This window comes from Equus asinus, chromosome 22, assembly GCF_041296235.1.
Source record: "Equus asinus isolate D_3611 breed Donkey chromosome 22, EquAss-T2T_v2, whole genome shotgun sequence".
Taxonomy (NCBI): domain Eukaryota; kingdom Metazoa; phylum Chordata; class Mammalia; order Perissodactyla; family Equidae; genus Equus; species Equus asinus.
Window position 1 is genome coordinate 22,596,190 of NC_091811.1, and position 63,354 is coordinate 22,659,543.

The window sequence follows — 63,354 nt, forward strand, 5'->3', positions numbered from 1 at the left end:
CTCAAAAACTTAAAAATAGATTTGCAGTATGATCCAGCAATCCCACTTCTGATTATACATCCAAAGGGATTGAAATCAGGATCTCAAAGAGATAGCTGCACTCCCATGTTCACAGCAGCTTTATTAATAGCTGAAATACGGAAACAATTCAGATGTCCATCGACAGAGAAATAGGTAACAAAACCGTGGTATGTACATGCAATGGAATAGTATTCAGCCTTAGAAAAGGAGCAGATCCTACCATTTGTGACAACATGGATGGACCTGGGAGACGTTAAGCTAAGTGAAATGACTCAGTCACAGAAGAACAAGAGTGCATGATTCTACTTAAATGAGATATCTGAAATAGCCAAACTTACAGATGTAGAATGACAACTTCCATTCAAATGGGGGAAGAGGGAAATGAAAAATGTCATTCAAAAGGTTTAAACTTACAGTTATGTGAGATGACTAAGTTCTAGAGATCTGCTGTACTACATAGCACCTTATAATTAACAGTGTAGTGTGGTGCACTTAAAAATTTGTGAGAGGGTAGAGCTCATGCTCAGTGTTCTTACCACAAAGATAGACGCACAAAGGACACAAGGAAACTTGTGGAAGTGATAGACATGTTTATTAGCTTGACTTTGGTGATGGTGTCACTGGTTTATGCCTATGCCTAATCTCATCAAATTGTACATGTTAAATATGTGCAGGATTTTTAACAAATAATTGGCCAGTGAAGCCAGAGGTGCTGAACATCACCAAGTAAAAGTGCCTCTGCTTGGTCTCCACGAAGATCCCACAGTGAGCAGAGGCCTGAGTGTGCTGAGTCCACGTGCACCTGGGTCTTAGGCAGCCACCCTGGTACCCAACACAGCAACTGCCACCAAAGTGGCTGCTGGCGTCGCTGCAGCCTGCGTGCCGTGCTTCTGAAGCCCCACCTGTGCAGTTTTTTCTAGATCAATTATCCCTCAATAAATCTGTAAAAGATGTATAGTACTAAAAATAAATAAAATTATCCCTCTGGTCAATCTGTAATAAATGTCCATCGATTGGTTTAGCATGAAATTTCCTTGAGCAATTTGTGTGATACATTGATGGCATGCATGCATTTTAACAAGGTTTTGCCTTCCTTTCCTCCATATGCCAGTCAAGGAATAATTTTACTGTGTGAATTGCAGCTTTGTCTTTACCATAAGAGAAAAATAAGCAGCAGAAATGGGAACTGTATATATAGCTTAATTACATAGAAGTCAATAAGATACTTTGATTTGGCCACAAAATGAATAAAGGCATAGGATTACACAGAAGTCTCCAAACAGTGTGTTTAGTATTTCTTCCATTAAACAAAAGCCAGCCCAAGGCCAGTGTTCGTGCCTAAGGGGAAACAAACCTATTCCTGTTGTTGCAAATGTTTTCTAATTGAAATATTTACTCACCTGGATTAGCCTACAAACCACTCTTTCCAGGCAAATCATCATTTTTGTTCATATACTTTGTAACCTCAATGATGTTATCTCCTTACCAAACTGTTAAAACTATTTTAAGTCTTGATCTACCTACACAATATGAAAAGTAAAGACACCACTGTGACCACATTGGTTTCAAAGTCTCCCAGCTAGAAGGGATGTTGGGTGAACAAAATATCAACCCTCCCTCCACAACACCTGCTTCTCAGGGTATTGCCCAAGCTGTCCTTACAGTTATACATCTTGAGCAAGAAAGTTGTCTACACTTGCTTTTCCCATTTTCTCACTGGCTACTTACCTCATAAGCCATTGCAACCTGACTTTTGTGTTTTTGCTACCACACAATTAAGACTGACTTCTAAAACCAAGGTCACAAAGGATGTCCTCGTAGTGAAATGTAATGGACATTCTTTAGCATTAACATATTTATCACTCCATCATTCTTGAAATAAGATATTCCACTTGTTTCTAATACATCGATTTCCTTCTTTCATTTTCTCTTTACAGGAATATAACAATAGATGCTTCTCAATTTCCCTTTCTCCTTACTCATAACTTCAGTGTTGAAGCAGGTCAGATTTGGTGCTACTTTTCCTCAAATCACACAGTGTCCTTGTCAGTCTTCTCTATTAATAAAGCGAAATTGCCACCCATCTTTTGCTGACTTTGTACAGAATTGTATACGAGTTTTATTATGCTTTCACATCAGGTCAACTTAGTTCCAGCAACTCATATAGAGATGTGTCCTTTATGTCTTGTCATAGAACAGTAAAAGGGATATCTTGTAGCCATAGTGCCCTTGTTTGAGGGGAGGGGTTGTCTTCCAACTGATTACCACATGATTGTTTTTCATTCCTTTCTTCCAAAAATGTGCAAACTATGGAAATAATATAAGCAAAATAATGCCTACGTGCTCACAAAAAGTCTGGGTCTGTTCTCTTCTACTTGCCGCTATTTCCTGTTTTCAGCAAAGCAGTTGATGAATGTGTTTTTTAAGGTGATAAGGGGTTTAAATTATCATTTACCTCAACAAAAAGCTTAACATAACTCTAGCTGGTGCTGAGGAAGCTGAAATATGGAAGAAAAGATTTATTTTGATTTAATGCTGCCAGCTTGCTGATTAATATAAGCCCCTCAGACTTTCCTGACTTTTAGTTTTATACCTTTTCTACAGACATTTCTGGAATAACGAAACACCTTGGCACAACACAGGAATAATTGCTGCATTGTGTATTCTCTCATTTCCTACATTATTGGTTGTTTGTGTGTTTATTTACTTTCTCTCTGATGCATTCACAGACTGGGAGACATTAGGACAAAATGATTCTGAACCTGTAAGACGAGAGGACTTTTCAAAAGTGCCTTTTATTCATTTTCCTCTATTTCATTTGAGAGTATTAAAGAAAACTCTTTACTAGGAAAAATATAATAAAATTGCTAAAGTAATTTTATTTGTGAGAATTTTTATACTAGCTCCATATGTTCGATGTTGATTATATATATGTGAGTTGAAAAGCAGAAGTTTATAAAATAGAAGGGTTTGAGCATTTTCTTCTCACTAAGCCCACTGAGCTTTGTTTTCAGAGGATATACAGATACATCAAACTTATTACACCTAAAACTTACCATTTTTGACTTCCAGAAATCTGTCCTTTCTCCTGTAATTTCCCTTCCCCTGAATGGCGCCATCAGCCAACAAGCTGTCCAGTCACATCACTTCACATCAATTTATGGATTTAATTCACTGTTCAAAACCTCTCATTCAAATAGATTAAGAAAAGAGCCCTTGTTCATTCCGCCTCCTTTAATTCAGGACTTGAATAGATTTTTAGTATGCTTTTCTATATAACGGGCAGTGTCTAGACTACAATAGATCTTGACTCTTTACAAATCACTTTATACCTAGGCTTTTATTCGCTACCATGTAACCAACATCTGTCTTTTTGACCACTGTAATAAGGTCCTCACTAGTCTCCCTGCCCCCAACATTTATCCCAGTTCATTCATTGCTCGTATCATAGCAAATTATTGTGTTGACAAATCAATAATCAGCTTAAATCATAGGATGTTCCTGAATGAACTCTTCAAGCTGAAAAATATTACAGGGTAAAGAAAAGTCCATACAGGAGTCTAAAAGTACAGGACCAGAGTGGTAGGAAGAAAACCAGAAAGAACAAAAGTGATGAAAGTAAAATAATACTGAATGTCAAGAACAATGAAATAATTATTCCAATAAAATGTTATTGATACATCGAATAACACAAGTATTGAAGTAAACTGGATTACAAAATAAGCATACTGCCTACAACAGAGCTAGAGACATAAAAAACACTCAAAACGATTGAACAAATGAAAGAATGAGTGAATAACAAATAATCAGTAGTGTCTTTAACAAGAGGTCTCAATAAAGAGGAGAAAAGGGAAGCCAAGTAACAATGTTCTGAGTAATATTTGAAAGTGAGACAGTATATAATCAGTGTAGATGCTTTGCTCAAGTCCAGTCATTTTGAAGAGACTGGTAAGGGGAAGTTAGAAAAGGCCATGAGTTTAAGGGGAGGGAGAGAAATGGGTGGGTGTGCTTATGCCTTGAAGGTTGTGCATTTTAAATGGAAGTGCTTGGATGTACGTGATAGGGGTTGATTAATGGAATGAATTTAAAACAGCGGAGGAAGAACAGAAGATGGATCTGGAGCTCAGTCAAAAGCAGCCTTTAACAGGAAAGATCCATTTTCACAAGAGGAGCAACAAGAATAAAAGAATGTAAGTGAACTTGATATATTTAAAATTTGCCAGGAAGACTTCTGCAAGCAACTTGGAAAATAGATGACTTGAGAAGTTTACTATAATTAAATTTTAATTTTCTTTGTTTTGCTTTGTGCTACTTATTGATATTTCCTTGTATTTTTGACATATTTTAAATGTCATGTGTTAAATCATTTATCACTTATATTTCTCATTATATTTGTTCTGAAGTTTTGTTTGTATAGGGTCGCAATTCTAAATAGATTTTGGAATATTAAAAAAAATGAAAAAGGCTAAGCATTCGTGGCAAATGAAATGTTTATTAGTTCATTTACATAATTTTCACAAAATCAAACAGGTCCTGAATTGCTAAGTTTTCTGTGCTATGCTGATATTTCTTCTGTAACTCCACACTCTGACTTCCATCATAAACTCATTTATCAGTATCTGCCATGAAAAAGTAGTCACAAATAACATGAAATAACAATAGCAATAAAGGCAGGCAGATCATAATGAAGAATCTTATTGAGACGTGAACCTCATAGCTTTTCCTTTAACCTTCTTCTGATTTTTTAGCATAAACTCCCTTCTCACACACGCATGAAGAGGACCTGGTGCAGTTATTATACCAATGGTGTGCATATTTTCATACAAACATTCCCCTGGAAATCCAGACTTTGCTCTGATAAATCCCAAGAAATTTAGAAAACACAAGCTGCTGGCCATACTCACTGTATATGTTTCCATTACCAGTGAATTTCGCACATACATTCACATGCTTTTGTAATGTTAATTAGCATCCTTTTATTTCCTCTGGAAGAACTCCCTTTAGCATTTCTTGTAAGGCAGGTCTAGTGGTGAAGACCTACCTCTGCTTTTCTTTGTTCAGGAAGGTCTTTATCTCCTTCATTTCTGTAGGGCAGCTTTGCTGTGTGTAGTATTCTTGGAGGACTGGTTTTTTCTTCCAATATTTTGAATATATCATCCCACTCCTGGCATGCAAAGTTTATTTTGAGAAATCTGTCTATAGTTTACGGGGGTTTCCTTGTATGCGACGTGTTGCTTTTTCTTGCCTCTTTCAAAATTCTCTCTTTGCCTTTAACTTTTAACAATTTACTTATAATGTGTCTTAGTGTAGCCTTTTTCAGGTTCAATTTATTTGGTGTCTTTGGGCCTCATGAATATGGATGTCCATTTCTGCCACCAAGTTTCAGAAGTTTTCAGACATTATTACTTTACATATACTTTCAGTTTCTTTCTCTTTCTCTTATCCTTCTGGGATTCCCATAAAGCATATATTGGGGTTTTTTTTGATGTTGTCTCATAAGTACTGTAAGCTTTCTTCACTCCTTTTCATTCCTTTTTCTTTTTGCTCCTCTGACTGGAAAATTTCAACTGATCTATTTTCCAGTTCACTAATTCTTTTTGTTTGTCTGGTCGGTTGAGTGATATTGAAGTTCTCTATTGAATTGTTCAGGTCAATCATTGTATTCTTTAACTCTAGGATTTATGTTTTTTTTTTTACAGTTTCTTTGTTGAACTTCTGGATTTTTTCATACATCATTTTCCTAATTTCATTTAGTTGTGTGTCTTTGTGTTACTGTAGATCACTAAACTTATTTAAGAGGTTTATTCTGAGTTTTTTGTTAGATAGTTGATACATCTCCATTTCTTTAGGGTCTGTTATTGGAGATTTATTAGTTTTCTTTGGTGGTGTCATATTTACCTGATTCTCCATGATCCATTATTCTTGCTGCATTTGAGTAAGCCATCTCCTCTTCCAGACTTTAGATGTTCACTTTGGCAGAAACAGTGTTTCATCAGTCAGCTCAGCTTGAGGTCCTGGGCAGGTCAGCTGGTAGCATCATTGGGCAGATGGGGATTTGTATTGGGGTTTCCTTTTGGGTGAGGCCCCTGCCTGAGCTCTGAGGTCAGGGAGGTGCCACTGGCTGGGAACATTTGGACAGGACTACTGGCTTAGCTTCTTGGCTGTAGGATGGTCTCTATGGTTGTTCAGATTCTCTGGTAAGACTTCCTATTCAAGTGGTTGGTACTCTACTCAGTGGTTGGTTGGGTCTGCAAATTTGCTTCCCTGCCTCGGTGAGCTGTGTGGCCATTAAAACTCAATGGATGAGTACCCAAATCTGGTAGAGCTGCCAACCAAGCTCTTGGCCAGACAGGACAAGTTTAGCTTTGTAGATAGGCAGAACCATTGCCTGGACTTTCTTCTTAGGTACCATTGTAAGTAAGGCTCTAGGATAGGCTATGCAGTTTCTCTGATATTCTGATTAGGCTTCCTGTTCAGCCAGCGCTGGAGGCTATATTCTGGCCTAGGTGGGGCTTTAAATTTGCTTCCCAACTCAGGTAGGGCCATGAAAGAGGCTCCATGCCAGTAAGGCTTATTGGTTGGGGAGCCAAATCAAGCAGAACTGTTCACAAATCTCCCTGACCCAGCCAAGGCCACCAGCTCAGTTCTCAAATGAGCAGAGCTGCTGACTGTGCTCTCTGCTCGGGCACTACTGCGAATGGGTTGTAGAGTGGACTATGTAGCCTTCTAGGTGCTTTGGTTATTAACGGCTTCCTTGTTGTGTTAAACTAAAAGCTATACTCAACAGTAGGTGAAGCCATGAACCTCCTGCCCTGCCTAGGCAGGGGAGCAGATCAGGCTCCAAGAAAGGCATAGTTGGCTGGCTGAGGATCCAAATGAGAAAGAACTTTGCACTGATTGGCTTGACCAGAGAAGTCCACCAGCCCAGCTCTGCAGATGGGCATAGTTGCTGACTATGGATAGTTTCTACTCAAATGCCACGGTAAGCAGGCTGTAGGATGGGCTACATAGCTTCCCAGCTGCTCTAGTGAGGTTCCCCAGTTGGGTGGGACTGGGCTGTATTCAGCAGTAGGTGGAGCTATGAATTAGCTTTTCTCCCTGAGAGAGGCAGCAGAACAGGCTCCAAGGCCTGCACACCTCATTGCTTGGGGTCCCCAAATCAGGCAGAACTGTGCACTGAGTTCTCTAAAAGACAGGGCCACCAGCTTGTTTCTGTAGCTGAGAGAAGGTGGTGGCTGGATCTCTACACAGATGCCACAATGAAAAGGAACATAGCCCGCTAAGATCCAAGTGTTGGTTGCTCTAATCCCTATTCCTCTTCCCTGTCCCAATTTGATTTTCAGTGGTCAAGCTCACTGATTCCTCTCCCATGTGGCAAGACAAAAGTGGGCCTCCTGGGAAGTGACCCTCAATGCTGGGGGAGCTAGATGGCCATCTTGGACTCTCTTTCACCCATTGAAGAAACTGTAGGCCCAGGAGTGCCCTATCCATGAGGTGCTGTGCTGCCCTGGGGGAGGGGCAATGTGGTCAGACTGCAGCCATTCCTCTTACTCTCCTAATGTAGTCCTTCTTGGTCTCTGTGATACAGAGGGTGGTGCTTCAGCCTCCTCCATGTTCTGGGATTTTCACAATGGTGTCTTGTCTATAGGTAGTTGCTAGCTGGTCTTCTTGTGAGGGAGATTCTGCTTTAAAATATTTGAATTCTATATACTAAATTTTTGGCTTGATATATTAGCTTTACAAGAGACAAGTGATTCAATAAATTGAATACTAATTAAAATCCAAGTAACTATGAGTACTATTTCAGTTCACAGAAACCTTCACCTATTCTACAAATTGAAAGTTCCCTAAAACAGTAAAAAGATAAAAGATTATTTTTGTTATTAGGGAGAAAATAACTCGCTAAGTAAGGCATAAATTCCAAGAGTCATAAAGGAAAATATTGTCATATACGTAAGATAAAAATCATGAAATCTTAAGCGGGAAAATAATAAAAATATACTGAGTAAAAATATAAAAATATATGAAGCAGTTTTTGTAATCACTAAAAAAAAGGAGGAAAATTAATTTAAAAAATCAATGAAGAAAGAAAATAAAACAGCTATTCACAGAAGAATGAGTGACCAATAAACATTGGAAAACATACTCCATCTCATAGGTAATGTTGAAAGTACTAGTTAAAATAACAATAAAAACATTTATGCCTATTAAAAATTGATGACACAAAATATTAGTAAGAGTTTGAAAAAATAGGTATACACACATTCTAGGTGTTGGTGCTAATTGAAAGCATTTGTAGGAGGTAAATATTTACTGATATTTCAGGATTTGGAAGATGCATACTATTTGACATAGGAACTTCTCATCTAGATTTCTACTTTATAGAAATATTTAAATACATTAACAGAGATATATACACAATGAAAGTTTATGAATTATTTGTAGCAAATGTTAGAAAAAAATATGTAGAACAATACAAACCAAATTAACAGTGTACACTGGACAGGCAAAGACATTAGAATGGGTTGTGGAATAGGTTTTTGTTCAATGTGCTTCTATATTATTTTTATTTTTCAATCAGTAATTCTTACATAAATGTGAAAATTTTTGAAACCTAAAAGTGATAAAATGGAAGTGACAGAAATGAGAATCATTCTATCTGAATGTATTAGTATACTTCTCAGAAAAAGGAAAATGTGTGTAAATAGTCACATCATGGTCCATCGTGATTTCAGAAGGTGTATTTCCTGAACATCAACTCAAAAATAACTCAAATGTATTGGCCATTTCTTCAAAAAGTATATAAGGAACACAATATGTTGCAAGGAAATCCAGCTGAAATAGAGGAAAAAAGAATATCATTAATAGTTTCTGAATTATACTGTTTACTTTTCATCAAAAAAAATCAACTTGAAATCAAGTCAAAGAAGCCCCTTATCACCCCACTTCCCATCCAGATGAAGCTCTGACACTCAATATATCTACATCAAATTACAAATTCTCTTACACAGGCAGTTAATCTTATAAATTGAACAATGTCAAGAACACAGAATATTTACCTGCATCCTGCAGGTAAAAAGTAGATACACCAGACTGTTCATTACTTCATTTATCTTCACTCAATTTGAGATCAAAATTAGTATAATTCTTCTCACAAATAAAGAAAACCTGCTTGGTGCAGAGAGCAGCTACCACTTTAGTTGCTGTGGTATACACACAGTTGTTGTTGTTTACATTTGACCCCTGTAGCGCTCTGTTAATGAGGGGGGAAAAAAGATAAACTGAGCCTAATGGTCAGATATAAATCATAGTTTCAGTGGAAAAACTACTACAGACAAGACAGAAGTTGTATATTTAGGTATTTCTCTGTTTGTTCAGTCAGTAAACATTTCTAAAGCACCACCATACATCAAGGCCCAGAAACACAGATACAGAGAAAACTTATTCTTGTCCTCAAGGAGTTCACCTTCTGAGAGAATGACACATTCACTGGCCACAAAAGAGTAGCTTCTAACACAAACAAGGGGGAAAGAGTTTGCCAGGGAAAGCTATTTGGATGTGGTAACATTTAAGCTGAGTCGTAAAGAAGAGACACACACTGTGAAGCTGGACTACTTCCAACTTACTTTCTATTATATATCCAGTCACTACACAGAACCTGGTACATGGCTTAAGAAGGGTTAAATCAGTGCATGCATGAATGAATAAGTAAATGACTGATCTAATCATCTAATAAATTATTGCATAAGATCTAACAAGATGAAGAGTGGAGTTAAAGGTAATCCAGATAAAGGGTATAGCATATGCAAATATGGAGATATATAAAAACAGTATATCTCATGTGAGAAACTGCAAATTTGGAACAAAAATTTATTTCATCAAAAAAAAGCATTCTAACCAGTAAAGAAGGACCAAATCTAGAAATAGGTGACCTAGTCCTCAGCTTATCTCTGCCATTAATAGCTATTAGGATTTTCTTAGTTTATTTAGCATCTGTAAAAAAATTCACCTGTTCTCCAACATTATTTATAGTTCTAAAATTCTATGGTTCCATGGGTCACAGAAAAATATATAATGAAAAAAATATATTACACTGAGCCCAATCCAACTCATTTTTGAATTCTTTCCTGTTAGTCTATACTTGTTTGTGACATGGAATGTGCTTTGCTAGATAGTGAAGACAGTGATGATAGATTAAGTTATGCATAATACTGTGTAACTGCTTGATTTAGACCATGGGACTAGTCATTGAAACTCAAAAATTTTAGCTACCCTCTATATATTTTCAAGTCTAGAAGAATTTATTACTATTCATATTGATAAATTTTTAAAAGTTTGTTAAACAACCCCCAAGTACTATGTGTTATGTGCTGTGGGTGAACAAGAGATGAGTGGCACTAAACTCTAGATTGGATATGAAATGGTCAAAGGAAAAAAAGTGATTTAGGAGAATAGAGGAGGAAATAATTTCAAAGTAGGAGACCAAAAACGTCTTCAAAGAGAGAGTGAATTTTAGCTAAGTACTAAGGGAGAGAGCATTGCTGGTTGAGGAAATGGCAAGAATACAAGTAGAGAAACATGGAAATCTGCAGTGTTTTTATAATGCCTAGTATGTTTTATAAAACTAAAATTAATCCATTAGAGTTGCTGTTGAGGTCAGAAAACCCTGCTTTGTGAAACTTGTCTGAGCAACTCATTTCCATAGTTAATAACAAATAAACTGAAGATTTCACGTATGTCTTGAATACTTACAAACTATAATGCATCAAGGAGCCATCTTCCCACATCCAGGGGCTGATAATCCCTTTTCGAGATAATCCAATCCAATAAAAATAAGACACCAAAGACTGAATAAATTCCTGTGAAGAAAGAATCCTTCATGTGATTTAGTCCTTCTGTCTGTTTTTAACAATGCAACCATGAAAATAATGCGAACACAAAGAATGGTCATTTTTTTAAACTCTTTTCATACTTTCCATTAGGATTGGTTATCATTGCCTAATCATTCCCAATATGCCACAAGTATTCACACACTGAAGATCCATTATTATCAATGGACTTCAAAACATAACAACATGAAAACAGGACAACTCCCATGATAGCTTCATGAGAGATGCCCTTTAGTTCAGAAACCTCAGTTTGCTGCCTAGAGCAGACACAGAATCAGCAATAGTCCTTAAAGCTTTGTCCCTAAACAAAAATATAACTCTGATACTGCAGTTCCCAATAACAAGGGAGCCCTTCATTCCCCACAGATCATTCCATTTGACCTGTGATAAATAAATGGAAAGCAATAGGATATATTGGAGTATGTGAGGAAGTCATTTGGTGTAAAACTAATTTGGCTTGACCTTATTATTCCAAAATGACCTGACATGGCCACTGTGCATGCATTTTCTATATGCTTTAAGTATTTACTATGTCCCAAAGACAGGAACAAATGCCCTTAAGATAAAGATGCATCTTCCCCCACATTGGCATTTCCTTAAGGATAAGCATCTCTCCTTAGGCTAGGAATTGATTGCTGTGCTCAACCTGTGACCACCAAGGTCAAGACAACAGACCTGCTACCTGCTGTGTGAATCACTGTGTCAGCTAGGCAATCTTGTGACTGTTGTAAAAGAGACATTCCCATCATATGTGATACATGCTCTTTGATGGTATATAACCACTCCATACACCCCACTTCTTTGGTGCCCTTCCTTCTGGAAGGAAGGCCCCAGGGTAGTCCTCAGAACTGGCTCATAATAAATTCATCCCAATTTTGACTTATAGATTGGTTATGGATTATTTGTGTTGAGACTAGCAAAGACAAGTCATTGTCATTTAACAAACACATTGCTTTCAGCTGTTCTTAAAATTTTTTAAAGCAATTTTCTCCTTGGATACAAAATATATGGAAAAAATTACCATTTCAAAACTCATTACCTGTTCATCCTTATCCTCTATCTTCAAAAGACGGGAGCCCAGGTTGATGCAGAATTTACGACTCTCTTCGAAGTTTTTATGTCTGTCAGAAAAATAGTAGCATTTCTCTCCACAGCAAGACCATTTGTTTTTGCGTGCTTCTCCATACTTTTCTTTAAAAAAAAAAGTTATTTTGATTCTCTTTGGAAAGTTTCTGTTCTTGGGACCTGCAATCCAGACACCCTGCCCAGTCCTACAGATGTTATTGTTCTCCATGAAATCTGAGGACACCAGCACTGCCTTAGTTGGCAAAAATAACATATTTGTTGTTGAGAGGGAAACAATAGTTTCCTTTTCCTTCAAAGCTTGCTCCAACACCATGGGCATCATGGAATAAGTGCAAAAGAAGGAAATATTCAAGAGTTTTCAAACTGTATTTTTCTCAACATTTGATTTTCATACCTATACTGAGAACCTTTTTCCTCCATGACTTTTCTAGCTTCATAAAAGCACAGTAATTATTTGCTTAAAGAAAGAATACAATCCATCTCTCCCTTCTCCTGTCCATCAAATTTTTCTATCTGAAAAATGTAAAAACAAAAAATATAATTTACTAAAAAGTCATCCTCAAATTTATTTTCACAGAAGGCAAATCCAAGGTAACTGAATTATACTCTAGGAGGAAAATTTTAAGGCAACTGGTAGCAATGGGCAATATGAACAGAAGGTGAAAGTCCTACTGCAATGTTTATTCAAAATAAGCAAATGTATATGGATATGAGTTCTACTGAATTGGCTGCTTCAGTTGATGACTTAAGGAAACTTCAGGGAAGTTCCCTGAATTCCAGGTTGCTCATAACTTTGAAAGACAGGATGGAATTCCCTGCAATGTGAATTTCACCCATTTGAGCAAGTCAGGAGTAGAGATTTGTTTTAAGGAAGTCTGGTTAGCAAAACTGTACGTACAATAGTAGAGGTTTACAAAGGATCAGTGGACAATATCCCCCCATAGCCAAATATGAAATCATGAAACAATTATACCATACTATATGCATACTATAAATTAAATGCACTGAAAAAATCCTTGTGCTGATTGATATGGCTCTGAAAGAGGTCCAAAAACTATTTCTTTCCTCCTATTATTTGCAAAGTCAATTAGCTGATGGACCAATGAGCAGAAACTGCTAAAGTCTGATTATCCCCTATTCAAAGATGTAGGCAGACTATGTGGTAAGAAATTGCAATCCCCTTGAAAAATATCTCTACCATACTTAACTTTTGTAGATCATTAGTTTAATAACGAAATAGAGGCTGCCTGGCAATAACTTGTTACCCAGTTTTTAGTTGCTAATGCTTATGTTTACCCCATACCTGAATTTAACTGATCCTTTGAAAAGCATTTATTTTTCATGTTAACCATAGAGTTCTCATATTCCTGGGTGTCATTGTCCAACATATTCTGATATTTACAAGAAGCTTGAAAGTCTGAAATTCATCAGTATAAGACGGTTAGATTCATAGGTAAAATATAACCCTGTTAAACCAAGATTTCTATTTCATTTTCAAAATGAGGAAAATACATACATAATATTAAAAATCAGAAAAAACACAAAATTTCTTATCCCATAGTTTTAATCTTGTTTCTTATATTTTAAGAACTATATGAGAGAGTGACATCATCAAAATGGTGATGTAAGTCATTCTCAACTTCAATCCTCTTGACAGATCAACCAGCAAATATCCATAGACAAGACACAATTGTGAAAATCCCCGAACCTGGAGGTGAAGCTGAAGCACACATATGAACCACAGTGACTGAGAAGGACTGCATTAAAAGAGTAACAGGAACAGATACATTCTGCCTGCATTGTCCCTCCCCAAGGCCTGCATGGTGCCACACCCAGAGGGCTCCCCTGGGCCTGTGGTTTCTCCAGTGCAAAAAAGAGAGCTGAAGGTAGACAACCACTATCACCAGGAGGAAGCACTTAGGGCACTTCCCAGGAGACCCACTTGGGTCTTACCCCACGGGGATCATTGGGGGAATCTGTGCTACTTGACTGTAACCAGTGCTCAGATCTTGGTGGACCATAGGCTTACTTATAGTTGTGTCCCCCTGGCTCTGTCCATCTACAAAGCTGAGCCAGTGGTCCCATCTTTCCAGGGAGCACAATGGACAGCTCTGCCTGGTTCAGGTCACAGTCAGTGAGCCATGCTGATCATGGAGCCTGTTCTATGGCCCTGTCCAGGCAGGGAAGTTAATTCAAAGGCCCACCTACTGCTGAATATAGCCTCCAGTCTGGCCAGACCAGAAATCCTGTTTAGAGAACATGGACAGCTGTGTAGCCCATCCTACAGTCATGCTTGCAACAGCATCCAAGTAGAAGCCTCAGCCAGTGGCTCTGCTCATCTACAGAGCTGAGCTGGTGGCTCAGTCTAGCCAGGGAGCTCAAGGGGAAGTTCTGTCTGGTTCAGTCACCAGCCAGCAAGCCATGCTGGCTGTGGACACCATTTTACAGCCCTGCCTTGGGTGGAATTCAAATTTGCAGCCCCACCCAACTGCTAAGTATAGCTTCCAGTACTGCTCTACCAGGAAGCCAGACTAGAGAATTGGGGCAGCTGTGGAACTTATCCTACAGCAACACTTGGGTAGGGAACCAAGCCAGCAGTCTTGTCCAACTGTTAAATATAGCCTCCAGCTCTGTGTAAACAAGGAGCCTAACAGTGACTCTGGAGAGCATTAGAATCCAGTCTACGGTACCACTCATCCATGGGGCCCAGCCTACGGCCCCATCCCGCAGCAGGACCCAGCCTATGGCCTTGCCTAATTGCTGAAAACAACATGTGGCCTTCCCCAAGCAAAAAACCGAGCCAGTGACCCTGTCCAATTATAGAGCACTGCCTGTGGACCCACTTGATGACAGAACTTGTACAGAACCCCGTCTGACTGTGGTGCACAGTTTCTAGCCCCATGCAACTGCAGGACACAGTGGGAGGCCCCTCCCAACCAAAGAGCCTGGTCAATGACCTTGCACAACAGCAGAGCACAGACTGTGGCCCTGTCCAACTTCAGATCTCAGTCTGCATCCCCAACTGATTGCATAGCAAACCTGAAGCTATGTCTGACCACAAAGTGCTGCCTGAGACCCAGTCTAAATGCAGAATCCAGCCAGAAACACCATCCAGCCAAGGACCTCAGCCTGAATCTCCACCCAAAACTAGGAGTGATTGCAGAGCCAAACCCATAGCATAGCCCAAGTGAGGAGTCCAACCAATGGTATGCCCTGTCAGGGAACACAGCCAGCAGCCTTGCCTGACAGAGGTACTGCCCAGCCAGTGGCTCCACCAGGCTATGGAGCATAGCCAGCAACCCTACTCAATCAGGGAGCCCACCCTATAGCCCTACTTGAATGTGGAGTCACACAGCAGGCCTATACAACCACAGAGCCTGGTCAGCAGCACCACCTCTGATTTCAGTGAACAGTCAATGGCTTCACCCAAATAGAGACTGCACCCAATTAAAGACCTCAAGAGCAAGGCCCACCTGCACAAGGACAACATAAGCAGACCTGTTCAGAACCCCAAGCTGAGCTGTCTGACAAAGGACTGTCCCTGCCAAGCAAACCTGCAAAGCTTGGTAGAGAAGATCACTTACTTAAATGTACAAAACCAGCACAAGCAGTGAAGGATCACAAAGAATCAGGTAAACAAGACACCACCAAAGGAAACTAATAAAGCTCCAATGACTGACCTTAAAGAAACGGATATCTGTAAAATATCTGGTAAAGAATTCAGAATAATCCTCTTAAAGAAGTTTAATGATCTACGATAACACAGAGAAAGGCAACTTAAAAAAATTAGGAAAACATTGCAAGAAAAACACAAGAATTTCAACAAAGAATAAAAACCATTTATAAAAAACTCAAACAAACAGAAATCCTAGAGTTTAAGAAAACAATGACTGACCTGAAGAGTTCAATAGACAGCTTCAACAGCACTTGACCAAGCCAAAAAAAAAAAAAAAAAAGAGAGAGAAGAGAATTAGTAAACTAGAAGATAGGTCATTTGAAATTATACAGTCAGAGAGGCAGAAAGAAAATATAATGAAAGAGTAAAGAAAGCACATGGGACTTATGGGACATTATCAATAGAAACAACATATGCTTTATGGGAATCTCAGGAGAAGAGAAAAAGAAAGTGGCAGGAAATATACTTAAAAGCACTAATTCCTGAAAAGTCCCCAAACTGGGCAAGAGAAATGGTCATCTAGCTTCCATGGAGCACATCTAGAGTCCATTCCATGAGGCATGAAGGATCTAAAATTGGTTAAATTTGAAAACGGCTACACTAAGTCATCTTATAATTAAATCGTCAAAAATTGAACACAAAGAAAGAATTTTGAAAGCTTCAAGAGAAAGGTGACTCATCACATTAGAGAAAAACCCATAAGACGATAGACAGATTTATCAAAAGAAACTTTGCAGCCAGGACAGATTAGAACAATATTCAAAATATTGAAAGAAAAACTTTCAACCAAGAATACCACATCTGGCAAGCTGTCCTTCAGAAATGAAAGAGAGATAAAGACTTTCCTGAACAAAGAAAAGGTAAAGGAGTTCTTCACAACTGACCTGTCTTATAAGAAATGTTAAACGGAGTTCTTCAAGACGAAATAAATGATGCAAAAATATGAATGTATGTGTAAAACTTACTGGAAATGGTAAATATATAGTCAAAGTCATATTCTCTGATGTTGTAACAGTAGCGCATAATTCACTTACAACTCTAGTTTAAAAGTTAAAAACAAATGCATTAAAAATGACCATAGCTATAATAATTCATTAATGGATTAACAGTGCAAAAACATATAAATTTTGGGGCCAGCCTGATGACATAGTGGTTAAGTTCATGCACTTCTCTTCTGCAACCCAGGGTTCACAGAATCGGATCCAAGGCACAGACCCACACATTGCTGATCAAGCCATGCTGTGGCAGCATTTGCCATACAAAATAGAGGAAAGTTGGCAACCGATGTTAGCTCATGGCCAATCTTCCTCACCAAAAAGGAAACAAGCAAACAAACTGTAAATTGTAACATTTATAACCCAAAATGTGAGGAGGGAAGTAAAAGTGTGAAGTTTATGTATGCTTTTGAAGTTAAATTGTTACCAGTTTAAAATAGCATGTTACAAATTTAAGATATTTTATGTAGGCCTCATGGTAAGCAAAAAGAAAAAAACTTGTAGTAGATACACAAAAGATTATGAGAAATGAATCCAAGTACACCACTACAAAAGTCATAAAATCAAAAAGGAAGCCAGCAAAAGAAGAAAAAAAGAAACACAGGTTCTATAAAACAGTCAGAATACAATTAACAAACTGACAATAGCATCTCTTTAACTAACAATTGCTACCTTAAATGTAAATAATTAAAATTTTCTAATCAAAAGACATAGAGTAGTTGAATGAATGAAAAAACAAAATCTAACAATATGTTACCAACAAGCGACTCACTTTAAGGATACACATTGAGAGTAAAGAGAAGAAAAAAAAATATTTCAAGTAAATGATAATCAAAAGAAAGAAGTAGGAATATTTGTATCAGATGAAAGAAGTTTTAAGTAAAAATAGTCAAAAGAGGAAGAAGACATTATATGATAATATATGGGTCAATCCATCAAAAGTTATAACAATTATAAATATTTAGACCCTAAGATCAAACTACATACATATATGTAACAAATACCAACAGAAACAAAGGAGAAATAAATAGCAATACAATAACATTTGGGGAATTTAATATCCTGCTCTCAACAAGGACAGATCATCCTGACAGAAAGTCAGTAAGGAAACAGAGGAATTGAACAACACTATAGACCAAATGGACTTAACAAATATATACAGAATATTTCATCAAACAGTGGCAGAATCTATATTCTTCTCAAGTGCACATGGAACATTATCTAGGACAGATAATATGTTTGGTCAAAAACAACTCTCAAAAAATTTAAGGATAAATAATACCAAGTATCTTTTCCAACCACAATTAAATGTAACTAGACATCAATAACAGGGTGAAGGGCGAAAAATTCACAAATACATGGAAACTAAACAATACACTGTTGAACAACCAATGGATCAAAGAAGAAATGAAAAGGGAATAAAAAAGCATCATAAGTCAAACAAAAATGGAAAAACAACACATCAAAACTTATAGGATGCAGCAAAGACAGTTGTAAGAGGGAAACTTTATTGTGCTAAATAAAGAAAAAAGAGAGATCTCAAATAAAGACCATAACTTTATACCTCTAGGAACTATAAAAACTATAACAACTAAGCCGAAAGTAAATTTAACAAAGGAAATAAAAATTATTAAAGCAGAAATAAGTGAAATAAAGAAAAGGAAAACAATAGCATAATTAACAAAACTAGGATTCGTTGCTTTGAAAAGATAAACAAAATTGACAAAACCTTAGCTAGACTAACCCAGACAAAAAGCAGAGTACTCAAATAAATAAAATTATAATGAAAGCAGAGACATTGTAATGGACACCACAGAAATACAAAGAACAGAAGAGACTACTATGAACAAGTATGAACAAGTACTATGGACAAGTAGGCAAAAAGATTGGACAACCTAGGATAGATGTATATATTCCTGGAAATGTGCAACCTACCAAGACTGAATCATGAAGAAATAGAAAATCTGAACACATCAGTAACAAGATTTAATTAATGATCAAAAACCTCCCAACAAGAAAAAGCCAAGGACCAGATGGTTTCACTGGTGAATCCTACCAAACATTTAAAGAATTAATGCCAATAATTCTCAAACTCTTCCAAAAACTGAAGAGAAGGGAGCACTCTGAGATTCATTTTATGAGGCCAGTATTTCCCTGATACCAAAGACAGTAAAGGATACTACAAGAAAAGATAACTATGGACCAATATCCCTAATGAATATAGATGCAAAATTCTCAACAAAATATTAGCAAACTAATATCAACAGTATCTTATAAGGATAATACACCGTGACCAAGTGGAATTCATTCCAAGGATGCAAAGATGGTTTAACATATACAAATCAATAAGTGTGATACATCACATTAATACAATGAAAGATAAGAATCATATGACTATCTCAATAGATGCAGAAACAGCATTTGACATATGGTAAGCCCACAGCTGACATCATACTCAATGTGAAAAGCTTGAAATCTTTTCCTCTAAGATAGGATAAGACAAGCGTGCCCACTTTCACCACTCTTATTCAACATAGTACTGGAAGTCCTAGCTAGAGAAATTAAGCAAGAAAAAGAAATAAAAGGCATTCAAATTGAAGAGGGAGGAGTAAAATTGTCTATTTGCAGATGACATGATTGTATATATCAAAAACCTTAAGACTCCACCAAAAAGCTGTTAGAACAAATAAGCAAGTTAGGTAAGGTTGCAGGTTACAAAATGAACATAAAAATATGAGTTGCATTCCTATACACTAACAATGAATTTTCTGAAAAATAAATAAGAAAAAAATCCCATTTTCAAAGCATCAAAACAACAAAATATTTAGGAATAAATTTAACCAAAGAGGTGAAAGATCTCTACACTGAAAACTATAAAACATTGACGAAGAAGTTGAAGAAGACACAAACAAATGGAAAGATATCCTGTGTTTATGGATTGATAAAATTAATATTGTTAAAATGTCCATACTCCCCATGCCATATTTATATTCAATGGTATCTCTATCAAGATTCCAATGTCGTTTTTCACAGAAATAGAAAAAGAATCCTAAAATTTGTATGGAACCACAAAAGACACTAAATGGACAAAGTAATCCAAAAGAAGAACAAAGCTGAAGGTATCACATTTCCTGATTTCAAACTGTATCACACACAAGCTATAGTAATCAAAACAGTATGGTATTAGCATGAAAGCAGACACAAAACAATGGAACAGAATCAAGAGCCTAGAAATAAACACATGCCTGTATGGTCAACTAATATTTGATGAGGGAACCAAAACTACTCAATGGAGGAAAAATAGTCTCTTCGATAAAAGGTGCTGGAAAAGCTGGATATCCACATGAAAAAGAATTAAAGTAGACCTCTATTTTACACTGCTTACAAAAATTAAATTGAAATGGATTAAACACATAAACATAAGACCTGAAACCATAAAACTCCTAGAAGAAAACATAAGGACGAAGCTCCTTGACATTGGGCTTAGTGATGATTTTATGGATATGACACTAAAAGCTCAAGAAACAAAACAAAAAATCAACAAGTGAGACTACATCAAACTCAAAATCTTCTGCCTAGCAAAAGAAACAACAGAGAAAATGAAAAGGCAACCTACACGATGGGAAAAACATTTTCAAACCATATATCTTATAAAGGATTAATATTCAAAATATATAAGGAAATCACACAACTCAATAGCAAAAAAGCAAATAATACAACCCCCAAAATGGGCAAAGGACCTGAATAGACATTTTTCCAAACAAGATATTCAAATGGTCAACAGAAACATGAAAAGGTGCTCAACATCACTAATTATGAGTGAGATGCAATTTAAAACCACAAGATATCATCTCACACCTGTTAGAATGGCTCTTGTCAAAAAGACTAAGATAACAAGCGCTGGTAAGCTTGTGTGGAAAAGTGAACCCTTGCATACTGTTCATAAGAATGTCAACTGGTACAGCTCGTACAGAAAACACTATAGAGGTTCCTCAAAAAGTTAAAAATAGAACTACCATATGATCAGAAGTGTCACTTCTGGGTATATATCCAAAGGAAACAAAATCATTATGTCAAAGAGATATCTACACCCTCATGGTCACTGCAGCATTATTTACAGTAGCCAAGACATGGAAAAAACCTAATTGTCCATCAATGGAGGAATAAGTAAATAAAATGTGGGGTGTGTGCGTATGCGTGTGTGTATATATATATATATACACACACACACATACACAATACTACATTATTCAGCCATAAAAAAGAAGGAAATTCTCCCATTTACAACAACATGGATTAATTTGGGAGACATTATGCTAAGTAAATAAGTCAGACAGACAAAGACAAATACTGTATTATCTCACTTATAAATGGAATCTAACAAAAACCAAACCCATAGAAACAGACACCAGAATGTTGGTTGCATGGGCAGGGTGTGGGAGATGGAGGAAATGGGTGAGGTGGTCAAAGGGTACAAACTTACAGTTATGAGATGAGTAAATTCTGGGGATGTAACTTACACCATAGTTTCTGTAGTTAACAATCCTGTATTGTATATTTGACAGTTAAGCTGTCAGCTAAGACAGTAGATTTTAAAACCTCTCATCACAAAAAAAGATGAGTGACATCAGCATCATGGCAGGGTATGTAATCCCCTCCATCTCTCCTCTCTGAATTACAACCAGTGGGACATTCATTGATCAAAAAAGGACTCCCTGCACAGCACACCACAACGCCTGAGAGATTGTCCATGTATACATCTGAAGGTGGGTGTACTAGACCTCCAGGAGGCAGTAGAACTAGAGAAACAGCCCTCCCCCTCTCCATCAGTGACATCAATCCAAAGTGTGGACTCTCCCAACAGTGGCACACAATGTCAGCCATAGGCTGCAGGAGCAGCAACAGCAGTTGAGCTTAGCCCCTGACCCACCTCTCATGATGGCAGGTGGTGCCTACAACCTGATGCTTCTGAAAGCACAATGGTGCCAACAATCCAGCCCTCTTTCCCTCCCCCAGCAGCAGCCATGGTCTTTCCCAGCAGAAGGGACAGCATTCAAAATGCAGATATCCCAGGCAGGGGCCATGGGTCCCTGACTTGAGGTTTCAAAAAGCACACCAGAGCACACGCCTTTGACCAGAGGTTGCAGGAGGAGCAATGGTACTTGTGGCTTAGCCCCTATCCCAACCTCAGAAATGGCAGGTGGTGCCCATGACCTGAGGCTTCAGGAAGCACATTGGTGCCAGTGACCCAAGCCCCTCCCCCTCCACAGGTAGCAATGACTCCAAACCTGGTCTTTCCAGCAGAAAGGGCTGCATCCAAAATGTGGACTCCACTAGCAGGGATGGTGGTACCCTGACCTGAGACTTCAAAAAGTACACTGGTGCATGCCAGTGAGCAAAGGCTACAGAAGCAGCAATGACACTTGTGGCTTAGTCCCAACTCCTCCCTCAGCAGTGACAGCTGGTACCTGAGACCTGAGGATTTAGGAGCCACAGTGGAATACATGACCCAGCTCCCAGTGATGGCACCCTGACCCAGGCTCTACTAGCAGCAAGGATTACAAAGAAGCCCTTGGGCCCCTGGCAGTGACAGTGACACCTGTGAGCCCAGCACCCCAGGCAGTAGTGCTGCCAGCCCCCACAGATAACCTGGGAGCAGCAGCTCAGGTAGTGCATGGGGCAGCAGCACCCAAGGCCATGAAGAGCCCATGGGGAGCTAGAGGAGAAACTCAATACCCAGGTGACCCCAGAGGCAGCAGAAGTGCTCATGGCATGGTGACCCCAGTGGGAACACCTGAGGCTGCAGTGACACTGTAAGCAGCAAATGACCAGCAACCTCAGAGGCACATGCAGCAGAAGGAGGCCACTGACAATGCCTCTGGCAGAGGTGCTGGCTGGTGAAAAGTGCAGGGTCCCAAATACAACCAGAAGCAGCTCAAAATCAAAGTAACCAAAGCCTTACCCAAATATGAAATGTGTTTACTACCACAAATGTGCTGGCAGAGGATCAACTCATCCAGCATGATGAACAACTACAATAACTTGGTAAAACGAAAAAGAAAATGACAACTCTCCGGAAACCAAATATGAAGTCACAAAAGATTTCAATCTAATTGACAGAGAATTCAAAATAGGTGTTGTGAAGAAACTCAATGAGTTACAAGAAAACTCAAGAGGACAGTTCAATGGGCTCAAAAATAAAATTAATGTATAGGAGAGATTTACCTCTTCATCAAAGAGATTGAAACTCTAACAAGAAAAACAAACAGAAATTATGGAGATGAAGAACACAATTAATGAAATGAAAAGTAAAGTAGAAAGCACTGGAAAGTAGAAACCATAGGGAAGAGAGACTTAGCAGGCTTGAAGATATAAATCTACTAATGTTCAGGAGAGACAACTAAGATTTAAAAAATGAACAAACTCTACAAGAAATATCCAACTAAATTAGGAAAAGTAACATAAAGACAATAGTTATCCCAGAAGGAGAATAGAGGGAGAAAGGAGTAGAGAGCTTACTCAAAGCAATAGTAGCTGAGAACTTCCCAAACCTGAGGAAGAAACTGGATATACAAGTACACAAAGCTAATAGAATTCCTAATTATCTCAATCCAAAAAGACCTTCTCCTAGCGACATTATATTAAAACTGTCAAAAATCAATGATAAAGAAGGAATATGAAGGGTGGCCAGAGAGAAGAAAATAACTTACAAATGAACCCCCATCAGGCTATCAGCAGATTTCTCAGCAGAAGCTCTACAGGCTAGCAAAGAGTGCAATGATATATTCAGAATATTGAAAGACAAAATTATCAGCCAAGAATACTCTATCTGACAGAGTTATACTTCAGTTATGAAGGAGAAATAAAAGATTTCCCAGACAAACAAAAGCTGAGGGAGTTCATTGCCACAAGACCTGCCTGACAAGAAATATTGAAAGGAGCCCTCCTATCTGAAACAAAAAGGCAAAGGTTTACAAAGCTTTGAGCAAGGTGATAAGTAGCCAGATAGAATCAGAAAATTGCAATTCTCTATCAGAATAGGTTAGTAAACACTTAATTATAACATAAAGGTTAGAGGGGAAGAAAGCATCAAAAATAACAATAGCCACTTACATTTGATAATAAACTCTCAACATAAAAATGGATAATTTTTGACAACAAAAACATAGAAGAGGAAGAGGAACAGGATGGAACTTGCATAGGCTAAATGAGATAAGATGCTATCAGCAGAAAAAAGGACTATCTTACCTATGAAACGTTTTCATACAAACCACAAACCACAAAACAAAACATCAGACCAGAATCACAAATCATAAAGAAACTGAGAAACACATCACAGAAAACTGCCAAACTGAAATGGCAGCCAGAAATACAAGATAAAGAAACAATGGAATTATAGAACAACCAGGAGACAAGAGATAAAATGGCAGTATTAAGCCCTCATATGTCAATAACCTAAATGTAAATGGATTGAATTCACCAATCAAAAGACACAGAGTGGCTGGATAGATTAAAAAACAAGACCCAATAATATGCTGCCTCCAGGAGACCCATCTCAGCTCTGAGGAGAAACACAGGCTCAGAGTGAAGGGATGGAAGATGATACTCCAAGCAAATGGCAAGCAAAAGACAGTGTGTGTAGCTATGCTTATATCATACAAAACAGACTTCAAGATAAAAAAATAATAAGAGACAAAGATGAAGATTATATAACAATAAAAGGAATGCTCCACAAAGAAGACATAACATTTATTAATATATATGCACCTAACATAGAAGCACGAAAGTTTATAAACCAACTATTAACAGACCTAAAGGGAGAAATTGACAGCAACACAATATTAGTGGGGAATTTAACACCCCACTTTCATCACTGGGTAAATCTTCCACACAGAAAGTCAACAAGTAAACAGTGACTTTAAACAAAACAGTAGACCAGAAGGATTTAATAGATATAGACAGAATATGCCATCCAAAATCAGCAGAATACATGTTCTTCTCAGGTGCACATGGAACATTTTCAAATGTAGACCATATGCTGGGAAACAAGACAAGCCTCAATAAGTTTAAGAAGATGGAACTCCTATCAAGCATCTTTTTTAAACAAATGCTATGAAATGAGAAAGCAACTAAACAAAGAAAACTGGAAAAGTCACAAATATCTGAAGACAAAATAACATACTACTGAAAAACTATTGGACCAATTAAGAAATCAAAGTAAAATCAAAAAGTACCTGGAGACAAATTAAAATGAAGACACAACATACCAAAACTTATGGGATGCGGCAAAAGTGGTATTAAGAAGTTTATAGCAATACAGGCCTACCTCGAAAAATAAGAAAAATCTTAAATAAACTTTCTAACGCTATACCTTAAAGAACTAGAAAAAGAAGAATAAACAAAGCCCAAAGTCAGTAGAAGTAAGGAAATAATAAAAATCAGAGCAGAAATAAAGGAAATAGAGACTTAAAAGGCAACAGAGAGGATCAATGAAACTAAGAGCTGGTTCTTCGTAAAGGTCAAATTGACAAACACTTAGCTAGACTCTTTAAGAAAAAAAGAGAGAAGGCTCAAATAAATATAATAGCAATGAAAGAGGAGAAATTACAATGGATACCACAGAAATACAAAGGATTATAAGAGAATACTATGAAAAGCTATATGCCAACAAATTGGATAACCTAGAAGAAATGGATAAATTCTTATTCTTAGAATCACACAAGCTCCCAAAACTGAATCAATAAGAAATAGAGAACCTGAATAGACCAATCACAAGTAAAAAGATTGAAACAGTAATCAAAACCCTCCCCAAAAATAGAAGTCCAGGACCAGACGGCTTCTCTGGTGAATTCTACCAAACATTCAAAAACATTTGATACCTATCCTTACAAAATCTTGCAAAAAATTGAAGAGGAGGGAATGCTTTCTAACTCATTTTACAAGGTCAACATTAGCTTGATACCCAAACCAGCCAGGGACAACATAAAAAAGAAAATTGCAGGCCAATATTGCTTATGAACATGGATACAAAAATCCTCAACAAAATATTGGCAAACTGAACACAGTAACACAGTGAAAGGATCACACACCATGGTCAGGTGGAATTTACCAGGTATGCAGGGATGGTTCAACACACGAAATCAATCAATGTGATACATCACATTAACACGTAAAGAATAAAAATCACATCATCACCTTATTAGACACAGAGAAAGCATTTGATAAGATCCAACATCCATTTATCACAAAAACTCTCAATTAAATAGGCATAGAAGGAAAGCACCTTAACACAATAAAGGCCATATATGGCAAACCCACCTCCAACATGGTACTCAATAGTAAAAAAATGAGAGCCATTTCTCTGAGAACAGGAACAAGACAAGGATGCTCACTCTTATCACCCTTATTAACATAGTATTGGAAGTCAGAGCCAGAGAAATTAGGCAAGACAAAGAAATAAAAGGGATCCAAACTGGAAAGGAAGAAGTAAAACGGTCACTAGTTGCAGATGACATGATGCTATAAAGAAAATCCTAAAGAATCCACCAAAATCTATTAGAAATAATTAATGAACACAGTAAAGCTTCAGGGTACAAAATCAACATGCAAAAATCGTTGGATTTCTATACACTAACAACAAACTAGCAGAAAGAGAATCAAGAATACGAAACCCATTTACAATTGTAACAAAAAGAATACAATACCTTGGGGTACATTTAACCAAGGATTTGAAACACATATACACTGAAAACTATAATGTATTATTGAAAGAAATTGAAGAAAACATAAAGAAATGGAAAGAGGTGTCGGCCCTGTGGCCAAGTGGTTAAGTTTGTGTGCTCTGCTTCAGCGGCCCAAGGTTTCACCTACCTAGCACTGCTCATCAAGCCATTCTGAGATGGTATCCCACAAAGCAGAAGTAGCAGGACCTACAACTAGAATATACAACTATGTACTGAGGGGTTTGAGGAGAAGAAGAAAAAACAAGATTAAAAAAAGTTTAAAAAGAAAGAAATGGAAAGATATTCTGTGCTCATGGATTGGAAGAATTAACACAGTTAAAACGTCCATATTAGCTAGAGCAATCTACAGATTCAGTACAATCTCAATCAGAATCTGAATGACAGTTTTCAGGGAAATAGAACAAAGAATCCTAAAATTTACATGGAACAACAAAGACTCCAAATAGCCAAGCAATCTTGAAAAAAAGAACATAGCTGGAGGTATCACACTCCCTGAATTCAAAATATACTACAAAGCTATAGTAATCAAAACTGCATGGTACTGGCAGTAAAAGAGACACACAGATCAATGGAAAAGAATTGAGAGCCCAGAAATAAAACCCCATATCTATGGACAGCTAATCTTCGACAAAGGAGCCAAGAACACACAACGGAGAAAGGAAAGTCTCTTCAATAAATGGTGTTGGGAACACTGGACAGCCACATGCGAAAGAATGAAAGTAGACCATTATCTTACACCATACACAAAAATTAACTCAAAATGGATTAAACACTTGAATGTAAGACCTGAAACCATAAAACTCCTAGAAGAAAACATAGGCAGTATGCTCTTTGACATGGGTCTTTAGCAGTATCTTTTTGAATATCGTTACTCCTTGGGCAAGGGAGACAAAAGAAAACATAAACAAATGAGACTACACCACAGTGAAAAGCTCCTATACAACAAAGGAAACCATCAGTAAAATGAAACGACAATCCATAAATTGGGAGAAGATATTTGCAAATCATATATCTGATAAAGGGTTGATAACCAAAATATATGAAGAACTCATACCGCTCAACAACAAAAAAATGAACAACCCGATCAAAAAATGGGCAAAGGATATCAACAGACATTTTTCCAAGGAAGATAAATAGATAGCCAACAGGCACATGAAAAGATATTCGACATTAGTAATTATCAGGGAAATGCAAATCCAAACCCTAATGAGATATGACTTCACACCTCATGCATGTGATGAAATCATACCAAACTATGTGAGGTGATGGATGTATTAACTAATGTTATTGTGATAATCATTTTGCCATATATACATATATCAAATACGTATGTTGTATACCTTAAATTTACACAATGATATATGTCAATTATATTTCAATAATGCTGGGGAAAAATGTACTATGATGTACTTGTTCATCATCTAATACATAGTCTAATTTCTAATTATGGCACAGGATTAGTGTGATGACTTTGTAAATATTTATTAATAATAAAAATACTAAAAGAAATCATATGTTTGTGATTTTGACTAATCTTTGTGTGCATAACTACTACTTTCTGTTATTTTTAATACACCTCCATATGTAGAGGAGTTCTGATGAACCTGGGATTCTTGGAGAAATTACAATAAAATTTAGATATTTTTATTATTTCAGTTCTCCAAAGAATATAAACTTATGTTAAATTATTCTATGTATCTTCTCATACTGTTATAATTGATTTAATTATTCAGATCCAGAGGATTCCATGGGACAGGAATTTAAGAGATTCTGGGAAAATCATCCTTATAAATCATTGTAATTAAGATGTATTTCCTTAGCTAAACAGCAATCATAGGAATTATATATTTGAAATCTTAGAGTGGAACAGAGCTTTCTAGGATTAAGTAAAGATTAAATCAAATATTTGACGTTAATAGCTGAGTTACAAATGAATATTAAGGGAAGTGACTCAATTATCTTGAAACTAGGAAAATGAGATAGGGAAAAAAGGAGAGGAGATAGTGTCCATTAAATATATTATTCTTGAGTAGGTTTGGGTGCATGTGTGTTTCTTTGCATATAATGACACTGGAAAGAGGCAGGGGCTCTTAAAAATAAGTACAAGAAGCTATACGTGAATATTTTTAAATAATTTCCTCTGAGTAGGTGCTCATTCCCCTTTTCCTCTTCTTTTGCTAATAGAATTCCTTTCTCCAGTGGAAAATGCTCTTCATGGTGTTTAGAAGGCTTTGAATACACAACTTAAAAGAAGCTAATCAGAAAAGCCATGCACAGGACTTTTTCACTGCTGTGACAGAAAACTATTATAATTATGGTGGTTCAGCTGACATTATATGAGCCCCGGGCTGCCAGTGGAGAAATCCTGTCTGAAAATAAAGTCAAAGGTAGCTGAGCAAGTCCAAGCACCCTCAGAGGAGAGAGCCCTGACCACATTGTTTGAGTTCACAAATGCAACTGTACTAGAACCCAAAACTGCCCTTGCAGTCGCCAGTTAAATGTCCTTTATTTTGTTTCAATTAGTTTGAGTTCAGTCTGTTAATCTTGCCCTTCATTCTGGTAAACTATTATAAGAATAAAAATATTTATTGCTAGAACGGTGTGGGAAACAGGGTTCTTATGCTTTGACAGTGGAAATGCAAATTGGTACCTCGTTTAGAAAGTAATCTTGAAAACATATTTTATTTAGGGGCCGGCCCGGTGGCGCTGCAGTTAAATGGGCATGTTCCGCTTCAGCGGCCCGGGGTTCACCGGTTTGGACCCAGGTGCGGACATGGCACGGAGTGGCACGCCATGCTGTGGTAGGAGTCCCACTTATAAAGTAGAGGAAGATGGACACAGATGTTAGCTCAGGGCCAGTCTTCCTCAGAAAAAAGAGGAGGGTTGGCAGATGTTAGCTCAGGGCTAATCTTCCTCAAAAAAAAAAAAAAAAACCCATATTTTATTTAGAATATACATACTCTCAAACCCAGAAATCCTAACTCTGAGAATGTATTCTAACTCTGGGAATCTATCCCACAAAAATTAAAGCATCAGTTTGTAAAAATGTATATTGTAGTATTATCGTTAACAGCAAAAATTTGGAATAAAGTGAATGCTCACCCAGAGAAGCTGGTTGAATAAAATACAGTAAATTCTCATCATGGAATATGAGGTTGTCATTAAAAATATGAATTATAGGTTGATTCCCAAAACTTAGTTTCAAATGAAAAAGACAAGATGCAAGAAAGTGCACATGATATAACCCCCCATTATAATACAAACAATGAATTAGTTGGCTCCCTCTGCAGGTGGATGTAGGGAAAGGTAGGAAAGAATACACACCAGGTTACAAATATTTGTTATCAAGAGCTAGCGCGTGTGTGACGGGGTGGTAGGAGCAAGAGTGTAAAGAAGTTATAAATATATTGATAAAAATAGTCACACAAATATTACTGTGTATAATTAATATTATTGGCTGTTACTTCAAAGAGAAAATAAACGATTGATCCAGTTACCCTGAAAACCTGCCAGTCATTATACTCACCATTGATAATAAATTGGGATTCAATCTACATATTAGGGGGAAAATATTCAAATTATAGGAATAGAGAAGTGTGCAAAATTAAAGTAAAATGGTATAAAGAATTCTTTTAGATTTGTCTTCAAACCAATGTCTCAGGAATACATAAAATAAACAGAGAAACATTAATGCTATTGGATTCAAAGAGTAAATGTGTATGATTCACAGTGAAATGGAAAGGCTATGAAATGGAATAAAGCCATAGTTCTCCTTGTTAAGAACTGTTTACTGTAGACTTTCTGTTTTGACTGCATGAATATTTTTCTCAAGTCCAGAAAGGTCTAGAAATAAGAGTATCTCTACTGTCAGAATGTGATCATCTCATTAGACTTACCCTTCATCCTCCCTTTGAGAAAAAAAATTTAGATAAAAGTCAACATGAGGAATGACATTTCGGTAGAATACTTACACTTAGTTGCAAAAAATGTTGATATTCCCAAAAGAATGAAACAGATAATTCCTAATATCACTGCAGCAATACATCCAGAAGATGCTGCTCGGAACTCTGTCCAAAAGAACATGTAAATTGTAGAGGAATTGTTGCAAGTCTTCAAACAAGGAGCTGTTATATAAGAGCTTTGTCTCAAACAAGCACACAGGTTAAGAATGGAATTACTGAATGAATTAGCATTGTCATTAAGTAGATATGATAACTCACTCAGCAAACATGGGTATTTCATTTACAGAAAACTGAACACCTATTAGAAGTATTTGCCTCTTATTTTAAAATTCTTAGTGCTACTGCCTTAAAGATTAATTAGTGGTGTAACGAAGTTCAGGGGAAGGGGTATAATTTTCCCTTTTCTTTTTAAAATAATCATTTACTTTTTTTTGTAAGGTTGGCACCTGAGCTAACAACTGTCGCCAATTTTTTTCTGCTTTTTCTCCCCAAGTCCCCCCAGTACATAGCTGCATATTTTAGTTGTGGGTTCTTCTAGTTGTGGTACGTGGGTCACCGCTTCAATGTGGCCTGACAAGCCGTGCCATGTCTGCACCCAGGATTCGAACAGATGAAACCCTGGGCCGCTGAAGCAGAGAGCGCGAACTTAACCACTCGGCCACGGGGCCAGCCCCCCATTTACTTCTTAAAATCACCAATCTCCTCTTTTCTTGAAATGCTTACAATATGTAGGGCATTTCCCTTATTGGGAACTACTTTCTCCCTAAACTTATTATTTTTAGGGTAGAAAAGGGAAATATGAATAATAAAAGCTATTGATTTTAAAACTTAGATGACTACTAGGATCCCTTCCCAGTCCACTCCTCAGGGATGCAGTAACAGAGAATGACTCTGGAAAAATAAACAAATAGTCAATTAGGAACTAGCCAAAATCCAATCCAAACGCTAAGGGAGAAATTCCAGACTATGGTAAAGTGAGATCTTTAAGAAATGGAGAAAGGAGGAAATGGAAAACACATTGCAAGTCCTAGAAAAGTCCTCTAAAGAAAAAAATCAGGTAGAAATTTAAAGGCATCTCTGATCTTCTGTCTTGCTTTCATCACGCTAGTCCAAGTCACAGCCACATGTAGCCTAAACTATCACAAAAGCCTGCTGACTGGTCTGGCTTTAGTACCATGACTCAAAGACACTCAATAAATATTTTTACCTAGTTGAATGAATCACTCAGGAACACACTGAAAAACTGACTACATGAAAATTGTCCTGGTGAAAAGATCTTCTCTGATAAACCTCAAGAAGAAAAAATGTATAGGTTGGGCAAAAAAAAGTATTGTTTAGAACATACTTCATATATATATATATACATTAATTTTATATACATAAATATATACTTTATATACATACACTTTATATATATGAATTATATAATATGTAATATTTATATACATATCAATTAATAGGAACTACCAAAAATTGAATGCCTATCATGTGGTATTGGCTTAATTTATATAATCTCATTTAGTCCAAACAATAACTCTGATTTTTGTCATTCTCATTTTACAGATGTGGAACCTGAGGTATAAATATTAGTAATTAATTGGCCTACTGTTATATAGCTGATTATTCCTGGAAAATATTAAAACTCAGTTCCATCTGACTCCCAAATGCATTGTGCCATGTTACCTCCAACTTCTAGTCATAAAAATTTGAAGCGAAGCCACCATTTCAGAGGAAAACAGGTGTTTTCTAAGAGAAGTATACTCAGGCTTAGGTTAGGATACTTATCTGTTGGATCTATTGAATTCTGCAAAACCCCAAACTTTCTGCAAGTAATAAGCCATTCCTTCTTCCATGCTACCTTCAAAATCTCCATTGAGATGATCCAGATAACTACTTCTTTGCCGGGTAATTTGAATAAATATTATTGAACAGTACTTTTTCTTGAATAAGATATATTAAAATGCAGCTGTAATAATAGTTCTGAAATTCTCTACAGGTTTCTTAAAAGATCAGGACAAAATTCTCAATACTCTAACATTTAGAGCAGCATGGAAATTCAGCAACACGCACTTACCTTTGTTCATGTCATGTTCAGGAATTCTGTCTATCTGTGGACTTGCTTGGATCCGAGGCTGAGAATGAGAGTGGAATCCTGCATTTTTGTGAGGCCTTTCCAACCTTTTCTTCTCTGTTGCTTAAGAAAGAAGAAATGCACAGCATTAATTAGCATATTGAGACAACTGCTGGAATAATCATTATCCCAGAGAAGAAAATATAGGAGCCAGGCAAGATGTGTCGGTAGAAGGAAAGATACGTTATTCTCCAAACAATCAAGAGCACAAGTAGCACCCCACAGCCCCATCCTTAGGCTTCCTTACCCACCCTGTGGAATCTGGCAACACTTCTGGTCGAGGTAAACTCTACAAGGAGAGACAGCCTGGATTTCCAGAGGATGGGTTCCGAAACAAAGATGTCTGGGTTTGAACCCTGGCTCTGCCTCCTAGCTGTGTCACTTGGGTTAGGCAAGTTATTTAAACTCTTGGTGTCCTGGTTTCTTCATTTGTAAAATGCGGATAATGACAGGATCTAACTCATTGATTAGTTATGAGAAGTAAACGAGTTAATATTTTCAAGGTGCGTAGGACCTTGCTTATATAGTAAGTGTCTGTTAAATAGAGAATGTTCAGAGGAGTGCAGCCATGCACATCCTGCAGAGGAAGATTCCAAGATGACTGGAACAATGCTTTGCCCAGAAAATTTCTGAGACCTAAGCAGAGAGGGATATCATCATACTGCTATAAACAATAGAATCAGCAGCTCCAGCTCTAGGTAGGTACTCAACCCTAAATTTTAAATGAAATATAATTTTTTTGTTTTTTACCGTCCTCTTGCCTCACTTCCCAAAGTCCACAGCATTTCTCCTGTTGACCATATCAAGACAGAAAATATTCTAGGATTATATTTATAACTAGTCAAGTTCTTCGAATTTGTTTAGGTGAAAGAAGGTCCAAAAGCCATGGTACTGTTTTCAAAATAACTTGAACATTTACATATTTAGTTACATCATTTAGGATTACCTTTAAGTGACTATATAAGTATGTAGGCCTCTAGTCTACACATAGAGTGTAGAGGGTCTACACTAGTCCCAAATCATTAATGCATAAATTTGTATTGAAATCACATTTTAACTTAAAATCAGCCAATCACTAGATTGCATACAGGACTATTTTCAATTACGCAAAGAAAAAAATACATGTACAAAAGAGAAACATACCAAAGTAACAAGGATGCTTTATTTTGGATATTGGAATTCAGAGTAATTTTTTTAAATGGGTATATTTTTGTTTTAGTGGAAAAAAATGCACAGTATTTTAAGATAAAAATATTTATATTAAAAAATAAAGGTTTTATGTTAAGCATCCAGTTTAAGAAAGCAGGAGAAGAGAAAAAGAAAGAAAAAGGGAGAAAATAACTGATATGAAGAGAAATTAAACAGAAAATAAATAGAAAGCAAGATCTACAAAGTCCAAACTGGTAATTAAACATTATTCATTTAAGCAAGTATTTACTTAGCACACAATGTGTCCCAGACACTGTTATTAGCATCAGGAATGGAGTAGTGAAAAAAGCAACACTCCGTGTTCTCATGGAACTAATATTATAATTGGAGGAGGATAGGTAATGATTAAACAAATAAGTTTAAAAATCATAGTTCACTAGAAGATGGTAAATAATATAAGAAATACTTCAGAAAAGAGAGATACAGAGTGCTGAAGCGTTACCATTTTAAGTAGGTTATACTTCTTTTGAAAACTTAGATGAAATGAACAAATTCCAAAAAGAATTTAATTTACCAAGATTTACACCAGAAAAAATGTTTTTAAATGTTTTATAGACACCAGGACACAATAGATGTTTCCAGGCTGAGGTATTTTCAGAATGGTTGGGCCTATGCCATACAGGTTGTTACTATTTTGAATATCATCCTTGCCTATACCATTACTGAAGATGAATCTAAATATTCTCACACAAAAAAGAATCCAATAGCTCCGTACTCTTTTAAAAGCATGTCGTACCAAAAGCTGAAAGGACAGATTGTCCTAATATTACACAAATTCTAAAGAAAACAAAATACAAAAGGAGCACGGAGTAAAGGTGGGAGACAGGCCACAACTCAGTTCATAAAGCCAGAAAATCCTGTATCTGAGTGGAGAGAGAGAAGTATATTTCTCCCTTACATTGCTTGATAACACATAGTTTTCTTCATGTCACTTCCTAGTTGTTTGTGTGTGTGTGCAGTCTTCAAATGATTTTTATCTAGTATCTGCCTTTGGCTCTTTCTCTCTTACTAATCTGCATCATCTCAATGAATGATCTCATCAACTGCCATGACTTCATCTGCTACTTATGTTCCATTGACTCCCAAGTTTACACATCCCACAGGGTCACTTTCCTAGTCCGCAGACTCATCTATCTGATGTCTCACCAGGCATTTCCACAGGTGTTGAAAACTCACTGTCCAAAGCTAAACTCCTTATCTTGCTGCCCTTCTGCCATCATAACCCTCTACCTGCATTTCATGTCCTATTGAGTGGCACCGTAACGTACTAAGTTTCTCAAGTCGAAAGCCTAGGAAGTATCCTTGATTTTCATCTCTCCTTACTCCACTCATTCTACAATTCACCAAATTTTGATGATTCTACCTCCTTATGTCTCTCTACTAAATCCTTTCATTTCTATTCCCATTGTCACAGCTGTATTTTGAACACTGATTTCTCTCCTGGATTATTTGAAACAACCTGACCTACTTGCCTTTAGTTTCTTTAGTCCATTCACAACTCTGCTGGCCACTGCTCCATCATGCCTCCATGTCTATGCTGTTCCCTTCACCTGGAACACACTTCCATCTCCATCGCCATCAGAGTTATCCCAATTAAGATTACTCTGCTTAGTTCACTCTTACTCCTGACTCAAGCCTCAAACGTTGCCTTTCTTTGATCTCTAATTGCCCCATTTTTACTCCTATGTGGCATTTGTCCAAACCTGTATACTTGCAATCTCTCTCACTGGACTATAAGATTCTTAAGGACAGAATTTCTCTCTTTTATCTGTGCAATACTCATATCTATCACAATGCTTAACACATGGTTCCATTCAATAAGCATTTATTTAAGGAATTAATGAATAAATCAATAATTCATTAAAAAGCATTTCTTGAGCATCTGTCATGTGCCATATACCTAAGCGGTAGTGACATATTAGTGAACCAAATAGAAAATATAATTTTGCCTGTAAAGCTTATTTTGTGATGGACATGTGGATATTTATGAAATTGAATGGCAGAAATGTCAATGATAAAAATATGGAGGCTTATTCCAAAAGTTTCCTTGGCACCACTTGTCTCTTGTATGTGTGGGTGTGTGCATATAATCTCATAGACCAAATTCTATTAAATTGCAAAGAAAAAATCCCAAACACCTCTCCAACTTAATCACTGCTCACAATGTATGTTTTATAGCAAACTGTATTTACTACAAACTAGATACGATTAAACTTAATTCCCAAGAGGGTAGAATAAATTATTAAATTGTACTTATAGCCATTTACCTTGAGAACATCTCACCTCTGTGTGGTTTATGCCTCATGGTTTTTGGTGTTTCAGATCCTGGGCAAGAAGTCTGTCTCACTAGCCAACGAGTTAGCAAAGAGGCAATATGAATAGAGAAAGGAGAATCTAATTGCTCTGTGATGCTCCAGCTAACCCCTGCACAGGAAGTCTCCTCTCAGAGTCACATGTAGGTTGTTCTCCCTTCACACCATAGGTAAAATATTGGGGACATTTAAAGTCCGCACAATATCACATAATAAGATCCTGTGTTCAACTGGTCCATTTGAATCTATGACCCACTATTGCTGAGCTATGAAAATGGGCATAACACAAAAAGGTAGAAAATTTTACATTTCTCTCAGAATTCTGGCCAATTTTATTTTAAGAATTGGGATGCACATTTTTAAGGGATTTTTAACTTAAAAAGTATAATTCTCGCAGGCAGATCTAAAAATTATTTTTCTTTCTTCATGAAAGCAGCACAGTCATTAATTCATTCATTTAATATATATTTACTGATCACATAATTTTATGCCAGGCTATGTTCTAGAAGCTAGGAATACAGCAGTCAGCAAATATAGCAAGTAAATAAATATCTCTATGCTCAAGAAGTTTATATTGTAGTAAGATGGAAAACAAGTCAAGTGCATATTAAATTGCAGTTTTAAAGACTAAGAAGAAAAATATATTGGGGGAGGTGATAGAGAGTTTGGGGGTAGTAATAGGAGATCTCACTTGAAAAGAAAACATTTCAATAAAGTCCTAAAAGATATAAGAAGAGTTTATGAGTCTCTCTAAATATAAATTAACTCCATCAGAGCAGAAACTGTCTGATTCGCTATATAAATAATAATTGAATAAATACATTCAGAGCAACATCTGTGTGCTTACCATTTTGTCAATAAATAAAATTATTCGGTACTCATACAAGAAAAGATAAATTGAAATTAGAGATAAAGATACTTGGGCAAGGGAAACAAAAGAAAAAATTAACACGTGGGACTTCATCAGACTAAGGAGCTTCTGCAAGGCTCAGGAAACCAGGAACAAAATGAAAAGAGAACCCACCAACTGGGAGAAAATACTGGCAAATCATGTATCCTACAAGGGGTTAGTCTCCAAAATATATAAAGAATTCACAACACTCAACAACAGAAAAAGAAACAACCCAATCAAAAATTGGCAGAGGATATGAATAGACATTTTTCCAAAGACGATATACAGATGGCCAATAGGCACATAAAAAGATGTTCAACATCAGTAATCATCAGGGAAATGCAAATCAAAACTACACTAAGATATCACCTTACACCCATTAGGATGGCTATAATCACCAAGACAAAAAAGAACAAATGTTGGAGAGGATGTGGAGGAAAGGGAACCCCCAAACACTGCTGGTGGGAATGCAAACTGGTGCAGCTACTATGGAAAACATTATGGAGATTTCTCAAAAATTAAAAATAGATATACCATATGACCCAGCTATCCCACTACTAGGTATTTATCCAAAGAACTTGAAATCAACAATTCAAAGTCTATTGTATGAATTGTTATTCATACCAATTGTTCAATTGTTATCCATTCACTAGTTGGTGGACATTTCAGCTGCTTCCAGTTTTTGGTGATTATGAATAAAGATATAAGATTCATGTGATAGGGCTTTGTGTAGATATATGTTTTCATTTCTATTATGTCAATACCTGAGTGTGATTTCTAGGTCATATGGTTAGGTGTATATTTAACTTTATAAGAAATTGCAACTTGTTTTCCAAAGTGGTTGTACCATTTCACATTCCTCTGAAGGTTTTCATAGGTTCCACATTCTCACCAGCACATGGTATCATCCATCCTTTTAATTTTTGCATAGCATCTCATTGTGATTTTAATTTGCATTCCCCTAATGAACAATTATTTTTTAGTATTTTTTGTCATCTGTATATTTGTTTGGTAAAATATCTATTTAAATCATTTAACCATTTTCTAATTAAGGTTTATGTAAACATGTCATCATTTTTTTGCCATGTGAGCCTTTCTATAGGATAGCTCACAATATGGCAGCTGGCTTCTCTCAGAGCAAGTGAGTAAGAGTGAGAAAGAAAATCCAAGTCATTTTGTAACCAAATCAAAGACATGACATATGATTACTTTTGCCACATACTGTTCTTAGAAAGTAGTCACAAAGTCCAATCTACACTCAAGGTGATATTACACAAGGGCAAAAAGAAGATAAGGTAGGAATCACAGGAAGCCATATTAGAGACTGTCTACCACACATACATAAAAATACAATTATACATTGCCTATATCCTATATACTTGATACAATTACTTAGTTATCACAGCTTTTCATAGACTGAGTAAATACTTCATATACAATCAGATCAACTGCAAATAAATAAAATTTTATTTTATTTTTTTAATCTGTATGCATTTTATTTCTTATTCTTGGTTAACTACACTGGCTAGAGCCTTCAGTACAACATTTAAAAAAAGTAATGAGAGTGGATATCCTTATTCCCAGTCTTAGGGTAAAGCATTCAGTCTTTCACTTTTAAGTATGATGTGGGATGGAGGTTTTCTGTACATGTTCTTTAGCAGGTTGAGGAAAATGATGTAGGATTCACAGTTTTCTAAGAAGTTTTGTCAAGAATGGATGTTGAATTTCGTAATGTATTTTTGTGCATGTACTAAGTTGAATATAGTTACTCTTTTTTGGCATATTGAAAGAGTGAATTATATTAATTATATTAATCAGCTTTCAAAAGTTGAAACAACTTTGAATTTCTAGGATAAATTCCAACTTATCATGATGTATTAATCATTTTCATGTGCTGAATTTGATTTAGTAATATTTTGTTAAGGAATTTTTCTCCATATTCAGGAGGAATAGTGATCTGTATCTTTTTCTTTCAAATGTCTTTGTCTGGTTTTTATATTGGAGTAATGCTGGTGTAATAAAATAAGTTGCAATATATTCCTTCCTCATATAATATCTGGAAGGATTATGTAAAATTGGTATTATGCTTTCCTTAAGTGTTTGATGGAATTTATCAATAAAACGTGGAGTTTTCCTCATAGGAAGATTTTTAAACTAGAAATTGAATTACTTTAAGAGATATAGAACTTAGATTAACTATTGCTTCTTAAGTGGACATTGGGAGTATGTCTTTCAGGAAATTTGTATAGTTTATGTATGCTAAATTTATTAGCAGAATGTTGTTTATAATATTTTCTTATTATGATTTAAATGTCTGTAGCATCTGTGTAACTGAAATTTGTGTTTTCTCACTTTGGAGGTTACAATCACTTTTGCTGATATGTTAAAAGAATTAGCTTTTGTTACAAACTTCCAGTTATAAAATAAGTAAGTTATGGGGATGTAATGTACAGCATGGTGACTATAATTAATAAAGCTGTATTGCATATTTGAAAGTTGCTTAGAGAGTAGATCTTAAAAGTTCTCATAAGGAAAATAAATTTGTTACTATGTATGGCAACAAATGTTAGCCAGACTTACTGTGCAGATAATTTTGCAATATATACAAATATGTAGTTATCATGTTGTACAACTGAAACTAATACCATATTGTATGTCAATTATACCTCAATAAAAAAAAGAATTAGTTTTTGGTTTAATTTATTTTTCTCTAATATTTTTCTGTTTTCTATTTCCTAGATTTATGCTCTTATCCTTATTATTTCCTTTCTTCTGCTTTAGCTTTGATTCTAATTTGTTCTTATTTTTTATAAGTCTAAAGGGGGGAGCTAGGATAATTGAGTTCAGACTTCTCTTTTCTTTTAAGAGAAGCATTTTATCCTATAATTTGCCTCTAAGCACTGCTCAAGCTAGTGTCACAAATTTTGCTATATTGTGCTTTCCTTTTCATTCAATTCAAAATATTTTCTAATTTCCATTGTGATCTCTTCCTTGACCTATGTGTTATCCATAACTGCACTTTAATTTTTATGTATTCGGGGATTTTCCAGTTATATTTCTGTTGTTAATTTTTTAAATAAATTTAAATATGGTCAGAGGACATGCTATGTATGATTTAAATTATTTTAAATTTGTGAACTTTTGGGGGGCTAAAATACTGTTTATCCTGGTGAATGTTCCATGGGCACTCGAAAAGAATGTTTTGTTCTATTGTTGAGTGGAGTGACCTATATACGTCAGTTAGGTCAATTGGGTTGCTAGTGCTCTTCTATATTTCCTATATCCTTAGTGATTTTTGTCTAAATATTCTGATAATTACTGAGGGAAGGGTGTTGAAATGTCCAACTATAATTGAGAATTTGCCTATTTCTCCTTTCAATTCTATCAGGTTTGGCTTTATGTATTTTCAAGTTCTGTTATTAAGTGTATGCACATTTACAATTGTTACGCCATCTTATTGCATCAATTCCTTCAATATCACATAATATTCTTCTTTATCCCATAGTAGTTAACAGAATTTTCTTTCAGTCACTATTGCAAAGATATCACTTTATCATCTTATTGTTTGCACAGTTTCATATGAGAAATATATCCTCCTTATTGTCCCAAGGTTCTTAGACAATGTTATATTAATTTTCACTCTTTTTTTATTCTTATGGTCCAGTTGAGATAATTTATGTTGAACTATCTGCAAATTTACTGGAATTTTTTTCCCTATCTTGTGCCCAGTTTTCTGATATGCCTAAGGAAGAAATTCTGTATTTCTGATATCATAGTTTTGTCCCTGGTGTTTTCATTTGCCTTTTTATAATATGGTTGCCATTTCTCTGATGAAACTTCCCCATATGTTCATGCACGCTTTCCACTAATTTTTCACTAGCTTTTTTTGACATTTAAAAAAGTTATTTTAAATGTTTCTCACTGATAAATACGACATTTTGAACACAGCTGAGCATATTTCAGCTATTTTATCTTTTGACAATGGGTCATTTTCTTGCTTTTTGCACATTTGTGTTAAGAATTTTTTATTGAATGGCAAACATTGAATGTGTGGCCAGAAATGGAGACATCACTTCTCCGGTAAGACTACTAGTGTGGGACCTTGAGTTGGTTTATGTTTCATTGTTTCTGTAGTCTATTCAGTACACCACAGACGTCAGCTTCTTCTAGTGATGTGCTGCTACTACCTAGCACTTAGTGTGAGATTTGGGGATCTGGAAGTTGTCTCTGAGTGTTTGGACTTCAGTAGGCCATGTACACCTGCACCCGGAAGAGGATCTCTCTCAAAACTCTTGCCCTTGCCCTCCCCCAGAGGTAGACTTTTTGTTTGTTACATGAAGTATGACAGTGTTTAGAGAAAGTAGAAATTCTAAGTTCTCGGTCTATTCTCAGTCCTGGGCAGGTTCTTTTTATTGTCAAATTTAGAATACTCCAATACTGTAATGTTGGTGTGTAAATCACTTAACTCTAGTATAAGAGCTAAAAGAAAAAAGTTAAAAATAACTATAATTACAATAATTTGTTAATAGATACACAATATAAAAAGATATAAATTGTGGCATCAAAAATAAATGTGGAGAGGTGAATAAAAAGGTATAGTTTTCATGTGCAATTGAAGTTAAGTTCCTATCAGTTTAAAATAGATAATTATGAATATAAATATAAGATGTTTTATGTAAACCTCATGGTAATCACAAAGCAAAAACCTATAGTAGATACACAAAAGATAAGATAAAGAAATTAAAGCATTTTACTACAGAAAATCATCAAATCACAAAGAAAGACAGCAAGAGAGGAAGAAAAGAACAAGGGAATCCTGAAACAGTCAAAGAACAGTTAACAACATGGCAATAGTAGGTCTTTAGCTATAAATAATTACTATAAATGTAAATGGATTAAATTCTCCAATCAAAAGACATAAGTGGATAAATGGGAAAAAACAAGACTCAACTATCTGCTGCCTACAAGGAACTCACTTCAGCTTTAAGGACACAAACAAGATCAAAGTTAAGAGGTTGGAAATGATATTTCATGTAATGGAAGCCAAAGGAAAGCAGGAGCAGCTATTTTTTGTATCAGACAAAATAAATTTAAGTCAAAAATTATAACAAGAGACAAATAAGCTCATTATATAATGATAAAAGGGTCAATTCAACAAAAGAATATAACGCATATAAATATATATGTGCCCAACCTCGAAGCACCTAAATATATTAAGCAAATATTAATAAATCTGAAGGCAAAAATAAACAGCAATGTAATCATATTAGGAGACTTCAGTACCCCACTTTCAACAATGCATAGATTATCCAGACAGAAAATCACAAGGAAATGTTGGATTTAAACCTTACTTTAGACCAAAAGGATCTAACAGGTATATACAGAACATTCCATTTAACAGCAGCAGAACACACATTCTTCTCAAGCACATACAGAACATTCTCCAAGATAGATCACATGATAGGTCATAAAACAAGTATGAACAAATTTAAGAAGATTGATATATCAACTATTCTTTCTAACCACAATGCTATGAAACTAAAAATCATACCATACAAGAGGAAAGGTGAAAAACTCACAAATATGTGGAAACTAAACAACATACTCTTGAATGATCAATGGATCTTAAAAAATCAAGAGGGAACACAAACAATATCTTGAGATAAACAAAAATAGAAATACAGCATACCAAAATTTATGGAATGCATCAAAAGCTGTTCTAAGAGGAAAGTCTATAGCAATAAATGCCTACATTAAGAAAAAATAAAGATCTCAAATAAGCAAATTTACTTTGCACCTCAAGGAACAAGAAAAAGAACAAACTAAGCCCAAAGTTAGCAGAAGACAGGAAATAACCAAAATCAGAGCAGAAATAAATGAAATAGAGAAAAGGAAAAAAGAGACAGGACCCAAATAAATAAAATTATTAAAAAAGAGGAGACAATTGATACTACATAAGAGACTAGTATGAAAAATTATACACCACCAATTGGATAACCTAGAAAAATAGATAAATTCCTATAACAGACTACCATAATTGATTCAAGCAGAAATAAAAAATATGAACCAACATGTAACTAGTAAGGAGATTGAATCAGTAATCAAAAATCTCCCAACGAAGAAAAGGCAAGGACCAGATGGATTCACTGGTGAATTCTACCAAACATTTAAAGAAGGATTAATATCAGTCCTTCTCAAACTCTTCCAAAAATTGAAGAGAAGGGAAGACTGACTTCAGAACTCATTTTATTAGACCAGCATTACCCTAATCTCAAAGCCAGGTAAAGACACTACCAAGAAAAATTTCAAGCCTATATCCCTGATAAACATAGAGTCAAAAATCCTCCACAAAATATTAGCAAACTGAATTCCACAATACATTAAAGGAATCATACAACATTATCAAGTAGAATTTATTCCTGGAATACAAGAATGGTTCAACATACGAAAATCAGTAAATGTGATATACTACATTAAAAGAATAAAGATAAAATTATATGATTGTCTCAATAGATACAGAAAAAGCATTTGACAAAATTCAATGTCCTTTCATCATAAAAATTCTCAACAAATTAGGTATAGAAGGAATATACTTCAACAAAATAAAAGGTGTAAGAGAGGTCAAAGGTCACACTCAATGGCGAAAAGCTAAAAGGCTTTTCTCTAAGATCAGGAACAAGGCACTCTTACCACTTCTATTCAAAATAGTGCTGGAAGTCCTAGCCAGAGCAATTAGGCAAGGAAAAGAAATAAAGGTAACATTAAGAAAAGAATAAATAAAATTGTCTTTGTTTGCAGATGACATAATCGTTTATATAGAAACTCCTAAAGACTCCACCAAAAGCTGTTCGAATAAATTAATTCAGTAAAATTGCAGCATACAAAGTTAACATGCAAAAATCAGTTGCACTCTATACACTAACAAAAACTATCTGAAAGAGAAATTAAAATATCAATCCCTTTTACAGTAGCATCAAAAAGAAGAAAAAACTTAGGAATAGTTTAACCAATGAGGTAAAAGTTCTCTACACTGGGAGCTGTAAGACATTGATGAAAGAAATTGAAGAAAACACGAACAAATGAAAGATATTCTGTGTTCTTGGGTTGAAAAAATTAATATTGTTAAAATGCCCATACTACACAAAGTGATCGATGGATTCAATGCCATCCCTATCAAAATTCCAATATTTTTTTCACAGAAATAGAGAAAAACAATCCTAAAATTTGTATGGAACCAAAAAATACCCTGAATAACCAACACAATCCTGAGAAAGAAGAACAATGTTGGAGGCATCATGCTTGCTGATTTCAAACTATATTACAAAACTAAATAATCAAAACAATATGGTACTGACATAAAAAACAGACACATATATCAATGGAACAGAATGGAGAGCCCAGAAATAAACTCACACTTATACAGTCAACTAATCTTTGACAAGGGCACCAAGGACACACAAGGGATAAATAATAGTCTCTTCAACAAACGGTGCTTTCCCAGCTGGACATCAACATGCAAAAGAATGAACTTGACGTTTATCTCATACCACTCACAAAAATTAAATTGAAATGGATTAAAGACTTCAATGTAAGATTGGAAATTGTACCACTCCTAGAAGAAAACATAGGGGAAAATCTCCTTGATTGACATTGTCTTGGCGATGATTTTTTGGATATGACAACAAAAGCATAGGCAACAAAAAGAAAAATAGACAATGGAGACTACATCAAACTAAAAAGTTTTGGCACAGCAAAGGAAACAATCAACAAAATGAAAAGGCAACCTACAGAATGGGAGAAAATAATTGCAAACCATATATCTAATAAGCGGTTAATATCAAAAACATGTAATGAATTCACAAAACTTAATAGCAAAAAAACAAATAATTCAATTTAAAAGTGGACAAAGAAACTGAATAGACATTTTGCCAAAAAAGGTATTCAAATGGCCAACAGGTACATGAAAAGGTATTCAACATCGCTTATAATAATGGAAATGCAAATCAAAACCATAAGATATCAACGTCACACCTATTAGAATTGCTATCATGAAAAAAACAAGAGATAAATGTTGGTGAGAATGTCGAAAAAAGTGAAATCTTGTACACTATTTATGGGAATGTAAATTGGTGCAGCCACTGTGGAAAACAGTGTAGAGTTTGCTCAAAAAATTAAAAATAGAACTACCATATGATTTATCAATACAACTTCTGAGTCTATAGCTGAATAAAATAAAATCAGTATCTCAAAGAGATCTCTGCACTCTCACATTCATTACAGCATTATTCACAATAACCAAAATATGGAAACAATCTAAGTGTCTGTTGATGTATGAATGGATAGAGAAAATGTAGTACATATATACAATGGAATATTATTCAGTCATAAGAAAGAAGGAAATTCTGCCATTTGTGACAACCTGGATGAAACTTGAAGGCATTATGCTAAGTGAAATAAGTCAGAGACAAGTATTTTTCAGTATCACTTATACGTAGCACCTAGATTTTAAAAAGTCAAACTCATAGAAACAGAGAGTAGAATAATGGTTGCCATGGGTTGGGAGGTGAAGGAAATGAGGGTATGTAGGTCAAAGCATACAAAGTTTCAGTTTTAAGATGAATAAGTTCTGAGGAAATAATATGCAGCACAGTGACTATAGTCACTAATACTGTGTTGTATATTTGAAATTTGCTGAAAGGATAGATCTTAAGCATTCTCACACATACACAGAAAAGGGAGCTATGTAAGGTGATGGATGTGTTAATTAATCTGACTGTAGAAATTATTTCAGGGGTCGGTCCCATGGCCTAGTGGTTAAGTTCACATACTCCACTTCGGCGGCCCAGGGTTTCACTGGTTCAGATCCCGGGCATGGACATGGCACTGCTCGTCAGTGATTATTGATCAATCTTATTTTATCAACACACAATGTAATCCTGGCTGTTGGATCACCTTTAACCTTCAGTGGGATTTAGTGGAAAGAGTGGTGGTCAGAAGACCTAAGGGGCAGGGCCCGGGGCCAAGTGGTTAAGTTCCTTCCCTCCACTTCAGCGGTCCAGTGTTTCGCAGGTTAGGATCCTGGGCTGGAGGTGCCACAGCTCATCAGGCCATGCTGAGGTGGTGTCCCACATGCCACAACTAGAAGGACCCACAACTAAAATATACAACTATGTACTGGGTCAGTGGGAGGGTTGAGGAGAAAAAGCAGAAAGAAAAAAAAAACATTGGCAACAGTCGTTAGCTCAGGTGCCAATCTTCGAGAAAAAAAATTACTTCACAATATATGTGTCTAATAAATCATCACATTGTACACTTTAAATGTATGTAATTTTCTCAATTATATTCAATAAAGCTGGGGGAATTGTTTTTAAATAAAATAAAAATAAATGAAATTAAAACATATACTTAAAAGAATAAAAGCCTAATGATTTCTACATGTTTTTTAAATAATAATTTCTCTTAACCTTAAAAGGAAAAATCTGGGAAATAATATCTTATATTAAAGAAGCATGCATTTGAAGTATTAATTCTTTAGGATAATTTCCAATCTTCTATCTTCTTCTAGATCCTGCCAAAATAAAATTTAATACTGTTTTAAAATTAAAGCATTGCAAGTATGGTAAGATCTTATTTTGCTAAATGCATTTCTACCCTTTATGTATCTATCTATTTATCTATCTCTGCATAAAAGCAGGAAATAACCCAATTGTCCCTGGTCACGCATTCTCTACCACCATTATATGTTCATAGATTGTATATTTACAATGATTATTTCTAGGTGGTATATAACATTTTCGAATTTTTTTAACTTTTTTCTTTGTGTTTATCTGCAATTTTAATTTTTGTAAAGAATCTATAACGTATTTTTAAAAAACATAGTGACTAGAAAGGAGTTGGAAAGAATTCTTAAGTTATTATAGATGGTAAAAATTTTCTCCTTTGCATTTTTATATATTATAAAAATTCTCATAAATTTTAATTGTGTGATACAGATATTTTATCTGCACATTGTCATGCATTTAAGAATGTTGAACATTTTGTTTTGCATGTCAAATTTGTTATAAGACGCTTAAATGAGATAAAGGTATTATTAGTCTTTGTCATTGCATCTGTCATATTATTTTACAAAATATTTGTTTATATATCTCTCTAAGTTGACCATATGTTCATTAATGGCAGAAATTGTGTCTTATACACTTTTTTATCACCAACACCCCGTGCAATGTTTGGCATATAAAAACCACTGGATAAATATTGAATAAAAGGATATTTTAATGGCTTAGCATAGTAGAAGACAAAGAATTTTCAGTTACGGTAAGCACCAAACAGTTTATTCCCTTGCTATGTTGTTGTCACACTTGATTTCTTTTTATTAATAACGTAAGGCTTTATTTCCAGCTAGTCACTGCTGGAAATTGGTGCCACAAGGACAAACATGAAGAAAAACACCTTAAAGTCTCCCTATAAAATTAATTCAATATGTATCCTTAGCGTATTTTCTATGCATATTTTGTACATAGGAGGAATCATACATTATTTTATAATCCAATTTTTTTCAGTTAACATTGTGTCACAAGGCTTTCTCATGTCATTGAATATTTCATTAATTTTAAAGTTTTCATATTTTTCAATTGTATGGTTCTATCATATGCATTTAACCCTTACACTATTTTTGGACACAAATTTTCCATAGTAGTTGGCAATTCAAACAACGCTGAGGTAAAAATCTAAGTGTGTAGCATTTTGTTCACATATATTACTTTCTGAAGATAGATTTCTACTAGTAGAATCCTTACCTCAAAAAGTACTACCATTTTTAAGACTACAAATATATTTTGCTAAATTTATCTGCAGTAATATCTGCTAAGAATCTCAGTAGCAGTTTATGAAAATACACTTATTACTTTACTTTTATGAGCAAGTCATTTTTCAATTTAAAAGCTTTGATTTGAGAGCTTGGTGTGTGTAGTGGTGCCATCTGGTGGCCATAGTACAAAATTACATCAGAAGTGCGAATGATCCTTTGGAAACTGTAGTAAGCGAAATTAAATTTATAAAGTGGCAGCAACTATCATAGGTCCCATAAGTTTTCAAAAAGCGCTCTTGCTGTTTGGATTGCTAAACATCCTCACTAATCATAAAATAAAGCTTACAAATTATACTTATTAATTCATTTATTCAACCTGAATTTCCTGAGCACCTCCCGCATGGTGGCTATTCTATTAAGTGCTGAAGTCAGAGAGGAGTCACAGTGCACGACCTCAAGAAGTTCATTGCTTAATGGCGATACATAAAAGCAAACATCTTAAAAACTTGTTCAAAGCCTTTTGCCAGTGAAAAATAATATTTACTAATATTTGTAATTGGAAGCATCCTTATTTTGCAAAACGCGTAATATCTAAATGTGTGAGGAGCTTCTTAAATGACCTCAATCATCATCTCCACCTCCTGCTGTCCATGCCATTGTGTAATCCTCTTTCCAGGAGTGTGAGCTGGTTTCCATCTCTCTCTCCATCTCTTCTCTACCCAACAGCAAACAAACTGCTATGATATGAAAAACCCTATGGAGAGGCCAACGGGGCAAGGAATTGAATTCTCCTGTCAATAATCAGTAAGGGCCTGAGACCAGCCAACAGTGAGCTTGGAGGCAGATCCTCCCTAATGAAGCCTTGAGATGAGCCCCCCGCCCTGGGCCACGCCCTACAGGCAGCTGCAGTGAGAAACCCTGAGTCATTCAGCTAAGCCACGCCTGGCTACTGACCCAGAGAAATGTGAGCTAAGCTGTGGGGTAACTCATTACACAGAAATAGCTCATGCAAACACCTTAAGTAACAAATATGCACAAATAAAATTATTACAAAATCTATAGCTATTCTATTTATAGCTATAGCTATTTAAACCTATCCTAAGGTATAACAGTTTTTAAATTTCATTTGCTATTCCTATAATTTTTTATACTTCCCTAAGGCTGTAATTATACTTGTGCTTTCCAATAGTTGCTTTACTATGTCCTTCGATACCTTCCTGAGCTCGCAGTGATCAACCTAGACCAAAAAGCAAAATATTTCAGTAAACTGTTTATCAAACATCTGACGTTTAGTCACAGTTTGGGACATGTTTGCTTTTCCCGCAGTGACTTAACTCAAGCTGCAGGTCATTTTACATTAGCTCTTGTTGTAGAGTTAAACTTTATTTGTTACAAAAATAGGATATTTCATCAATACTACCAAGAGCCATTCATAGATTTAATGCAATCCCTACCAAGATGACAATGGCACTTTTTTACAGAAGTAGAAAAAACATTCCTAAAATTTATATGGAACCACAAAAGATCCCAAATAGCCAAAAAAAAATACTGAAAAAGAACAAAGCAGGTTGCATCACACTTTCTGATTTCAAGCTATACTATGAAGTCATAGTCATCAAAACAGTATAGTACTGGCCTAAAAACAGATAAATAGACTAACAGAACAGAAGCAAGAGCCCAGAAACAAACCCAAGCATATATGGTCAACTAATGTTTGACAAAGGAGCCAAGAATACTCAATGGAGAAAAGACAGTCTCATCAATAAATGGTGCTGTGATGGGGCCAGCCCGGTGGTGCAACAGTTAAGTTCACACGTTCCACTTTGGCAGGCTGGTGTTTGCTGGTTTAGATCCCGGGTGTAGACCTATGCACCACACTTATCAAGCCATGCCATGGTAGACATCCCACATATAAAATAGAGGAAGATGGGCATGGATGTTAGTTCAGGGCCAATCTTCTTCAGCAAAAAGAGGAGGATTGGAAGTAGATGTTAGCTCAGGGTTAATCCTCCTCAAAAAATAAAAATTAAAAAAAATGGTGCTGGTATAACTGGATACTCACACATAAAAGAACGAAACTGGACCCCTATTTTACACCACTCACAAAAATTAACTCGAAATGGATTAAAGACTTACATGTAAGACCTGAAATCATGAAACTCCCAGAAGAAAACATAGGAATAAAGGTCCCTGACAGGGGTCTTGGTAATGATTTATTGGCTATGACCCCTAGAGCACAAGCAACAAAATCAAGAATAAACAAGTTGGACTGTATCAAATCAAAAAGCTTCTGCACAGCAAAGGAAACTATCAATAAAGTGAAAAGACAACCTACAGAATGCGAAAAAAATATTTGCAAAACATATATCTGATAAGGGGTTATGTCCAAAATATACAAAGAACTTATACAACTCAATAGCAAAAAAAATCAAATAATCCAACTGAAAACTGGGCAAAGGATCTGAATAGACATTTTTCCAAAGAAGATATAGAAAAGACCAACAGGGACATGAAAAGATGCTCAACATCACTAGTCTTTAGGGAAATGCAAGTTAAAACCACAATGCGATATCATCACCTCATTAGGATGTTAGGATGGCTAGTCTCAAAAAGAGAAGACATAAATCCTGGAGTGGATGTGGAGAAAAGAGAACACTTGTGCACTGTTGGTGGGGATTGTAAATTGTTACAGCCCATATTGAAAACAGCATGGAGGTTCTCAAAAAATTAAAAATAGAACCACCAGATGATCCTGCCTTTCTGCTTCTGGGAATATATCTAAAGGAAACAAAAACACTAACTTGAAAATATATCTGCACGCACACGTTCATAGCAGCGTTATTTACAACAGTGAAGATATGAAAACAAACTAAAGGTCCATCAATAGATGAATGGATAACGAAGTCGTGGTGTATATACAGTAGTCCCCCTGCATCCGAGGTTTTGCTTTCCGCGGTTTCGGTTACCGGTACTAAACTGCGGTGCAAAAGTATTAAATGACAAATTCCAGAAATAAAAAATTCATACGTTTTGAAGTGTGTGCCCTTTTGAGTAGCGTGATAAAAATCTCATGCTATCTGCTCCATCCCAGCCTGAACATGAATCATCCCTTTGTCCAGCATATCCATGGTGCACACGCTACCCACCCCTTGGTCATCTAGCAGCCATCCCTTTTATCAGATGACTACTGCAGTGCTTATGTTCAAGTAACGCTTGTTTTACTTACTAATGGCCCCACAGCACAAGAGTAGTGACACTGGCAATTCAGATGCGCCAAAGAGGAGCAGTGAAGTGCTTCCTTTAAGTGAAAAGGTGAAAGTTCTCAACTTAATAAGGAAAAAATTCATACACTGAGGTTGCTAAGATCTATGGTAACTTTTTATTACAGTGTATTGTTATAATTATTCTATTTTATTGTTAGTTATTGTTGTTAATTTCTTACTGTGCCTAATTTATAAATTATATTGTTAGTTGTTGTTAATCTTTCTGTGCCTAATTTATAAATTAAACTTTATCATATATATGTATGTATAGGAAAAAACATAGTATATATAGGGTTCACTACTATCTTCAGTTTTAGGCATCCACTGGGAGTCTTGGAACATATTCCTCTGGAAAAGGGGGGACTACTCTACACAATGTATACTGCTATATACAACTGTATACCATTCCATACAATAATGGAATATTATTCAACCATAAAAAATGAGGAAATCCTACTATTTGCGACAACATGGATGGATCTTCAAGGCATTATGCTAAGTGAAATAAGTCAAACAGAAAAAGACAAATGCTAAATAATCTCACTTATATGTGGAATCTAAAAAAATCCAAACTCACAGAAAAAGAGATCAGACTTGTAGTTAACAGAGGCAGAGGATAGGAAGAGGAGGAATTGGAGGAAAGCGGTAAAAATGTACAAACTTCCAGTTAAAAGATAAATAAGTACTAGGGAAGTAATGTACAACATGATGACTATAGTTAACACTTCTGTATCACATATAGGAAAGTTGTTAAGAGAGGAAATCCTAAGAGTTCTCATCACAGGAACCTTTTTACTTTTCTTTTTGCTTTTCTTCTTATTGTATCTATATGAGATGATGAATATTAGCTGAACCTATTGTGGGAATCATTTCACAATATTTGTAAATCAAACCATCATGTTGTACATCTTAAACTTATACAATGCATATCAATATTTTTCAATAAAGCCGGAAAAAGTAGGACATTTTAAATTCTGACCTTTAACATATGTTGGATTTTTATAACCTAAAATCCCTATTATAAAATATGTGTGTTTTAAGTTTAACTTAGCCAACATTTCATTACGTATTATCCTATCATTAGTATATATTGATATTATTTGTTAGCACTGTTACTAGTAAGGTAAGCTTTATTGTATTGTTTAAATTTTAGGGCCATTTAGAAATTCTATATCCTAGGAAAAGAGGAATCAAGATTTTGTAGCAAGCTCCCTTTTTAAGACATTTGCCTAAGTCATCATTTTAAATCGTGCTATTGAGCTCTCTTTTCCCCTTTCTACTTTCTTATTGTATATGATAATCCTGTTTTTGGTTCTGCTTTTTCTGGACTATTTGACTTACAATTCCTAATATTTTCTTGTCTTTACGTATACACTTAAAAGAAATACCCCTCTATACTTTATAAACACACATATATTTAAAAAGAGGAAACAAATTCAGTTAGATATATTAACACATTTAACCTAATAAAATTAAGTTACTTTATTTTGATTAATTATTATTATTGCTCAAAGTGTTACAACTTCCTCCAAAAAAGCCCCCTTCAACCTGACATCATCTACGTTGTCTTAAATGTTCCTTGTTTGCCAATAACAATACGGTATTGGTCCAACCTTAATTTTCCCCTCTGGAAGACATGAAATCAGCTAAATTCTAAAGAGCCCTGGTTCTTTCTTTCCTCCATTAAAAGCTTTTAATGACTTCCTTTTGAACTTTAGATGAACCTCTAAATTCTTTTCATTTTCTGTCACTCTCCCCACTCCTGGTGTTCTCCTCCCACACTGGCCTCCTTTTAGATCTCAGATGCACCATGATAGGTGTTTGGGCTTAGTTTCTGTTCTTGAGGAGTTTTTAGTCGAATGGAAGAAAGCATTGCAATAAACAACAGCAGAAACACAATATTTTCTTGGTATACCGGCACCTAGCACAGCACCTGAAATATAGTTGACCTGCAGCAAACAACTTGTGATCAAACTAAAGTAAGAGTCTGTCGGTTTGATAAGCAGATGAAAGACATTAATGTATAAATTAAAAGTGTTATTGCAACAGTGTTTCAAACAAAACAAATATTAGTTATCGAGGTCAAAACAAAATTACAGAAACATAAAAGTTTTGCAGATGGCTGCAGTGTGATGTGGAACACTGCCCAATGAAAGACATTGAAAAAGATGAGTTTAAGAAAATTTTTTCATGGTAACCTACTATGCATGTGCTGCAGTCCCTGCCTCGTGTCTGCCCTTACTTTATATGTCTATATAAATATGTATCAACAAATAATGACTTCCTACAATATCTAAGAATAAATGGCTAATGTGCAGAATTTTAACATCTAATAAATCATTAAAGTGGAACTACACGATTCATGCTTATCCTAAGCCCCCCTTCCTAATACCACCCGACAAATTACAGAATGTTTTTATTTTCTCTGATTTTTTTTACAATTGCTATAACTACAAGAGCAAAAATAATTACAAGCCAGACTTTTTATATGCAAGGAATTTCCACAAGCTCCCCAAAGCCATGAAAGCGAAGAGATTTTCTTTCATTTCTTCTACTGGTCCAGCCATCTGTTAATGGAGGAAACATGGCCCAGCACAGGGTATTCACTTGGACTACTGAGGAGAGTCAGAAGAAAAAAGAATGGCGAAAAGGGCCCATACATTACTCTATACTGCATATACACAATTCTCTGACATTAGTATTTATCTCCCTAAATAACAAAAAACTTTTAAATAGAGAACATATATTGATTCTGTCAAATAAAACAAGATGACTTTTCGTGTAGTTTCTGCACTATAATTAATGCTCAGACCCAAGAAGAGATGATGATCTGTTGCTCTGAGCTGTTGGACTCAGCCTCAGAAGTCATTAGGCATCTTATGAGAATTACTTCTTCTTCACCATTAAAAGGCTTATAAGTAGTGTTTGTGCATATCAGACGCAAGAAGAAATATTTTGATTCAGAATAAAGAAAAATATTCCAGTTAAAGTCTGCAAACTGATGACCTTGGGAAAAAATGAGTTACATTTCCCAGGATGTTGTTCAAACGTAGTAGGTAATCACTTGGCAGGGAAGTTATAAAGAGAAATTTACAAATTCCTTGGATTGTCGGACGTTTAAGACCCCGTTCAAACCCATGGTTCTTTGAAAATAGATGCTTACCATACTCATATTTCTTGTTAGGAGTTCTGGATTGTATTTTCTTCCTTTTGGTATGAGATTCCACCACTGTGTAAATAGTCTTCTCAGTCATTTCTGGAGACGAGAGAAATGTATTGAGATAAGATATGGCGAAAGGAGAACCTCCTCCACAACCGTTCAAGAAAAAAAAAATCATTACAATTCATACATCCAGACAACATATGGCAATTAGCTGTCAATAAAAATCACATGTAAGCAGATTTTTTCCCTCTTTTATAAGAATCTTTTATAAGTTAATATTGGAGTTTCCCACCAATTGTGGTCTTTTGTAGGCTAAGGGATGCTGCTGTGCCAATGATGGATGGAGAAATCATTTAATTTGAGGAGAGTAAAACTATAAGGTGTTAAGACAAATGATTATCATTTTAAAGAGGATCTTCTCCTACTATGATCAGAAAAAAAAGATTGAAATAACAGGCCTGAATACATAAAACCAAAGCTATCGGAAAAAAGCAAACTAAGAAGTTGCCGTCTTGGCTGCCTGAGAGATACCAGACTCTTATATTTCAAGCACAAATCACAAAAGTTGCTTGTTTTGTTTTTAATCTTAAACCATCTTGATTTGTAGTACAGCACATCCTCTTATACTGCAATGCCAGATTATAAGAAGCCAATTAATAGCTACAATGATAATAAATCCAGACCTATTCTGATTTCTCCATCTTATTTTTCCAAAGGCCCTTCATTCCCACTTGTCAAACAACCTGCTTTTATTTTTAATTCAGTATGAATACCCTCTTCTGTGTGATGAGGAGCCCATTGAAATTGAGAACAACCGTGGGGAAACGGTTTACAGACATAAATCTGGACATATATTTTAAAAAATCCAGAGATCGGGGCCGGCCCCGTGGCCGAGTGGTTAAGTTAGCGTGCTCCGCTGCAGGCGGCCCAGTGTTTCGTTGGTTCGAATCCTGGGCATGGACATGGCACTGCTCATCAAACCACGCTGAGGCAGCATCCTACGTGCCACAACTAGAAGGACCCACAACTAAGAATATACAACCATGTACCGGGGGGCTTTGGGGAGAAAAAGACAAAAATAAACATCTTAAAAAAAAAAATCCAGAGAGCAAGAGACTAAGGGCTGGTCCAACAGTTTGACAACATCCACACCATTGGCTCTCTAAATCTTTCTAATCTGTCCTTGGGCATGTTGATAACCTCTAGGCCACAACAGAGCTGCCACAGCTCCAGATAACTTGTCAGTATTCAAGGAAACAAAAAGAGAATAGAGGCAATGCAAGCCTTTCCAGAATTCCTGTAGCCAACTTTGTCTTAAGTTTCAATGGCCAAAGGTGGGCCACATGGCCACTCTAGCTGCAAAGGGAGCTGGGATAGTGAGTAACTTGTGGGAATGGCAGGGGAATAGGTGATTTAGAATGGCTCATGGATAGGCCAACAGTCTCTGACACCCAGTGCTAAGGCTACCACAAGACTTAAACAGACATCAACAAATTTTTGAGGACTTACTGTTTACACTGCAAAATAAATGTAAAAGTAATGAATCCAAGAGGGCTCTTTTACTTTTCAGAAAAGGAATGAGAAACTATACACCACAGTATATAGTGATAAAGAAATATCTTATACTACATTACTTGTTTGGCATTGTTATCTTCTGCTAGTTTATCTGTAGCAATTATCAGTTTAAAAAAAACAACCATAAAACCAAAGGAACCATAATAGTTTCCTTTGAGGAAATAAAAACGATAGAGTTAAAAAGATTCCCCCTGAGGTATTTGTCTGGGTTAGTGGTGATAAGAAGGGATATCATAGGCAGTAATGACTTTAAATAGGAAAAGAAAGAGAGATGAGTTTCTGGGACTTGCATCAAAGAAGAAAAGAAAAACAGTCTGGGCCTCAGCAGGAATTTTCAGATATTTTTTGATCTTTCTACAGTATTCATTCTCACAGCTCTTCTTTAGATAATTGCTTTTATTTGCTTATTCTGGCTAAACACCAAGCTGGTTGTCCCTATTCACAGCTCCTCCAGCAATGCCCAATATCCTACTTTGCAGCAGTGCAAAGTCTCTGGAAAATTATGCATTTTTGTTATAATCGTCCTGAATGAAATACATTCTCTTCCTCCAAATCCAGTTGAATGGATTCCTTTGAAAAGTCTTCCCTGTGCCTCAGCAGAGTGAACTCCACCCCTCCTGTGTGTTCTCAGTGCACCTTAATTATGACCCAAATACTTAGGTTTTCACACTGCATTTCAATTATCTGTAGGCACGTCTGCCCTCTGAAATTTGAGCTCCCTAAGGGAAGAGTCTGTGGCTTAATTACCTTCATATTTTGAATAACAATTATAATGCACTGCATATAGTAAATGTTAAATAAACAATTGTTGAACAACTGAATAAGGGAAAAAATTAATGTTCTATTAAGGGAAACAATTATAAAGAAGGAAAATTAAAAAGAAGTGGCAATTAATTCTGTTTCAAAGTGTCTGAGGAAGAATAGCTTGATTACCTTGAATGGCTTTGTTCCTACACTAAAATACAAAGTGTTCATCTTTTAAAAAATTTCAGCATATAAGGAAAAAAGAAATCTCATACTGTAGTTTGTCTATATACCTCCACAGTACAAGAAATTCTCTATCTAGATTATTATAGTTTATAACTAAGAATAAAGTCTAACTATAAATTATAACACTAAACATTCACAAAAATAATGTTATTTCTAAAGAAAGAAAGAGGTAAACTTATATCTTCTCCACTTTCCTCAGTCCTTGTAATTCACTTTGTTCCATTCTAAAGGAAAGAAACCTTAGAGGGCACAGCATTGTTCCATTTCCAGAATAGAAATTCTTCTACTCAATGACCTGCTTTTAATTTAACTCAATTCAACTTGAAAATATTGTAATTGGGGAGATTCAATTCCTTTCCCTAAAGTTCAATCGTTCTGAGTTTCCTCCACTGTTCTTGAATTTCAAATATCAATCTCCATCAGATAGAATTAAGGATGTTAACAAAATCTATAGAAGTAGTAGCTGATGACACCTTTGACCTTACCTGAAAATTCCATGGTTTCATCAGAAATGGAGTTGAGAGTGGTTCATTTCTCTAATGAAGGCTGAACAGGAGGAAAAGAGCTGATGTCCGGAACAACTGAAAATATTCTCAGCAATAGAATAGGAGATCTATCGACATTTCAGAGACATTCTGAAAGTTTCTGTTCTGGTCAGAATTCTTATATATGTGTACGCTTTTTTAAAAGGACCTCTTCTCCTTTCTTCACTCTAGGGCATAGGAGAAGAACAAGTACCTGTGAGGTTAATAGTTTTGACTGATAAATGGAGGAAAAAATACTACCATAGATAACTAGATAATGTAAAGAAGGAAAGAAGAAAGAAAGCAGGAATAAAAAGAAAAGAATGAGAAGAAATAGAAAAGAATGGGAAATAATCTAGTCAAAGTTGTGAGCGGGTTAGCTCGGAATCTCTGTAATCATTTCGCAATGTAGTTTCCATGTAGAGATCTCATCTTTCCCTAGTGTTGCCTTAGAGGAAATCCAAGCGAGAACTAAGAGGATGGAAGAATGTTCTGCCGGACAGCACCTCCCACCTTGGGACAGACAGAGATAATGAAGAAAACATAGAAAAAATTATAAATTCAAACTGTGGGAGAAGTCGGGAGAAGAATAATCTCTTAATTAGCCAGAGAAAAGATTACAAATACTGAAATATTGTCATTTTATAAGAGCAATTGTTCATATGTTTTACTTTGCTAAATTATTGGGAAGAAAACCACACAACTTTCTTTTATTTCAATGAATGAATAAAAGAATGATGATCAAATATTTAAGGTATATTAGGAAATATGTTTTATATTATATATACAACATAGCCCCCACATCTGGAAACATAAGAAAAGTTATATACTAATGGTTTGTTGCCATCACTTTACAATACAACAATATTACATGATTTGTTCACCGTGTTCTTCCTTATTAGCAATGTGTTATGCAAATTAGGAACAAATGTAGTATAATAATGTAACATTTCCATCAATTCCTGAACATGCATCAGTGGTGATTTGCCTGCAATGATTTTCATCTCTGGTTTTTATTTATAAACCTGTAACTTTAGCACAACCCAGAAGTAATCAACCAAGTTAATCTTCAAAAAGTAAAAGAAAATATTATCTATATTTCTAAACTTTAGCCACCCTGTATTTAACTTATATTATGTATATTCTGAACCTCTCCCTAATTATAATATTCATTCCTCATTAATAAGTTGTTGTTGTGGATATGTATCTTTTAATTAATGATCACTTTGCCAAGTAGCCTAGACTTTAGGCAATTACTATGTCATATGCATTCTGAATTTTCAGTACTTACCACAGTTTCCTATACAGAGTAGCTCCTTGAAGAATATTTCTTGAATAAAAATGAACTCTTAAATTTCCTTATTTACTTTTGAAGTACATTTTGTTTATTTGACACTACACTTTGAGTACATACAATCCAGAGCCTTATTTCCTCTGATGGTTTTGTCATAATAAATACTCAGAGAGATTTTTCAAACGACGTCTTAGAGCTACCACTTCTCTGCTTATGCTTTTCACCACTGGAAGAGAGTTTTCTTTCTATTCAACTGAAGAAATTTCTTTTTTTAAAAAAAATGCTCGCTTCTCTTCCAAGATGTCCCTGATAAAAGCCGCTGTTGTGTTTTGGTTTGCATTGCTTTGATGAATAAAGCAAACTGCTACTAAGTAAAAGAAATGAATTTGTTTAAAATTCATACAAATTATGGAACCAACCTGGTGGTGTAGTGGTTAAGTTTGCACACTCTGCTTTGGGAGCCTGGAGTTGGCAGGTTCGGATCCCGGGCATGAACCCAGCTTTGTTTGTCAAGCCATTCCATGGCAGCATCTCACATACAATAGAGGAAGATTGGCAGAGGTGCTAGCTCAGCACCTCAATCCAAAAGAGGAAGATTGCTAACAGATGTTAGTTCATGGCTAATCTTCCTCACACACACACACACACACATACAAAATTTATACAAATTATGAAAGGAGTGTAAAAAATAGTTTTAAGTTCAACTCAGATAAAGGAATATTTATTTCATGTAATCCAAAGTAGCAAAATAGAAGACATGAATGAAATGAAAAGAGTTTCATAGAGCAGGAAAATGGGCAGTTATCTCTGACTGGGCTGGAATGTGAGCAACCTAAGAAGGATGCACCATTTAAGGGAATTCTTAAAAGAAAATTAATTTTAGCTGCAGAAATGAGAAGAGAAAAAACACATCGGGCCAAAGAAATTCATGACTAGAGCAAGGAATGGGTGAAACAACCAGCACTTAGCACAGAGAATTCAAAGCTCACAATAACCACTTCTGAAACTGAATTATCTTATAGATTTTTGTGTAAGATAACTGGATTCTATTTTGAGATTCTGACAAAGACATGGAAGATAAAATCAAAAGAGGAAAAACTGAAAACAACCCTATTCCACATTATTCATTTCCAATATCCTTCTCTTGACATCCTGAGTCAGCATCTACCCATTGAGGATGAACACAGTATCACGTTGACCTCTTTTTTAAATCAGATTCAATTTGTATCTCCACTTGGTCTTACTGCTACTGTAACAGACTGAACGGCCTATTTTAAATAATTACTTGCATGAAAGCATTGCACCTGCCATTTTTAAGTGCCTATGATAACATATACACATATCTGCCTTTGTGTCCAGGAGAATGTCCATTATTCTCAGGCTACCAGGACAATGCAAAGATATCTGAGATAAAGATAAAGATCAGAGATATAGCACCATCAAGATTAGAGTCAGGCAGCCTGGGTTCAAACCCCCAACTCCAACTACTAATTAATTGAATAATCTTACAAGCCTCAATTTTCTCATCAGTAAAATGGAGATAATGATATTATCTCACATGATTGTTATATTGACAAGAGGAGAAAATATATGTGGATTCAGCAAGGAAAACAGAAATCTCTCTGAGTGACTAAAACAAAGGGAATTTAATTGAAGGAATTGATTAAGCAGGTGACTAAGATGCTATAAACCACCCAGGAGTCGAGAAGGAAACTCAGAGTTTAACAATACCAGGAAGCCTCTACTACCCTTTGAACTAAGAATAAACGAAGGAGGTGGTTTTCCTGGAACCAAACCACTGGCAGAAGCTAGAACCACAGAAGGTCTGTCCAATGAGAGGACCAGAGAAGTAATGCAGCCATTGCTAGAGATGCAGCCTAAAGTAGAGAGGGGTTAAAACTACTCTGGCTTCTCCCTTTCTCCCATCCTCAAATTCCTATTAGCATCTGTTGACATAACCCACCTCAAATCCAGAAACGCGGCTTTACAGAACCCAACTTATACACTGTCTCAGATTCTCAGCCTCAGCTTCATACGTCTCTTGAGATCTTTTTTCTTTTTTTTTTAAAGATTGGCAACTGAGCTAACAACTCTTGCCAATATTTTTGTTTCTTTTCCTCAAAGCCCCCCAGTATATAGTTGTATATTCTAGTTGTGAGTGCCTCTGGTTGTGCTATGTGGGACACCGCCTCAGCATGGCCTGACGAGCAGTGCCATGTCCACGCCCGGGATCCGTAATCGGCAAAATCCCGGGCCACCAAAGTGGAGCACATGAACTTAACCACTAGGCCATATGGCAAGCCCCTGTGTCTCAGGTTCTTAACCACTTACTTTACATAATTGTCCTTGCAGTGATCACCTGTGCTGAAGATGAATGCTTCCACTGTCTGAAGTCTATGACTGAACTGTCTGGCTCTGAACACCATTTCCAGATTCTGGTAAGCATCACCATAGGATATGAGAGCTGGATTCCCCAGCAGCTGTCCAGGCTAGAAGTGCAGATTACTCGTTTCCACTTGGAATGAACTATAACCAATGGGAGATAGTGAGGAAAAGGAATTGGCACATCAATTCCTCTTCACTCCTCCCTTCCCTGGACTATTTACACTTACCGTTTTTCTGCAGTCATGTCCCCCGCGGTCAAATGACCAGCTTTGTTTCTTCATGGAGCAGTGGTCAGCCTAAGTATGTACCACCTTGTATTTCTTTCCCATCCTTTCTTACCTCACTTCCATTTTCCCTCATTTTCACTGCCCTGTAAAGCACTCATAGCACTTAAGTCTCTCCTCAGACTTTGTTTGGTTGAGACGCTGGGAAATGCAGCCTGGAGGGGTTCGCTCCCCTGCAATGCAAAGCTGAGCAGAGGAAGAACAAGGTTTACCTCTGAGCAAAAACAGGTCCAGAGTGGCATATTCTAACCTCAACATTCATTCCCATCCTTATATTCATATTTAAATCTTTAACAACTTCATGCTTCCAGCCATATGAGGCAACAATCTGCTATACCAAGAAAGAGGCTCTCACTCTTTCCCCAAAGGAGAGACACAAAGCCCGATTAGTCATTGTGTCTACCTACCTCAAATATTGGGCCTCCAAATGATAGGCAGTCCTCCCCATCAGCTCTAGATGTGGCCCCTCATACTTTGGAAATCTGCACTGCAATGATAAAGTGCACTAACACTTCCTATACTAAATAGGAGTGGAAACAGAAGAAGAAAAAGGATACAATCCCTTATCATACACACATATCATATGCTTATCAACATATCTTCATGTCTATAATAGGTCATGAAACCATGGTTGATATTGATCACTTTCTACTGCCACCATCCATTCATTTTCCTCATGAGGCTAATGTCTCAACTAGTTGTGTGGTTCCTTATCTAGTGTGATAACTCCTTCCAAGTGTTCTTTTCCTATTTTATGTACAAGTTTTATTTAATAGCACTATCTCCATTATGTCCTCCTTTACCTTAGGGTCTTTAGGCTAGTAAACTGATTTAACTACCCATTAACTAATCCTGCCATACTAGGCATAATAGGGAGCTAGGACTCAAGTGTATTGAGGGACATCCCCTGTTATAGATGTTTGGTCATTGCCTAACTCCTCCATCTTATGCTTTCTGCACCATTTAAGAGGTCACCTATGAGTCTTAGCATCTTAGCTTGAGACAACAGGAAATGTCCAGCCTTCTTGAATTGTCCTTTCCTTTATCTCTCTTTCTTATATAGAAACTTTGTAGTTTATATCTTCCAGACATCCAATATCTTTTCACAGTACAGAAGCTCTGCTTTCTGTATACATCTGATGGTCACATATTATCAGCATTTCTACACTTAATAGGCTTTTCATAAATAATTTTCAATCATTCATGATTTAATTTAAATCCCTTAAGTCACTTGATAATTCAATGAGAGTACTACCAATAATTACACATTTTGGGGAGAAGAGATTCAAGTTCTCATTTCCAAAGCAGGCGTAAGACAGATGTGAGGCCAGCTGTCCCAAACCTCCTCTCTAGGTATGGTATGGATCCCTATGAGGGGAGTGTGGACAATATGGAATTCTCCCTTCTGTTACATTGTAAACATTATAGCCTTTCTCACTGGCTAATGGTATATGTGCTTATTTACAGAGGGGTTATACGATGTGGACCAAATCCTCATTGCAAACTCCCCTGAATGGCTACAATCCTGCCTTTCATTAGATGGCACCATCTTAACCCAGGCTTTCTTGGAAAACAGAGCCTGAGGAAAACATTATGTGATAACACTTAATGGGGGGAAGGAGTGAAATCCAAAGGAAGCAAGAATGAGAGGCAAAAGTAAAGAAAAACGAGTCAGAGAAGGAGGAAAAGGAAGTACAAGATGACACATTTTCAGGCTGGCCACAGCATCACAAGAAAACAGTTTTTTACTCATTCACATGGAGCATCTCTGGGGAGCCCTTACACTAACACTGCATCTTCAAAGCGTCCATGAGTTTGGAGGAGGGGGCTACCAGTTCACTGGCAGCCTCTTTCCTGTCTTCTGCCTTTTTCTGATAAAAATTTGCCACATAGGGCCTTTATATCCCTGCATTTCTGGATTGTGTTACCTGAACCCTTCAGGCCACCTCTGAAAGCCACAGCCTCTGAGTGATCTGGTCAACCTGGCACCGAATCTGCTGTGGCTCCTGCCAAGGTGGACATGATGGAGGCCATGCCAACATCTGGCCATTGTACAGGTTATGATAACCTAGTTTTACAACTGTGAGTACAAAACAAGTATTGCTGGGGTTCCTCTAGCTAGGAAGCTGGGAAAGCATCCAGGTGAGCGAGAC

The 63,354-nt window shown here is 36.1% G+C and overlaps 1 protein-coding gene across 1 annotated transcript; it reads right to left on the reverse strand.

Moving 5' to 3' along the window:
* Positions 1 to 5,716: 5,716 nt before the first annotated feature.
* LOC106834108 (natural killer cells antigen CD94-like) lies at positions 5,717 to 57,354 on the reverse strand. The gene is made up of 9 exons (XM_044775122.2): positions 57,200 to 57,354; positions 54,150 to 54,242; positions 32,447 to 32,566; positions 30,382 to 30,477; positions 13,300 to 13,413; positions 11,950 to 12,101; positions 10,774 to 10,880; positions 9,081 to 9,274; positions 5,717 to 8,856 (listed from the first exon to the last, which is right to left on the reverse strand). The coding sequence occupies exons 1-8, from the start codon at positions 57,210 to 57,212 to the stop codon at positions 9,127 to 9,129; spliced, it is 843 nt and encodes a 280-aa protein (XP_044631057.1). The 5' UTR covers positions 57,213 to 57,354; the 3' UTR covers positions 5,717 to 8,856; positions 9,081 to 9,126.
* Positions 57,355 to 63,354: the final 6,000 nt, after the last annotated feature.

What these genes read in the sequence shown, in the direction of transcription:
- LOC106834108 (XM_044775122.2), bottom strand. An exon ending in TAACAAGAAATATGAGTATG is followed by an intron (nt 32,567 to 54,149) that starts GTAAGCATCTAT and finishes TTCTTTCTTAAG; the next exon opens with CAACAGAGAAGAAAAGGTTG. An exon ending in TGAACATGACATGAACAAAG is followed by an intron (nt 30,478 to 32,446) that starts GTAAGTGCGTGT and finishes TCTTTTGGACAG; the next exon opens with AGTTCCGAGCAGCATCTTCT.